Genomic DNA, 72,089 nt, shown 5'->3' on the forward strand with positions numbered 1-72,089 from the left:
CGATATGGATGAAAATACCCTCAAAGCTGACAGTATGCACTTTAACGTTCTAGTCATTGTATCACTTTAAATCCAAAGTGCTGGAGTACATAGCCAAAACAAAAACGTGTCACTGTCCCAATACTTTTATAGCTCACTGCATGTGGTCTCTACATGTGATAGACAGGTACTCCTATCAGCATACCCCAATAAGCCAATATGACATTTTACAACCCCATAAGCATTGTCAATGTTACATTTGGTCCCACCAATTATTTTTAAGGCACCTCCAAGAGTCAATGTGCAAATCAAATCACAAAACTTGATCAAATCCATAATGTAAAATGTTGAACTATTTGCAGTACAATCTCCTGCCAGCAGAGGGCAGTGTTGCAGTTTCAGTCTTGTACTCAGCAGAGATGCAGGCTCTATAAATCCAAACGTCAGTACCAACCCTTCATCTTTATCTGATTGACTAACACCTTGTAAATCAAATCAAATTGTATCTGAAATGAGGAAATACAGATTAAGTGATTTTGTTGAGAAGAAAATATTTATTTAAAATCTTGTCTGATGTATGGACATATACATTGTTTACACAGTATTCCATTTGAGACAGTTTTCTGGTTTGATGCAATAAATACAGTTTTAATGATTTTTTCTATAAAATGTCATTCTTCACACAATTTCTCCACTGAAATTTTGAATCTTCGCATAGACTTTCCAGTTGGCTTACATCTTTCATACAAGAGTTATTGATGATCATCACGCTATTTATGGTTCTTCATATCAAACTTCTTAGAAACCCGAAGGGACATTTTATACAGTACAGTAGTTAAACAGTGTTTACATTCTGAAGAAAAGGCACTTACGTTTGGAAGATGAAAATCTTTGTTTGAGAATACAAGAAAAATAAATTGGATAACAATGATAAATCAATCATCTGGAATAGAAATAGGTAGGTGGGAAATGTTAAAATTGAATTAAATATCACCAGCAACTTATTTACTGCATCATCATAAATGGCACGTCTTTAAATATCCAAAAATGCTTTTGGGAGGTAAAACTATCAGTAACTTCCTGTATAATGATCTCACAAAATAAGAAGAGTGGGAGACATTTTAAAATCATGGGATACATGTTAGTCTCTAGAGATTAAATATATCTCATATATGTATACCTTTTCTTTAAATATAATGATTTACAGATACATAGACACACATAGGAATGTTTTCACTGCTTAAACCCAACCACTAGCTCCTCTGACCTCACATGGGTTTTCCTTCAATGAAGATAGGCACACAACTCCAATCCTCCAGGACTACTTGGTCTCACTTGATTTCAGTCATTCATGGATTCCTTACTCACTGAATCATCTACTGGGATAATGAAATGAAACACATAACAACATCAAACTAGAACATTCCTTGAGGACTAGAGTTGTTGCTCTTCTAAGAGCTCTGGTCTTTGAGTTACTGGTCCTTCTGTATAGAGCTGTAGTACTCAGTCAGGACCTTCCAGGCCTTGGGGGCCATGAAGCCGTCTGGGGGGTTTTCCCCGCACCGCGCCAGCTTTCTCATCCTGGTGCCAGAGATGAACTCAAACTCAGCGTGTCTGGGAAAGGCAGAGGAGGGGAAGCGAGATAGATGGAGATGAGAGATAAAGAGAGAGAGACAGAAGGAAAATGATCAGCAGTGTCCGCTTTTGAAGATTCTTTGACAAACATTTCCCACCACAGGCCCTGTATAACATCTTCTGTAAATATGCATTACAAAAGCCATAATCAATCTTTAACATTCCACTCACCGGTCCTTGTCGTAGAAATCCATGGCCCTCTTGGTCTTGTTGTAGGCAGCCACTCTGAAAGGGATGATCTCTACAGAGGTGAGGCCGGGGGCCATGGTGAGGACCTTTCCCCCATGGGTGGGCTCATAAATGTCCTGCTTGGTCTCGGGATGGGGCATGCCCGCTGGGTCACGACCCACAATGTAGAAGTTAGCTCCGGCGATCATCCGCGCTCTGCAGTGCCACTGGACCTGAAGGAAAAACAAATGTATGCTCACACACATTATGGTCTTAATAGGGTATTCACAGCCCTACAGTGACATCATCTGCCTTGCCAAATGGGGGTTTACTTACTGTAACTGACTAAATTCTGCATCATATCTCCTGCTAAATACACAAAAACTATGAATGTGTTGATGGCTGTGTTGTTGACCCTTACCTCAGTGGGTCCAGCGTACATCATGGGGGATGGGAAAATAGCCACTATGGTGCTGGTGGGGTCCAGTACCCCCTCCTCCAGTACTGCAGCGTGCTGTTTCATGCGCCAGTCCAGGGGAACGTCGTCGTCTTTGGTCCAGCCCCCCAGCGGGTGCAGCAAGAGGACGGGTCGCTTGTAGCCCCGCTCCAGAAGGTGGCGCTTGGTGTCCTGCATCAACAGGGCGTGGCCATTGTGGACCGGATTGCGCAGTTGGAAGGCGAAGATGGCATCTGGTGGTCATAGAGAATAGGAGAGAGATATGGAATTAACTTCAGTGAGGACTTTCTTACAAGTGGTTGGTAGGGGGTTGGTAACAAGAGGACATATCAACATTTTTTATTTATTTTATTTCACCTTTATTTAACCAGGTAGGCAAGTTGAGAACAAGTTCTCATTTACAATTGCGACCTGGCAAAGATAAAGCAAGATAAAACATAATTTGCATTCAGTTCATCATTTGCATCCTGTGGTCTCATTGTGTAACTGTACAAGTCAACATAACGTCATGTTGGAGCTCATACATTTTTCTTTTGTATGTACTTTGCATGCCTTTTAGTATCCACATAACTTGTGGATAAATAAATGAACACTGGTTAAAAACAGTCAACACCATTGTCAGTGCAGATATCATAGGGGGTGAAAACGTACGCACAACAGCTGACTCATGACGAAACAGTCCTCAATGTCTCACACAGAGGAATATGTCTCCATCTAGTGCAAACAAGAAATTCTACCATGCACATATAAACATATTGTTTTTTCTTCAGAAGCACTTGATAAAGGTCATTTTTACCATGCTACTTTTTGCACCCGGTCCTTTGTCAAATGCTTCTGAAAAGAATATGTTTCTGTAGCTAGACATAAACCTTAATTTATTTGACTTAATATTTAACCCTTTACAATCGTGGGAATTGGACTATATGGATAAGGCTAAATTCAATGTTTTTTTTTACAGAAGAAATATGAAAAGCATATGCATAACCACAGTAGCAATTGAAAAAATAACAGTTTGGAGATTATGGGACATTATTAGACCAAAGGTGAGGACATAACTGTTCACCTGACACAAGACTGAATCCAAACATTACACTGTTCATTTTACATTTAGTATTTGTTGATAATGAAAACTAAACATACTCTGGATATATTCATGAACATGATAAGAATATTGTGGGGTAGGTGCAACATAAGACAAATCAATTACATGGGTTTGAGTGAGAGGACTAACTAGTAGTGTCTTCAAGTGGCCACACACCTCTCCAAAGTGTGCACAGTTCCTAATTCATTCCAATGCACTTTTATAACTCAAAGAACAGACTTTAACTATAACATTTTTTTAGCTCGCCTAGCTCTGCCATTGAGGGATTAGAGCAAGCACACTTGTAGTTGTTTTCTTTTGTTGTTTAAGCAATCGAAAAACAGTACATTATAAATTGCAATCTGGGACAAGTGGGCATCATTTGAAAGCCTGTTCTATTGCCAGCACGACTAGTTAAGTTACACAATACGATATTACAGTGTTAGGCTTTCACAATGCAATTCAGGGAAACAGATTATAATTTTGGTGCACATAGAGGAGGAATTTTCTTCAAAATAAACAACAACATAGGGTGTGACACCATGTCATCTTGTAACTGTACATCAAACACAGTGATCATAAACATTGACACTGTATATGACATGAGTTTTATGATATGGAAATTTGAAAGGCATGGGTGATTGGCTTGCTTGTATGACATCAAAGCGTTATTTATTATGATCCTCAACGTCTCATCTTTGAAAATACATAGAGTCCTCTTATTTACAGCTTTTTCAGAAAGTATTCAAAAGTTGCCCAATTAGCGGGAAGGATAGGGGCAACTACTTGTTGCATGAAGTGCTCAAGTTCAGAACAGCTGTCAGTCAAAGCCCATACAGCGCGGTGAAGCGCAGAGCCTGAGCTCTGACGTCATGTATAGCATGTTACTGTACAGCCACTTGGTTCCAATTTAGACGTTTATCAGTGCCAAATCTGCCATTTTCAACCTGTATACATACGGGTACGAGTGTGAAGGCCAACTCAAATGTATATTTTGTTTAATATTCCATGTACTGTATATTTGTACTGCCTTTAGAGAAACTCTTTTAACCTGCTTTCATTTCTTTAAACTTTTGCTTGAGCTCCCGTGGAGTAAAGCGGTACTGGTCCAGCCCATCGTTCCATCTGATTCGGTCCAGCACCTCCAGGTCGCCACCCACCAGCCAATCACCTCCCTCCATCACCATCTGTAAAAAGTTGTGGATGTTGTAAAGATATGAATGACATAATATCAAGATATTTCACGTGATGGATATGTTCAAGTGCAACTTCATTGATCTCCATTATAGCTAGGAATTGGATGCACAAGAGTGTGCACAGAGTGTTGTTTTAACACAACAAAGAACATCTATGTTTGCTAAACAACTATGAATGAACGTGTGTGGTTAGTGAAAACCTTAATGTAGGGGTGCTGGGGGCAGGTGGTACCCCACTGACGGGCACAGCGCTCCTCTTTGCGGTGTTCGTAGAACTCTGGCTGTCTTAGAATGGCCACAAGGGTTCCCTGGAACTCCAGAGCTACCGCCGCACAGCCGTCCAGCCTCTGCTTGGTTTCCGTGGTAACAGGCAGGACGATGGGAATAGACTGGTTGATGGTTCCATCTGAACCAGGGAACGATAAATGTGTGTGATGATAGGGCCTGGAGTTTGTGCTAAACATGTGAACCTACCAAGGGAAACTTCGGGCCCTGGTTATTCGCTATAGTCACATGGTCAGGATAACAATTAGAAACAACCTTATATAATATCCATCCACTGTCACTCGCTCCATTATGAAGAGGGGAGAATAAGAATTGGCTGAGTAATGTTACGATGTATTATAAGGGTGTATATAAGGGTGTATGTGTGTGGTTCTTACCGTCGAGGAGGTTGCCGAAATGTTGCACCTGGAGGAACTCCCTCTCCCTCATGAAGCCCTTCAGTGGGGTGGCCCAGCCTTCAGCCAGCACCTGCACCCACTGGAGGTCCAACTGAACAGGACAGACCGGGGGTAATATACATCAAACTGGTAGGGATTTAACTTACTGACTGTTAACAATATCCCTTAATAACAGCTGATATGTTAGAGATATTGGATGCTATCAGGGGTGGCAGAGTCCACACAAAACCATGCTGAATGAAAAACAGCTCATGAGGAAACAGAGATATTAAAGTAAGACTTTTCATCACACCAATTTCATGGGATGTACTGTACCTCCATGCTTCATGGTGGTATGATAAAGTTTTAGTTTCCAAGTGCACATATTATTACAGTTTTACTACAATACAGTAAGTAGCGTTGTACTAACAACTCCACTTATCAGGATGGTAGGGTTTACCTTTCACAGTAATTCAACCATAAGTCATATCAAATACAATGCAAATACTGTAGCTGCATATTTACTATGTTTGATTTGAATTGATTTTCAAACCTTGGCAATCAGCCCAATCGATTAGAACATATAGTACAATCCAAAAGAGAGAGATCTAGAGGCAATTGTGAGCACAGCCTGCCATCCAGTCAAATATTTACATATGGTCATTTGGGTCGTCATAAAAAATATATGGATTAGTAGTGGAGAGGTGTGTTGTTACCTTGGTGATGCTGATTGTGGGAAGTGTGATAGCGTCGACCTGAACTAGCTTCAGCTTGTTCTCCGGAACAAAAAGTTCATTCACCTCCTCTGTGATTCCACTTGGAACAATACTCTGAACAATTACAGAGAGAGGACAATGTCATGTAAAGATAACTGCTTATGCGTACAAAACAGCTGTCATGTTATCACTTTAGTAGTTTTTTTCAAGCCCTTATGATACGTTTTGTTTGGTTTTGTCTTTATATGTTTGTTATAAGCTAGGTTTGGTGTCAAAACATGAACGAAATCGAAACAGTACCGCGTGGCAACAAACACTCACACGGAAACAAACACCCACAAACCAAAAGTGAAACCCAGGCTACTTAAGTATGATTCTCAATCAGAGACAACTAACGACACCTGCCTCTGATTGAGAACCATACTAGGCCGAACACAAAAACCAACATAGAAAAACCAACATAGACTGCCCACCCCAACTCATGCCCTGACCATACTAAAACAAAGAATAAAATAACAGAACTATGGTCAGAACGTGACACATACGCTTAACTTTTTCAATTTTTTAGCGCTAGATGAGCGGGTATAAAAGGTGAGCTGTCTGTCATGTTCACCTGCTCTCTAAGCAGGTCTACAGCCTGAACCTATAGGAGAGGGTCTGGGTGGGTGTCTGTCCGCGGTGGCGGCTCTGGCGTGGGACGTGGACCCCACTTCACTATAGTTTTTGTCCGCCTCCTCAACCGCCCCCGTGGCCTCTTATGAGCGGCAACCCTCGCCGCCGACCTCCGACTGGGGACCCTAATCATGGGTCCCGAATGGACGGGAGATTCTGGCAGCGCCGGAGTGAACGACGACTCCGGCAGCCCCGGAGTGAAGGGCTATTCCGGCATCGCCGGCATGACAGGCGGCTCTGGCAGCTCCTGGCTGGCTGACGGCACTGCCGGCTCCTGGCTGACTGACGGCTCTGGCGGCTCCTGGCTGACTGATAGCTCTGGCGGCTCCTGGTTGACTGGCAGCTCCTGGCTGGTGGCTCCTGGCTGGCTGACGGCTCTGGCGGCTCCTGGCAGCTCTGACGGCTCAGGACAGACTGGCGGCTCTGACGGCTCAGGACAGACTGGTGGCTTTGGTGGCTCAAGACAGACTGGTGGCTCTGGCGGCTCAGGAAAGACTGGCGGCTCAGGACAGACGGGAGACTCTGACAGCGCTGGGCAGGAGGAAGGCTCTGGCAGCGCTGGACAGGTGGGAACACCTGTAGGGAGAAGACGGAGAGACAGACTGGTGTGGGGGGCTGCCACCGGAGGGCTGGTGCGTGGAGGTGGCACCGGATAGACCGGACCGTGCAGGCGCACTGGAGCTCTTGAGCACTGAGCTTGCCCAACCTTACCTGGTTGAATGCTCCCCGTAGCCAGGCCAGTGCGGCGAGGTGGAATAGCCCACACTGGGCTGTGCTGGCGAACCGGGGACACCATGCGTAAGGCTGGTGCCATGTACGCTGGCCCGAGGAGACGCACTGGAGACCAGATACGTAGAGGCGGCTTCATGGCACCTGGCTCGATGCCCACTCTAGCCCGGCCGATACGAGGAGCTGGAAGTTACCGCACCGGGCTATGCACACGCACCGGGGACACCGTGCACTCCACCGCATAATACGGTGCCTGCCCGGTCCCTCTCGCTCTCCGGTAAGCACGGGAAGTTGGCGCAGGTCTCCTCCTAACCATTTTTGGGGCTGCCTCTCGGGCTTCCAGCCGCACTGCCGTGCTGTCTCCTCATACCGGCGCCTCTCTGCTTTCGCTGCCTCCAGCTCTGCTTTGGGACGGCGATATTCCCCTGGCTGAGTCCAGGGTCCTTTGCCGTCCACAATCTCCTCCCATGCCCAGGAGTCCTGTATAATTTGCCGCTGCTGCATGTTACCACGCTGCTTGGTCCTCTGGTTGTGGGTGTTTCTGTAACGCCATTCTTCCTCCTCTTCTGAGGAGGAGTAGCGAGAAAGATAGGAGGGGCAATGCACAGCGTGGTAAGTGTCCATAACGTTTATTTTAAGACATAAACTGAACACTATGAAATACAAAACAATAGACGTGAACATGAACGAAACCGAAACAGTACCGTGTGGCAACAAACAGTCACACGGAAACGAACACCCACAAACCAAAAGTGAAACCCAGGCTACCTAAGTATGATTCTCAATCAGAGACAACTAACAACACCTGCCTCTGATTGAGAACAATACTAGGCCGAAAACAAAAACCAACATAGAAAAACCAACATAGACTGCCCACCCCAACTCATGCCCTGACCATACTAAAACACAGAATAAAATAACAGAACTATGGTCAGAACGTGACACATACGCTTTACTTTAATTTTTTTTAGCGCTAGATGAGCGGGTATAAAAGGTGAGCTGTCTGTCATGTTCACCTGCTCTCTAAGCAGGTCTACAACCTGCCGAATGCACTCGTTAACGGTGACCTCTCCTGTTTTCAGCACCAACTCCGGAGCCTCGGGCCGCTCGTAGTCTGCATCGATCCCAGTGAAGCCTGAGAACACAGGTAGATCAGTTATTAGTACAACGTTGGGGCAGCAGGTAGCCTACTGGTTAGAGCGTTTCGGCCAGTAACCGAAAGGTTGTTCGATCGAATTCCCGAGCCGACAAGTTAAAAATCTGTCGTTCTGCCCCTGAACAAGGCAGTTAACCCCCTGTTCCCAGGTAGGCCATCATTGTAAATAAGAATTTTTTCTTAACTGACTTGCCTAGTTAAATAAAGGTTAAATTAAAACATTAAAAAATCCATTAGAATTCCTTTTCAAAAAGGATGTTTGATTGACTCTTTCAGATAGAAATGGAACACATAGAGGGAATAGTTATGTTCTTTCCCTTATAATAAGGAAGTTACATTTCGATGTATGGATACCAAAATGTAAACAAAGGACCAAAAGTGTGTACCTTTGATCTCTCCAGCACGGGCTTTCTTGTAGAGGCCCTTCACATCGCGACTCTCACACACCTCTAGAGGAGCGTTGATGAACACCTCAAAGAAGGGTAACCCAGCACTCTCAAGGATCTTCCTCGCATCATCACGATCCTTTAGACAAAAGAGGAGAGGGAACAGGATTGTCAGAATGCTGTCTTGTCAATCGTAACACACACTATACTTGATATACGGCATCCATTTGAAACCAGAACACTCTACACAAGTCAATCCCACCAATACCAACATAATTGGGTAGACAAACACTCCCAAGAATGACCCCTGACCTTGGTGTAAGGAGAGATGAAGCTGGTGATGCAGACGAGGCCAGCGTCTGCGAACAACTTGGCCACCTCAGCAATACGTCTGATGTTCTCCTCACGGTCAGTGGCTGTGAAGCCCAGGTTCTTGTTGAGGCCATGGCGGATGTTGTCCCCATCCAGTGAGTAGCAGGGGATGCCGTGGGACACCAGATACTCCTCCAGGGCAAAGGCTATGGTGGTCTTCCCAGCACCAGACAAACCTGGCGGTGGACACATGGAGAATGTACAGGTGAGATTAGCCAATGCTCAATAGTATCATTATCTCTAAAGTCCCTAGTAGCACTACTGTAATAGCAACATGTAATAGTGACAATCCATTGAGTATTGGCTATGGTGAGCGGTTTACCTGTGAGCCATACGGTGCAACCCCTGAAGCCTCCTCTAGTGCCCACCACCTGACCTCTCTTGCTCCGGGTCACATGGTGGGCCTGAAACACTACATTGGTGGATCTGTTCAGATCCTGAAATTAAAGCAGAAGAAGACATGATAGGAAATGAGTGACTTATGCTGACGAGTAATGCTCTAGTCTACGTTGTTTATCTTTAATTTGCACTGAATTATAAAATACCCATGTGAGCAAAGCTCATCAGCTTCTGATGTCGCTCTCAGGATAAAAAAATATATATAATGACATCACCCTTTGGACACCACCCCTGTCCCATATCCCACAGGTTATGACATCAATGTGGTCTCTGGCTCAAAGATGATGCACACCCACATTCTGCTCTCAAAAGCATATTTAGAACAACTTCAACTTTTTAGGGTAAGAAGATGCAGAATTTTACCGTATCTCCCGTCTTTCACAAACATTCTCATTTACATTTGACTAACTACAGTAGGCTACATACAAATGCTGAAAGAATGTGCAATATTCTCTGAGGCAGTTGGAGATTAAATACAGTAACACAGTAAGGAATGAGTCCTTGTGTTTAGCCATTTGCTTTGCTCAGTTCCTGTGTGATATTATCCTGTCCATATGCATCTCACTTCTTTTCTCCCATTGGTTCACATATGCTTTTTCATGCCAAACATACCATAATCCATTTTATTTAGTTCAGGTTTGATATGGACCATGCCTCCTAAACTACATCTAGTTTTTCCTGCAGGACTAGACATTCCAATGGCAGACTAGATTAATTCTAACATTTTTGTTATGGTTGCCTTGCAATAAATTACGTGGTTTTGCTTAAGGCCTAGTAAGTCTGTCTTTGCTTGAATGAATTAGAATGACCTTTACTCACCAAATGAATTTGCATGGACATTAATTTTACTTGGTGAAATGGTGCTGCCACAATAAACTGAACATACAGACAGAAGATAAACAGGATATACAGACCAGATATGTAGAAGGCTTTGCCATCCGAGTGGGCTATATCAACCCAACAGACTCCACTAAATACTTTCTAGGGGGAGTTTAAATACTCCAGGGGCTTATTCAAATATTCATTCAGAGTGTTACAGAGAGGGTTATATTTTGTAGAAAAGACATGATTCTTCATTCAACCTGATAGAAAGTCAGGTATGGTTTATAAAAAACACATTTCTATGTGAACCGTTGCAAATGTGACTTGGTGAATAGGCCCCTTCAGAGTGAGTCCGACTGAGACAGTCTCTGGCTGGGTAGACACGGCAGTGGTGTTGGGATGCTGGCTGGCTCCAGGGAATGAAGGGAGCAGGACCAGACAATGTGGCCAGTGTGCTGCCTGCAGCCCAGCGATGATGTGGCATCCTTCCCTCTCACTCCCTCTCTATGCCCCCCTCCCCTCTTGTGCCCCCCCATCTTTCCTACCAGTGCCTACTCCCCATAAAACTTTCCCAGCCCTTCCACTACCCCACCCAGTGTAGGTTACGCACACAACCTCCTGTTGTAACCGTAGCAGGGCCCCCACGCCCCCACCACAGACAGAGAGCCTTGTATAAACAGAGGGCACTCTCACCCACCATCTCCTACCAAATAACACACCACGCCGGCCGGCCGACAGCCTCCACACACAGAGGTATGTTTCTATCAGGGTGGTGGAGGGAACTCCAGGTACATACAGTACAGTCTTTCAGGTGGATAGAGGCGAGGGCAACATTTTTGCAGATTTTCCATGACACTAGTACCTACATCACTAGTAACCTATACAGTGCCTTCAGAAAGTATTTATTCCCCTTGACTTATTAAACGTTTTGTTGTTACAGGCTGAATTCCAAATGGAATACATATATTAAATATCTACACACAATACCCCATAATGACAAAGTGAAAAACTGTTTTTAAAAATGTTATCAAATTGATTGAAAATTAAATACAGAAATATCGAATTTCAAATTAAATCAAATGTTATTAGTCACATGCGCCGAATACAACAGGATACGAGCCCCAAACTAACAATGCAGTGAAAAAAATATATGGATAAGAATAAGAAATAAAAGTAACAAGTAATTAAAGAGAAGAAGTAAAATAACAATAGCGAGACTAAATACAGGGGGGTACCGGTACAGAGTCAATGTGCGGGGGCACCGGTTAGTTGAGGTGATATGTACATGTAGGTAGAGTTATTAATGTGACTATGCATAGATGATAACAACAGAGTAGCAGTGGTGTAAAAGAGGAGGAGGGCAATGCAAATAGTCTGGGTAGCCATTTGATTAGATGTTCAGGAGTCTTATGGCTTGGGCGTAGAAGCTGTTTAGTAGCCTCTTGGACCTAGACTTGGCGCTCCGGTACCACTTGCTGTGCGGTAGCAGAGAGAACAGTCTATGACTTCGGTGGCTGGAGTCTTTGACAATTTTTAGGGCCTTCCTCTAACACCGCCTGGTATAGAGGTCCTGGATGGCAAGAAGCTTGGCCCAGTGATGTACTGGGCCGTTGGCACTAACCTCCGTAGTGCCTTCCAAGGCACTTGAAGCTCTCAACCTACTCCACTGCAGCCCCGTCGATTCTACAATCATCTCCTTTGTCTTGATCACGTTGAAGGAGAGGTTGTTGTCTTGGCACCACACGGCCAGTTCTCTGACCTCCTCCCTATAGGCTGTCTCGTCGTTGTCGGTGATCAGGCCTACCACTGTTGTAATCATCGGAAAACTTAATGATGGTGTTGGTGTTCATTTTTTATCCTGGAAAAACTCCCCAGTCCTTAACGATTACACGTATACCCCTAACATGATGCCGCCACCACTATGCTTGAAAATATGGAGACTGGAACTTAGTAATGTGTTGTATTGGATTTGACAGCAAAATAACACTTAGTATTCCAGACAAAAATTGAATTGCTTTGTCACATCTTTTGCAGTATTACTTTAGTGCCTTGTTGCAGACAGGAGGTATGTTTTGGAATATTATTTTATTCTGTACAGGCTTTTTTTCCCTGTGTTAGTATTGTGGAGTAACTACAATGTTGTAGATCCATCCTCAGTTTTCTCCTATCACAGCCATTAAACTCTAACTGTTTTAAAGTCACCATTGGCCTCATGGTGAAATCCCTGAGCGGTTTCCTTCCTCTCCGGCAATTGAGTTAGGAAAGACGTCTGTATCTTTGACGTGACTGGGTGTATTCATACACCATTCAAAGTGTAATTAATAACTTCACCATGCTCAAAGGGATATTCAATGTCTGCTTTTTTTTAAACCTATCTACCAATAGGTGCCCTTCTTCGTGAGACATTGGAAAACATCCTTGGTCTTTGTGGTTGAATATGTGTTTGAAATTCACTGCTTGACTGAGGGACCGTACAGATAATGGTATGTGTAGGGTACAGAGATGAGGTAGTCATTCAAAAATTATTCTTGACACTAGAAATGCACACTGAGTGAGTCCATGTAACTTATTATGTGACTTGTTAAGAACATTTTTACTCTTGAATTTATTTAGGCTTGCCATAACAAAGGGGTTGAATATTTAGACATTTCAGCTTCACATTTTTTATTAATTTGTAAACATTTCAAAAAACATGAATCCACTTTGACATTATGGAGTATTGTACATGTAGATAAGTGACAAAAAAATAGAAATTTAATCCATTTTACATTCAGGCTATAACACAAATTGTGGAAAAGGTCAAGGGGTGTGAAAACTTTCTGAAGGCACGCACAGTAGTCAATTTTTAATTTACATGCAGAGAAATGCTACACAGTTGTCCATGTTTCAAAATTCCTTCTGCTTATGCCTCTGCCATGTCATTTTGGCGAACCTATCAATGGCAAACAAACGTCTTACAGTGTAATTATTACAATAATGACACATCACTGACTGCATTGTGCAAATTCAACTTGTGAAACACTCCATTTTTTAAGGTGATACATCTTAATTAGATGCATTTCCCCATCATCATCCACCCTCTCATGCACAAACACACATATAGTGGGTGAAAAAACAAACAGTACTGTTCATCAAACCCCGGTAGACACCCGCGACCACTTAGCCTTACTTTCAGCCCTGCCTCTCCACCCTCTTCTTCTGTCACTTCAGCAGCCCCAACCTCACTGATCCAATCACATCTCATGCTGTGCAATTCAATCTACTTTTATCACTCTGTTCTCTCCATCAATCTATCCATTGATTCATTGTTTCTGTCCCTTTGCTGTAATTCTTACTCAACTTCTTCTACCTTCAGTGGCCTCTTCCTCCCTCCCTCTCTGTCACTATCACAAACACACACAGCTCAATCTGTCTGTCTGTTTCTCACTCTCTTTCATTCTCCGTAGTATAATACATTCATCTTTTTCACTCTGCTTCCTTCTCATTTCCTTCCCCTCATATTCCGTCTGCGTTTCTAACTCTCCCTCTCTCATCCCCTCTGTGTTACCATTGCCCCTTCCAGCATACGATGGACGAGTGGCTCTTGTAAGGCCAACTCCAAGAACATCCTAGTTTGAATTCAATTTTCTATATGGATACTGTGCAGTAAAACATGTGACATAGGCTATTCTAACAGAAGGATAGGAGGTGATAAACAAAATGTTCCCTACTGCCCTTGTCATCATACTTAATCTGTAGAACAAAATAAACAGTTGTGCTTACTATTGGAAACATTTCCTATTCCCACACCCTAACTGCATAGTTATACAGTCTCCATACAGAGTGGCGTGGAAATCTGACAAAGTAAGCCTACAGTACTAGGTGTATCAAAATATTGAGAAAACAATGACTTGAGTGCCATTCTTTATGTTTTGTCTACAGGTTGGTTATGAAAAAAAAACATGTAGGGTATTGGTCTATTTGTTGATACACATCAGTTCCTTACATGAATGTATGCACACATGACTGTAAGTTGCTTTGGATAAAAGCGTCTGCTAAATGGCATATATTATATTATATTATATTATGTGTTTGATACAAATGTTTCCCCACACAGGTCAAGTTTAGACTGTGATTGTGTGAGTGGTACATGAGATAAGATACCTGTGCAAAACCACATACTAAGTATTGGAACCAGCACCTTATCAACTTGCTGCTTTCCACACTCTTCCAACTTATACTGTGCTAACATATTGTCCACGTATAGTACTGGGCTAACTCATAGTAAGTAAACCTGTAGAAACTATGCAGACTGAAGTGAGCTACATTTCACTGTTACAAAGCATTTGTGGCATTAGCTGGTTTACTGCCTACGCCAATTGTTTTCTGCCACACAAACCTTGTCAGTTCCTTAGCAGCACAGAAGTAGCCTGTATCAGCTACACAAGATTAAATACTAACTTCCTACTTATAAAGGCTTCATAAATGCTTAAGGCACAACTTATATACTTCACAAATCAAATGAATCAAAGCCATTACATGAACAGTGGCTTTGTCAAATGTGGCATAAACCTGTGCCACCCTTTACAAGGCTATGGTGTAACATTTGCTTATAAATGATTAGTGATTAGTACATTATTTGCTTTTTGCACTATTGGTTAAAGCCTGTAAGTAAGCATTTCACTGTAAGGTCTGCTACACCTGTTGTTTTTGGCACAGGTGACAAATAAACCTTGATTTGAAGCATATTTTAGCGATTTCGGGGGGTAGGGGCCCCAACAGGGTCTCGAATCACAGTCTGAACCTCTTCATGAGGTTGCTATTGTAGGTGTTGGGTTAAGGTCACTACATTACCCCCTTCCTTCGGGAGAGTGTGTCCCCATGCTTTTCTTTACCAAGTCCCGCACGTGTAAACGCCTCCCCCATGGCCTCAATCCCAATTTTGACACCAACATAGCGAATTCAGGGGGGTAGCCCCAACCGGTACTCAAACCCTTGTCAAGCGACAGTCAAGCTAACACCTTAAACGTTATGCCAAGAGGCCCAAAACGCTTGATGATCGAGGTCACTAGGTATTGGTTTAAGGTTGTTACATTTAAGTAATAGTGCCAGAGAGGTTTGGAGGATATATTGGCATGGGTGTTCAGGGCATTATCACTTTTATACAACAGGTTACCAACATATTCAAATAATGATTTACATATTTTTATTAAAAACGTTATTTTGATGAATTTATTCATACTATTTCATCCTTCCACAAGATATAGTCCAGACACAAATCTAGGGTTGCTACCCAAGCCGGCTGGTCGTTCGTTCTATTGGTTCGGTTGCCAGAGACACGCGGTCCAGTTGTTTAGTCTTTTTGTTCTGTATCTATGGACGCGACTCAGTCGTTCGTTCTAAATATACTGGCTGGCAGCGTTCTTATCCCTTGCTTGTTAGCTAGCCAACTACAGCTAACTTACAGTCAAACAGTGCAGCCAGAATAACGGCAAAGTAGCTACATTTGCGTTTGTTTATTTTGTTTTCTAGAGACATTAATTTGGATACATCCATAACAACGAGCTAATGATGCGCGATTTCGACTGGCGTAGAAAATGTGTTCTCTCGTCAGGACACTTGTTCAGAGGAGCTAGCCAACCACACAGCTAACACATTCACTTCAAACCTAAGCTGGAAAGACAGCAAACTAGCTGTACTTTGTTAAGTTTTACCTGTTAACTATTGATAGTACTTTGTATATATCCATACAAATGATGCTAATTTTCGACTTGCTGAGAAAAGCTGCCTGCCTGTCTGTCTCATCCCAACTCCCGACATGTTCATTACTATGGGACATCAGGAGATCAAATATTAATATTGAAACAATGTTGCAAATGTTGGAGAGACAGGCAGTGTAACGGATGTGAAACGGCTAGCTTAGTTAGCGGTGCGCGCTAAATAGCGTTTCAATCGGTTACGTCACTTGCTCTGAGACCTTGAAGTAGTAGTTCCCCTTGCTCTGCAAGGGCCGCGGCTTTTGTGGAGCGATGGGTAACGATGCTTCGTGGGTGACTGTTGTTGATGTGTGCAGAAGGTCCCTGGTTCGCGCCCGGGTATGGGCGAGGGGACGGTTTAAAATTATACTGTTACAGCAGCAAGGTTTATACACATATCTGCTGTTGAAAACGAAATGTTAGTCTAAAAGAAATGTGAAATAATGTCTAGCTGCTTTTAATAGTGGAGAGCAAGTTTATAAAGTGCCTGGCTGGGCCGATGAGAGTAAATAGGCATTTTAACGTCATAGATTTAGTCGATGGTAACTTGTGGAATAGACACCGGCTGGAATGCGGTTTTAACCAATCAGCATTCAGGATTAGACCCACCTATTAACCAATAATGCACGAAGGGGTGTGGTATATGGCCAATATACCACGGCCAAGGGCTGTTCTTAGGCATGATGCATCACGGAGGGCCTGGTTACAGCCCTTAGCCGTGGTATATTGGCCAAATACCACAAACCCCTGAGGAGCCTTATTGCTAATATAAACTGGTTACCAATGTAATTAGAGCAGTAAAAATAAACGTTTCGTCATACCTGTGGTTTTCAGTCTGATTTACCACGGCTGTCAGCCAATCAGCATTTTCGAGCCCTGAATTCTGATTGGCTGACAGACTGTATACCACAGGTATGACAAAACACTTATTTGTACTGCTCTAATTACGGCCTTATTGCTTAAATACACTAGGTATTATAATGGATTTGTGAATGCTTCAGTTATGGTTCATTCTAAGTGCGACATACAATTAACTAAATGACAAGTCATTAATGACGATTAGGCTACTTCTCAACAACAACAAAAATTATATACAATTTAACCTATATGCAGTGGTGTAAAGTACCTATGTACTTTAAAGTACTACTTAGTAGTTTTCTTGGGTATCTGTATTTTACTATTTATATTTTTGACAACTTTTACTTTACTACATTCCCCCCCAATATATATGTACTTTTTACTGACACCCATACATTTTTCATGACACCCAAAAGTACTCGTTACATTTTGAATGCTTAACAGGACAGAAAATGGTCCAATTCACACACTTATCAAGAGAACATCCCTGGTCATCCCTACTGCCTCTGATTTGGTAACTCACTAAACACAAATGCTTTGTTTGTAAATGATGTCAGTGTTTGTGTGCCCCTGGTTATCCGTAAATATATATATATATATATATATATATATATATATATTTTTTTTTTAAATGGTACCGTCTGGTTCGTTTAATATAAGGAATGTACTTTTAATACTTACATACATTTTAGCATTTACATTTACTTTTGATACTTAAGTATATTTAAAACCAAATACTTTTACTCAAGTACTACTTTACTGGGCGACTTTCTCTTTTACTTGAGTCATTTTCTATTAAGGTATCTATACTTTTACAAGTATGACAGTTGGGCATTTTTTCCACCAATGCCTATGTCAAATCAGTTTAATTTCCTACCAGTGTGAAAACTTGAAAATAACCTACTTCACGGTCAACAGTGACAGCGCTGATCGTATCAGACTTCTAACCGTTGTTTGATGAAGTAGATTTGGTCAACAAACATGTCTAGCACTTTATCCACATAATTGCTATTATGTAACTTATCAGTTAAAGGTTTTAATTAGAATGAGGTTATAAAGTTAGTTAACGAAATACACGTATAAAGGTCACCCAAAGCGCACTATACAATAATTATTTTATAAATGCATTGAGGCTACACCATTTCTTTCCTAGGCAGCTCGAGCACTCTGGGCTTCGTGGGCTACATTTCTATACATGCTTATGCTATTAGACAACTTTCAAAATCTGTTTTATATTTGAATATGATGTTTCAAATACGTGTATGTATATCTTACCGTCTGCTGCTTTTTGACACCCAACATCATGCACTAGGCTGATGGACTGTTGACCCGGAGAGTATAAGGTCCAATAACCGGTAGGAGTGTGTCGCCTCGCTCGAGTTACTTGACAACTTTGACGTTAGTCATCTAAGAACTGTTGAAAGACCTCAAGACACGTAGCATTCCACTGGCCCAGCCTCCAATCCTCATCCAGGGTTCAGGAATCAGCATATTCCTGTTGGCAAACCAATGTATCGAGATTACGACAGTGCGGGGCTGAGCTTCGGAACCGGTGAATTTACATAGGGTTTATTTGCAAAAGTATAAATCAACCAGACTATTCTTATGTAGGATTTTTATAAAGATTGAGGGCAAACCAACTAAAGAACAATGACACAACGGTAAAACTTTCCCCCTGATGTCTGACTGAAAATGAAATACATTTTAATAAATTGAAATGTAAAGAATTTGCCATTTATTTTCCTACATTGCAACGAAAAGGACAACCAGTCACAATTCACTGTTCACTGTTCAAAAGTTTTAACAAAATAAACTAGCCTGTGTAGTTCAAATTATACTTTAATAATAATCAAGTTATACAGTATTAGAACAAGTATAGGCCTAACTTCTGTAATATCTAGCAGCAGGACATTATATAAATTACATAGTCCTTGTCCAGAAAACACAATTCTGGCCTATACCTCCACAATAGGTGTACGAAATATGGTAGTATCTCCACTTCATTAAAAAAAAATGACTACACCTATGCGTTCTTCTCAGGTCTACACAAGTACATGGAGGATAGGTGGTGTTTCTGGAGAGGGGCAGTGTATCACCTACTATGTACAGTAACTGTCATTTTTGGTCATAAGCTGTATCCCGTTTGATTTGACAGATTCTAGTAATATTAGTAATACTTCTGTATTGGTAGCAGTGGCAAGCTTACATTAAAGTCAGCACTTTTGGTGGATTGATCTAAACACAGGAGGTTGGTGGCACCTTCATTTTGGAGGACGGGCTCTTGGTAATGGCCGGAGTGGAATATTTACATTTACATTTTCATTTGCTCTTATCCAGAGGACGTGCATTCACCTTATGACATCCAGTGGGACAGTCACTTAACAATAGTGCATCTAAAACTTAGGGGGGGTGGGGTGAGAGGGAATATAGTATCAAATACATAGTTTCCATGTGTTTAATGCCAGTCCATGCGCTCCATTCCAGCCATTATTATGAGCCGTCCTCCCCTTAGGAGCCTTCAATGGATCTCAATTGGTAAATTTGGTCCGATTAATCTGTTTTGTGTCTCTAATACTACCATACATTTGAATAAACGGATGTTGTGGCCTTGAACAGAGTGAATCATAATTCCATTCCAACATTGCGCATATACACAGAATTTTCACTCTCAATCAAATGATCTAGCCATAGAAGTAAAGTGGTGCTCTACCACAGCAGCTCACCACATTGGTCTAACCATATCTATAATATTACAGCAAATATTTTTTTATTATTTGTGTATTTGAAGCATTCTACTGCACTGTTGGAGCGAGTAACATAAGCATTTCACTGCACCTGCTATAACACTTCCAAATATGTGTATGCAACCAATAAACTTTGATTTGAATACACATCAGAGACACACTTTACTGATGAATGACACCCGTTTATAGCGTTGACTCCCTCATTTGGATGGGAACAGTTGGCACTCCTTCTCAAAGTCGCAACCCTGGAGCAGTTCCCCGTAGTGGTCTCTGACATCCTGGTAGAGCGGGGCTCCCTCCTCTCCCTGGTTGTCGGCCAGGCCTGGGAAGGCCAGGGGCCTCTCGTTGAGCAGTGCCTGCAGACGGAGGTTTCCGCTGCAGTCATACAGCACAAGGACCAGGTTGGCAGCGTAGGGCATCATGTGGCTGGTGCGGAAGGCACGCTGGCCCTGGGTGACATAGTTGTTGGAGGTCAGGGGCACGCTGTCCTTGAAGAAGCCCAGCAGGGTCAGCAGAGGCAGGAGAGTGTCAGCATGACCCACCTGGATGGTCACTGCTTCTGTGACATTACTGCCAGATCTGAGGGACAGAATGGGACATGTATACTTCAGGAGGGTAATTATTTATTTGCGGCAGAACAATGTGGTATATAAGTGAACAAGAACTTGCTTGACCAGAGGCAGTGAATTGCAAAACACTAGTTGTCATACACTAGTCTACATATACTCAAGGGGGTGTCAGTTGAGAACAGTTTTGAACAATTTGTATTTATGTATGGAATGCAGGAATTGATCGCATGGTTTTAGAAAACATGTTGTCCCTGCATGTTGCCCTGTACTAAATGAAAGCTTTCCCCTTTGCCGATGTGGTCATCATTTCATGGAGTCTGAAGGAAGAAACCACATGGAAAAAGTGGTGAGCAGTTATGTCCAAAAAACGGATTTTCAGAAAGTCAAATTAATTCATTAAACCTAACATGAAAGTGCATCCTTGTAGCTGTGTGGTCTAATATAGTCCAAATGTTTGCCTAGGGTAAGTTGAGCTAATGGCCACCATACCCTATTCAAATGATGATTGCATTCAAACATTAGTATGCATTAGTATTTTTACAATGTGTCATGCATATGAACAAAATCTGTATGGTTACAGAGCAGACATTTTGCCCTGTGTATACAAACGTAAAACAAGCAGGAGTCTAACCCCCCTTGAGGTTCTTGATAGAGCAGCCAAGGAAGTGAAAGAAGGGAAGAAGTCCATTCGAGCAGCAGCAATGGAATATTTTGTTTTACTGAGTGACACTGAAGAGGTAAAAAAAAGAAGAAACAAACAGACATGTACATGTGTGACACGCTATGATAGATTAGCAGAGACACACAAGGTTTTATCTGATGACATGGAGTCTGAGCTTGCTAAAAATGTCAAGAATTTCACAAACCAGTTTAATGGGCTTTTAGTAACCTCAAATGCAGAGATCTTGCCTACGAATTGGCACATCGAAACAAAATCCCTGTCCCAGACAACTGGTATGGAAATGGAAGGGTAAGCAATATTGAACAGTGATCTACATCGAAATGTAGACATACATTTAAGATGTACAATATACCACAGCCCCATTCTATGACCTACTAGCAAAATTGCCCACTGTCACAGGACAGAAGCATCCACTTACCCCAAGGCGGCTCAATCTACCCTGGCCTATGCTCAATTTACCCCATTGTTCCAAGAGAACACTTTTTTTTGGACAAACTATGTTTTACAAACTGTTATGTTTATATATATATTTTTTTAAATTATTTCCAAGGATACACAACACCCTGAAATATGTGTAGATATTGGTTAGAAAGAGTACTATATTTCCCTTCACATAGTAAGGCGGAATGTAAAAAATGGCTCCATTTACCCCACTCTCCCCTAGTGTTCCATTGACTGGAAAGAAACCTTGAGATGATGTGGCAGGTACATGAATTCATTTTATTTGAAAAATCAAATCAAATCTCCTCTTACCTTTACAACAGAGGAGTGCCATGACTCACAAATTCATATTCTTATGAGTTCTATGATCAGGTGTGCTGCTACATGCACTGTGTGTGCAACACAGCATGACAGACACATTCATTCTGTAACAGAAACGTGTATTGACGTGTGGGTGTGGTGCGTGAACCACAAAATACAATTTCGTCACAGTCCAGGGAAAAGGCACACAAACACACACCCACACAACAGGATCCTGACCAGACAAAAAGGTCTGCAAACTTCTATGATGACCTGCTATGGATGGGTAATTGTATTACTCATTTGAACCCTATAATGAGTATTGAATAATGTTGGATGTGGATTGCCCATAATCCTACCCCCATATGTATGCGCTTTGGTTAAACTTCTCTCAGTATCATGTATACGACACTGACAGTTTGAGGACTTGGTTAAACTAGGATGTATAACAGGACACAGGGTGCAAACGACAAGGTTCATGTGTCATATTCTATTGACACGTTGACAGGTTATTTTCTAACAGTATTTCTGACACTTGCAATAGATACTGTACCGGGCAGTTGTTTGTATAATATTACAGTTTGGTCCTAATCGGTTTAGGAAGTATCCCTTAAAAACGACAGTTCACACCAAAATCAAAGGTTGTCAGATCTTTCTGACCTCAAGTACAATACCACTTGAATTTTTGGTCGGTTTAGGAAGTATCCATTGCGAAACATACATTTGTCTTTTCGCAGTCTTGTTTTTTCCCAACAACTCAGACACAACCCACACTCACAAGAGGCTGGAAGCAGCACAGGGTCAGCCACCGAGCAGCATCCATTGAGCAGGTTAGGGGATAACATCTTTGCTCAAGGGTACAACAACACAAAGGCAACCTCAAGGCTACCACAGCCCCAGGCAAAGTGGTCTTGCATTGAGATACGTCCACTTCCCAGACATCTGTTGAGTAGAATGGAATCAATGGAAAAGATAAGCGCTATAATTTCCAGATTTTATTCTGTGCTTATTTTTTCCCATTCACGTGGGATATAAAGACGCGGACCAACACAACCAATGGCGTGGGACAACAATTAATGTTTACATTACACTACATTTCGGGTTTGTAAACGTCTGACAAACTTTGATTTTGGAGTGTCCTGTCCTTTTAAACACATATAGCCTAAAAATAGTTTTTTTTACGTTAGTTACATTTTTACCCAAAGGCCATCCACTTTTAATCCTTTTGCTATACTAGTGAATGACATGAAGCCTGACACGTGAGGCTAACCAGTCCCTCACCTGATCTCATTGGCCGCTCTATCCAGACGGCTGAATACATCATGAAAGAGGATGCAGCTTGACTTGCTGTTGATGTCATGACCATAACTCCTTTTCCAGAACTGCTTCAGGTCATTTGCATACTCCAAAACCTGTTTGTGAGGTAAATGCTGTGTTAGTATACCATGGGATTAGATGGTGTAGGCTTTGTGTGGATACCACGTTAGATAGTTTCCATATACATTAACCTGTTAGTGGGGTAATTGCTGTATAAGTACAGTGCATTCTGAAAGACCTAGTCTTTTTCCACATTTTGTTACGTTACAACCTTATTCTAAAATGGATTCAATTGTTTTTTTTCAAAAATCTAAACACAATACCCCATAATGACAAAACATAAAAGGGTTTTTAGAAATGTTTGCAAATTTATTACAAAAAAGAAACTGAAATATCACATTTACAAAAGCATTCAGATCCTTTACTCATTACTTTGTTGAAGCACCTTTGGCAGCGATTAAAGCCTGAAGTCTTCTTGGGTATGACACTACAAGCTTGGCAGACTTGTATTTGGGGAGTTTTTCCCATTCTTCTCTGCAGATCCTCTCAAGCTCTGTCAGGTTGGATGGGGAGTGTCGCTGCACAGATATTTTTAGGTCTCTTTTTTATTGAACTAGGCAAGTCAGTTAAGAACAAATTCCTATTTACAATGACGACCTACCCCGGCCAAACCCTAACAACGATGGGCCAATTGTGTGCCTCCCAATCACGTCCGGTTGTGATACAGCCTGGAATCGAACCAGGGTCTATAGTGACGCCTCTAGCACTGAGATGCAGTGCCTTAGACCGCTGCGCCACTCGCAAGATGTTCGATAGGGTTCAAGCCTGGACTCTGGCTGGGCCACTCAAGGACATTCAGAGACTTGTCCCGAAGCAACTTATGACTTGTCTTAGCTGTGTCCTTAGGGTCGTTGTCCTGTTGGAAGGTGAATCTTAGCTCAGTCTGAGGTCCTGAGCGCTCAGCAGCAGGTTTTCATCAAGGATCTCTCTGTACTTTACTCCGTTCATCTTTCCCTTGATCCAGACTAGTCTCCCAGTCCCTGCCGCAGAAAAACATCCCCACAGCATGGTGCTGCCACCCCCATGCTTCACTGTAGGGATGGTACCAGGTTTCCTCCAGATGTGACACTTGGCATTCAGGCCAAAGAGTTCATTCTTGGTTTCATCAGACCAGAGAATCTTGTTTCTCATGGTCTGAGAGTCTTTGGGTGCCTTTTGGCAAACTCCACATGGGCTGTCATGTGCCTTTTACTGAGGAGTGGCTTCTGTCTGCCCACTCTACTATAAAGGCCTGATTGGTGGAGTGCTGCAGAGATGGTTGTCCTTCTGGAAGGTTCTCCCATCTCCACAGAGGAACTCCAGAGCTCTGTCAGAGTGACCATTGGGTTATTGGTGACCTCCCTGACCAAGGCACATCTCCCCCAATTGCTCAGTTTAGCCGGGAGGCAAGCTCTAGGAAGAGTCTTGATGGTTCCAAACTTCTTCCATTTAAGAATGATGGAGTCCACAATGTTCTTGGGGACCTTCAATGCTGTAGACATTTTTTGGTACCATTCCCCAGATCTGTGCCACGACACAATCCTGTCTTGGAGCTCTACGGACAATTCCTTTGGCCTCATGGCTTTACATGCACTGTAAACTGTGGGACCTTATATAGACAGGTGTGTGCCTTTCCAAATCATGTCCAATGAATTGAATTTACTACAGGTGGACTCCAATCAAGTTGTAGAAACATCTCAAGGATGATAAATAGAAACAGGATGCACCTGAGCTCAATTTCGAGTCTCATAGCAAAGGGTCTGAATGCTAGTGTAAATGTGATATATAAATGTGACATTTTACAAATGTCTGAAAATCCTTTTTTGCTTTGTCATTATGGGGTATTGTGTTTAGATTGGTGAGGGGAAAAAAAACATGAATACATTTTAGAATAAGGCTGTAACATAACAAAATGTGGGGAAAATTAAGGGGTCTCAATACTTTCCGAATGCACTGTATACCATGATATGTAGGGTAGGCGTTGTATGAATACTTCAGTGAGTGACGCCCTCAGATAGACAATCTCTCATTGTGTAGAGTCGTGGTAGGATTTCCCCTAGGCCACCTGAGAGCTGGGCCAACTTACCTTATAACACAGGACACACCCACATAGCCCAGCTTCTTATTGACAATGCAAGACATCTATTCATACTGTAGATTAGGTTCATTATCTTTTAGATTAATGTCATATCAGCAAAAGCACTTCACATAAAAAGGTCAATGGATTACTAGTTAGGCTAGATGCATCTAATTCATCTCTCCAATATTGATGAACCTCAACGCTTTTGATAACTGCTCGATCACCCCATAAATAATAAATGGTTCCATTTTCACTTGAACTGGTCAATACTCTGCAATGACGTAAAATGATTACTACTGCAGGGAATACAGTTGACGTACCAGTGCATCTGCCTCATCAAAGAGTTGACACCAGGGGGAGTTGATGGTTTTGATGGCCAACTCGTAAGCACACAGGTAAAATGCAGCCTCAGCCATGTCTACAGGGGGAAAGTAATGGCAAAGTGTTCACAGGAGCCATTACATTTTAGTCATTTAGTAGACACTTATCCAGATCGACTTATGGAACAATTAGGTTTAAAGGCCCAGTGCAGTCAAAAATGGGATTTTCCTGTGTTATATATATATATATATATACACACAAAAGTATGTGGACACCCCGTTCAAATGAGTGGATTTGGCTATTTCAGCCACACTTGTTGGCCACACAAGCTTACAGAATGTGAATCGCCCAACATCAGTGACCGACCTCAGTAATACTCGTGGCTGAATGAAAGCAAGTCCCCGCAGCAATGTTCCAACACTAGTGGAAAGCCTTCCCAGAAGAGTGGAGGTTGTTATTTCAGCAAAGGGGGACCAACTCTCATAATTTTGAAATGAGATTTTCTACGAGCAGGGGTCCACATACTTTTGGTTAAGTAGTGTATTTTAGAGCTGGGACAATACATCGAAAATGATTGACACCAACCAAACCGATCACATATCGTAGGCATTTGCTGATATTGTTCATAACGATAATGTGAAGTATGAAACAAAATAAGTTTGCTAAAATGGGTGATTGTTAATGACACAAATGATGGCTACAACCATCAAACTAGTAGTAGTAGTAGTTTAAAGGATGTTATAAACTTATCGTTCTATTTATCGTTATCGGATCAATTCAGGCAATTTCTCTAATATATTTCCACACTATGAGGTTGGAAAAATAAATGTGCAAATTATGATAATGCCCTTTCAGTGTAAGAGCTACTTGAAAAGACCGACAGAGATTTCAGCCTGTGAGTTTTGACCTTCCTGGTGACATTACCTGGCGGTAAATTAGTTAACAGGCCAATAAGAAAGAGAGATCCAAACATCTCTGGCAATAATAGCTAGTTTTCCCCTCCCAACTCCGACCACTCCCTGACAGTGCTAGCTAAATTCTTACTTGAGAAATTGCTCTTCGATAAGAAGCTATTTTTTTCCCTTTTTGACTATTTTAACTGAAAACAATTAGAGCCCGACCGATATATAGGTTCAACGATATTGTAGGATAATATTGGCCTTTAAACGCTACATTGGTATCGGCCAATAACTCCACCGATAACCGATATTCAATAAATAGGATGAAAAAAGGGAATATCTTGCTTATAGCGCCATCAGAATGTATTTACACCCCGTAACCTTTTCCACATTGTTGTTACAACCTGAACTTAAAATAGATTAAATTGAGATTTTTATGTCACTGGCCTTCACACAATACCCTATAATTTCAAAGTGGAATGATGTTTTAAAATTATTATTATTATTATTATTTTTTTATGAATAAAAAATAAAAAGCTGAACTGTCTTGAGTCAATAAGTATTTAAATCCTTTGTAATGGCAAGCCTAAATAAGTTCAGGAGTAAAAATGTACTTAACAAGTCACATAAGATGCATGGACTCACTGTGTGCAATAATAGTGTAAAACATGACTTTAGAATGACTACCTCATCTCAGTACCCCACACATACAATTATCTGTAAAGTCCATCACTTGAGCAGTGATTTTCAAACACAGATTCAACCACAAAGACCAATGTTTCGCAAAGAAGGGCACCTATTGGTAGATGGGGGGGAAAAAGCAGACATTGAATATCCCTTTGAGCATGGTGAAGTTATGAACTACACTTTGGATAGTGTATCAATACACCCAGTCACTACAAAGATAAAGGTGTTCTTCTTAACTCAGTTGCCAGAGAGGAAGGAAACCATTCAGGGATTTCACCATGAGGCCAATGGTAACTTTAAAACAGTTACAGAGTCTAATGGCTGTGATAGGAGAAAACTGAGGATAGATCTACAACATTGTAGTTTCACTCCACAATACCAACCTAATTGACATAGTGAAAAGAAGGAACCCTGTATAGAATACAAATATTTCAAAACAAGCATCCTGTTTGCAACATGGCACGAAAGTAATACTGCTACAAATGTGGGAAAAAAGTGCTTCACTTTTTGTCCTGAATACAATGTGTTATGTTTGGTGCAAATACAATAAAACACATTACGGAGTACCACTCTCCATATTTTCAAACATAGTGATGGCTGCATCATTTTATGTGTATGCTTGTAATCGTTAAGGACTGGGGAGTTGTCAGGATAAAAAAGAAAAAAAAAGAATGGAGCTATGCACAGGCAAAATACTGGTTCAGTCTGCTTTCCACAAGACACTGGGAGATGAATTCACCTTTCAGCAGGACAATAAGCTAAAACACAAGGACAAATCTACCCTGGAATTGCTTATCAAGAAGACAGTGAATGTTCCTGAGAGGCCATGTTACAGTTTCAATTTAAATCTATGACAAGACCTGAAAATGGGTTTCTAACATTAATCAACAACTAATTTGACAGAGCTTGAAGAAATAAAAAAATAATAATGTGCAAATATTGTACAATCCAGGATTGCAAAACTCTTAAGATTTACCCGGAAAGACTGTAAGCTGTAATCGCGGCCAAAGGTGTGTCTACAAAGTATTGATTCAGGGGTGTGAATACTTATGTAAATGAGATAGATTAATTCAGGCTGTAACACATCAAAATGTGGAATAAGTCAAGGGGTATGAATACTTTCTGAGGGCACTAATCTGAACACTTGCGGCCATTTTCATGATGTGCCATTATTGTCACAATGTATGGAATCAATATTTGAAGCAGTTATTGGACAATTGCTCTTTTGGATGGCAATGTATGAGAATTCAGTGTGGAAAAATTACACTAATTCCCCACTGTAAAACAGTACACCGGCAGATATATCAGTATCGGTACGTTTTCCCCCTCAAAATACAGGAATCATATCGGAACCCAAACAACATATGGCTCGGTCTCTAAAAACCATCACAGTAAGGTACTTAATTGTTACCCAGAAATGATTTGATATTGAGATAAAAAACATCTCCATTGGAACTTTAATTGCCTTGTCGACCTGGGGATTCGAACCAGCGACCTTTCGGTTAATTGCCCAACTTTCTTAACCGCTAGGCTACCTGCCGCCATTCCATGTAAAAATGTAAATAATTATTACAGACCAGTGACCATATCTGTACTTTGATATAAAACATAAAAGTCCTGTATGGCTTAGCATTAACAACACATTCCCCACTTGGTTTTACTTTTCAAATAATAGAAACATACAGGTATTCTTATTTCAATGTCCTCACTTCTCAGATGCTCATTGATGACATTCTGACAAAACCATTCAGTTGAGGGAATTGTATATGGGAGAGCTTAACTGTTTTGTACTGTTAGTGAGAAAACAGCCCCATCTAGTGTCTAAATATTCTGTAAAATGTTTGCAATCAAGCAGATCTGAAGGAGATCCATTCATTGTATAGAAAACATGAGCAACATCATAAGGATAGCCCTCTCAGTAATAATAGAATAGCTATATAATATTTACTATCCACTGTAGAATAGATATTTTTGCTTCCCAACGTCCTGTGACAACTCACACACAAATAGAGATAGGCTAGAGATGGAGACCTGATGTAATGTGGCTGTAGGGGACCAGGAGCCGGTCTGCTATCTTCTCCTGCACCCTCCTCATCTCTGCACTGGACGTGAACTTGTCCAGCTCAGCCATGGCTGACTGGTTCTTGTCGACAGTCTCCACAAACCTGGTGCATTTGTCAAAGAACCTCATCAGTGCATCGTTCACCTCGTAGTCAATCTCTTCATCTTTGGAATCAAACATAGAAGGCACTGGTCATTCAAAGGGAGATCTTCAAAGTTTTGAAAATTATAATAATATTAAGGTCAATGAAAGTGAATGAAAAGCACATATGAAAACCTAGTGACAAGTTCAGAACGTTTTTTTTTTACAGTGTTATCGAGTGTTATAACCCTGCATGTTATGACACAGTAAGACATGTTGAATTGTTTATCATTTCACTTCCAAAAGACTTCTGGCCAATGCAATATCATGAAAAATGACCACTTATGACAAAATATAATATCGGTATTACATTTACCTAGCGTGGGTGTTGTTTCTGCTCTCCTACCAACTCATGCCAAACAATTTGGGGAATTGGGATTCCAGGGAACATGTTGTCCGAGGACGCAACAGTAACCAATAGGGTCGGAGCTTAGCGAAGGGTCAATTGTTTAGCTTGTCAATGACAAATAGTGTAAGCAAACGCACAAACAGATCTGGGACCAGCCTAGCTGAGGAACGCTAAACTCTGTTCTCTTATATCTAAGCGTTTGAGTATTGATAACAGGTTGTGTGATTTATCAGTCTATACTTGTAAAAATGTCAATTCTGAAAACGCTTACCTGTATCTACATTTTTCCTGTACAACTGTGGTCCTTTTGTGGGGTGCTGAAATTCATACTTTTAATTAAAACTTTTATCGAATACAACCACTGATTTTTTCCCTAATTTGTGTTGCACAACTGCAGGTGTAGCGGCCTTGAGATACTACATACACTGAGATTAGCAGTGTAAATTTTTTTTCCACAGTGTGCCATCACAGCAGCATGATTTGTGACCTGTTGCCACAAGAAAAGGTCAACCAGTGAAGAACAAACACCATTGTAAATACAACCCATATTTATACTTATTTGTTTTCCTTTTTGTATATCGTTACAACACTGTATATATACATAATATGACATTTGTAATGTCTTTATTCTTTTGGAACATCTGTGAATGTAATGTTTACTGTTCATTTTTATTGTTCATTTCATTTTTGTATATTATCTACTTCACTTGTTTTGGCAATGTTAATTAACATATGTTTCCCATGGCAATAAAGCCCATTGAATTGAATTTAATTGATTAGCATGGATGCCACGTTCAAGACAACTGGGAACTCAGAAAAAAACAGTCATCCAACTGAACAGTCAACTCGGGCATCTTTCTTAAATTCGGACATTCCGACCCGAAAACCAACTGACGTCGTGATTTGACATCTTTTTCCCACGTGTTACCAGTTGTCTTGAAAGCACCATATGTTTCGACTGTTGTTGTTGCTAGCAAAGATTATGGATATACTGACAAGATACCTCTCTCTACCCTAACAATGGGAGCCACAAAGCAACTCGGCAGGTTCTCTAGCTCCCACCTGTCCCTTCTTGGATTGGTAGATACATCGCATTATTGTAATATTTTTTAAATATTCGATTAGGGTTTATTTCATACCATTAATATGCATAGCAATCTCGAGACAACTCCGAAAAAAAATGTATAAAGTTGCCGGGATGTCACGTGTGCTTGTCAGTACACGCTTAACAACTTAAGCATTACGAAACTTTTATTCACGCAAATAACCCATTGCTTTTTTGTTGTTGACCAAATTCGACTCACTGACCTCCATCCAAAAACTCGCTTGGTGGGCGAAACGAAGAACACCGCCACCTGCTGGAGGGAAACAGATATCCCGCCGACTTGGCCACTCTCTTACTAGCAAATTGACCAGTTATCGATCCTCAACCCCGTCTCGATATAAGAACGTAGTTAAGCTTTCCTCAAATACGACAAGGCTAACATTGACCTACTTAGTATATATATGCCTTATGTCTTGCAAATAATAAATAAAGAGTTGTATGCAATATGCTTGCACTTTGACACGATGCTATCATACAGACATCGAGTAGGGTTATATCTACCTTCTATGTCCCAGAGCTTTGCCAGTCCTCCCTGGAAAGAAAGGGTGCTGTTCACACACCTGTGCTTAGAACTGGTCATGAACTTGATGTGACCATCTTGTAGCTTCTCCTTAGATATCAATGATGGAAATAACTTGGACAACCTGACTGCCAAATGCCTGTGGTCGAGGACTCCCTTCTGAACGAGACGGCCATCCATCTCATCAGTGTACCACATCTTCCACTGCGTAATTTCACGCAACCAGCGCTCCTCTCCAGAGGCCTTCTGTACAACAAGATTGTGAAGTGCTCGCATCTTCTTGACGTTTTTCGTCGTCGGGTACCTTGAACCGTGCCGTATGATAGCGGTCAGATGAATTTCGCGACATTCTGCAGATGGGGGCTTTACAAGAGATGTGTTTACAGCGAGTATGTCATCAATGAGGTAAGGGTTCACTTCTTCATATCTACCTTTTGTGGTGAAATATTTAGCAATCGCTGGAATATCTGGAGTGGTCTGGACATTTCCCCATAATGAACAACACGAGGTGTAACTAAAGAAGAAATGCGCACTAATAACTTTCAACGGAATGGTGAGCAGCATATTTACTTTATTTCGCCAAAAACCTATCAGACAATTCCTGCCCTCAACTCCAGGCGTGCGTTACCATTCCAGTTTTGTTAAATATTAATCAGCAGGCCTATTGGTATCTTTCCCGGAGTTTTCAGGTCCATGGCCAACTGTACAGAACGCTTTAGGATTTCAGTCATTCGAACTATGGATGGATAATTTGGTTCTGATAAATTGAAATACTTGTATATCCAACTGGATTGTCACAGCTCTGTCATACCCCTGGAGCTAGACCTAGGGGCAATCTATTAAAACATGTAGTCAGCAATTAAAGACATATTCCTGTACTTTGGCGACTAAGAATGTATTTTTTAAACCCCACACTTTGGGCTGGTTGTGTAAATGTGTAGTTCAGACTCGCATAATCTATGCACAGAATTACTGTTTTACCTCAATTAACCATGAAATCTCTAGTTTCAAGGCGACAGTTTTCTTGAAGCTGTGCAGCCACCATTTACCCTACATTTATCCCCACATGTTCCAGCTCCCTAGTAATTAGAGTTCTAGCCTATGAGCCTAAGCCCCTCGCATTTTAGTGACGGCTTGCAAGAGGCCAGTCCAGCGCTATCCAATGAGGTTGCAGGGCGGGCCCAATGGCTCATTGGAGGGTACTATGGTGTTGAATGCTGAGCTGTAGTCAATGAACCACATTCTTACATAGGTATTCCTTTTGTCCAGATGGGATAAGGCAGTGTGATATCGATTGCGTTGTCTGTGGAGCTGTTGGGGTGGTAGGCAAACTGAAGTGGTTCTAGGGTGGCCGGTAAGGTGGAGGTGATATGATCCTTGACTAGTCTCTCAAAGCACTTCTTGATGACAGAAGTGAGTGCTACCAACCAGTCATCTCACACAGCGCCTTCCCGCTAACCATCCCCGTATGCACACAACAAGCACAGAGCCACGCCTCATATGATTTGAAAAAATGAAATGATGACAAATACTTGACTCAATATGTCACTCCCACTAAGGCCAACTTTGTGTGGTCACTGTCCCAGGCTTATATGTGCTGTTCTAACCTGCTACGTAAAGTCACTTCTGTCCGTAGCTGGATACGATCTATGCCTTTTCTCAATTGGATTTGTTAAACTCCTGCATCCCCTCTTCTCCATTCTCTGACGCTTCCTTTTGAAAAAGGTAAGGTAATCGAAGAGAGGGAAAATGTACGAAAATGTGCTCATATGAAATGATACTCCTCCAATCGCACCTCATCAGGCAAATTACGTTTACAGGGTGGAATTCCAAAATACATTTATGAAGTTATAAAAACAAATGTAGCAAGTTGTGCAAGACATTTTCCAGATGAAAGTAGCATATCGTTTTAAATGTTCGCATGCTTTTCTCCTTTGAGAAAACAATTGCTTATACAAACAGATTTCAAAACTCTTCTGCGAAAGACTCAGGTGGGATACACTTGTGCTTCCTTGCCAAAAGGAGGCTATCGACCACTTGACCACTTATCGATGAGAGGACAGAGGAGAGAGGGCGGAAGACGGACTTGCCCAAATGAGAAAAGGCCCCAGTGACAACCGAACGAGACTTCCATAGAGTGGCGAGGGATCAATAAACCTATCAACTTCAGCACACACTGGTGACTTGAATGATGCAATTCATGTTCACATTTCAATAATAAAACATGAAATTAAATTAAACAAATCCCCCAGTTGTTTTACAAGATGTTACAGTAAAACATTTTAATTTGGTAAGTATTTCATTTGTTTTATATGTCAAGTTTCGAAATCAGTCACAAACAAACACACGTCATATCATTAAACACACCTCTCAATTAATTTGTATGAAATTGAACAAATTCTAAACATATATTGTGGTGCGTGTTGGGATAGCACTTCGCTCTGGAGCCTGCAGCCTTGGTCAACGTGGCTATTGGAGGGTCTAATTAGCCCCTAAACCCTCAATCGTTTTCCCTCCATCAGCTTTGGGACACTTGTGCATATGATGGAGGCGCGCGTGAACGTGCAAATGGAGGGCCAGAGGGAATTGGGTGATTTGGGATTCAGCCGTACAGTATGTTGCAACACATGTACTGTAGTAGTAGTAGCAGCACTTGGGAGACTTTGGAGCCAAACACGCATAGCACATGCCCCTTAGATGACCCAGCTAATGGTCTGTCACCAATCTCACAGGCACACAGTTGGGTATGGAGTGTTAACAGTTTTGAGAGTACAACACACTTTATTCCAATCAAGTAACAGAAAACTGCCCATTCCAGTGCATTTTGGGCATCATATTGTTAGTCTAACCATGGTTGTTAGATATCAGAGCCAAGTAATTTTGGCAACCTTAAATTGCATTAATGTTGATAAGTGGCCTCTTAAATCATGCAGACGAGCTCCGGGCCTGTCTACCCGACTGGCGCTTCTCCCTCCCTGTACCGTCGTCACTCCCTCCGCTACTGCCTTTCTGAACTGCATCAACACGTGTGTTGTGTTCTACTGCTCAGACGTTGCATGCATCAACCAATGGTTGCATGCCATGTCATTGACTGTGCCGTCAGGCACCAGATTGCAATAACATTATGTGGTCAGCTGATATACATTAAAAACCTATCCAGGCGTCTTGACATGACCATCGCCATGTCAAGACCTGCCACTGCCAGAACCCTACATTTATTTTTAGTTTTTTAAAGCATCTTTGAGATTGTCTTTAATGAAAAGCACTATATATAAAATATATAAAAACATATATAATACATCTATTATTAATTGGCCATACTCATCTTTTCTTTTAAATAAATAGTTTTAAAACATGTACACTATTGTGAAAACAAAATGATTCAGGCTACTTTTAGTAATCAAAATTAACCCACATATCAATCTTGAGCAAAAAATGTAGGATCATTTTACATTTAATCATGAAAGCTAATCCAGTGTTCATTGCTGGTTGGACTTCCAAATTTGCACATATTTGCCTTTACCCAGGCAGGTCACAAAACCACACCTATGTGAAGCTAGCCACAATAGTGGAATTTGAGTTTCGCCTTCAAAATAAAAGTCCCCCATTAGCTCGGTTTGCATTCAATTTGCGACAGGGTTTCATGCGAATATTCTATAATCTGCATAAAATCATGTGCATTTTCACACCAGAAAAGTGTTTCCATCAAAATTATTTATTGAGGATAAAAGTATGTGCGTGATGACGTAGTACACATAAAAACAACGTTTGTGGTTAAATTCCCATGTATTGAATGAAAAATCCAAAATGAATGGGTTTCCATCGCATGCTCAATGACGGCCTAGTAACAGTGCCTGTCGTTCTGCCTGTTCAGGGGCAGAACGACAGATTTGTACCTAGTCAGCTCGGGGATTTGAACTTGCAAACTTTCCGTTACTCGTCCGGTTACTAGCCCAACGCTCTGACCACTAGGCTACTCTGCCGCCGCATCAACCTTATCACCAGAATAAGACCCTCTATATTTAGTGCAAAATATATTTATTTTTGCTGCTCTAATTACATTCGTAACCAGTTTATAACAGTAATACGGCACCTTGGGGGTTTATGATACATGGCCAATAAACCACGGCTAAGGGCTGTGTCCAGGCACTACGCAATGCATCGTGCATAAGAACAGCCCATAGCCATGGCATATTGACCATATACCACATCTCATCGGGCCTTATTGCTTAATTATAACATGGCATTGTTGAATTCTTCTTTCTGAGTGGCTTGAAGGGTATTCTAGAGCATGCATTATTTCCCGATAACGCACGGTATAGTTAATTTTTACGTTTTTTTTTTAGCTGCTTTTGAAAGAAAAAGTCTAATTTGAAAGTCGATTTTCATAATAGCATGCTAGGACTGATGGTTTAGTTAGCTACTGTAGCTATCTAGTAAACTATGCTAGCGCGTTGTGGAACACATTCCATATCATTCATTAGAATGCATAGCTGGCGGGTTTAGGGTCATTAGATATTGTGTGGATGAAGGGCGGGTAGGTGGCAGAGGGGGTTGAATAAAGAGAAAATAAAACCTTAAATCCATAAATGTATAATTATTTTGTAATTTATATTTATAGGCTACATTTATAGTGCATCCTGAACAAAAACAAGATCCCACAAACTCAGGTGGAAAACAGGCTGCCTAAGTATGATTCCCAATCAGAGACAAGGATAGACAGCTGCCTCTGATTGGGAACCATACCCGCCAACTAAGAAATAGAAAACTAGAATGCCCACCCAAATCACACCCTGACCTAACCAAATAGAGAAATAAACAGCCTCTCTAAGGTCAGGGCGTGACACTACATTACAGCCTTATTCTAAAATGTATCAAATACATTTTTTCCCTCATGAATCTACAGATTCTACACACAATACCCCATTATTTCCATTGATCATCCTTGAGATGTTTTTACAACTTGATTGGAGTACATGATTTGGAAAGGCACACACCTGTCTATATAAGGTCCCATAGTTGACAGTGCATGTCAGAGCAAAAACCAAGCCATGAGGTCGAAGGAATTGTCCGTAGAGCTCAGGGACAGGATTGTGTTGAGGCACAGATCTGGGGAAGGGTAACAAAACATTTCTGCAGCATTGAAGGTCCCCAAGAACACAGTGGCCTCCATCATTCTTAAATAGAAGAGGTTTGGAACCAAACTAAGCACTCAGGGGAGAAGGGGCTTGGTCAGGGAGGTGACCAAGAAGCCAATGGTCACTCTGACGGCGCTCCAGAGTTCCTCCTGTCGAGATGGGAGAACCTTCCAGAGGGACAACCATCTTTGCAGCACTCCTCCAATCAGGCCTTTATGGTAGAGCGGTCAGACGGAAGCCACTTCTCAGTAAAAGGCACATGTCAGCCCACTTAGAGTTTGGCAAAAGGCACCTAAAGGACTCTCAGTCCAATGAGAAACAAGATTCACTGGTCTGAAACAAAGATTGAACTCTGGCATGAATACCATGTGCCACGTCTGTAGGAAACCTGACACCATTCCTACAGTGAAGCATGGGGGTGGCAGCATCACGCGGTGGGGATGTTTTTCAGCAGCAGGGACTGGGAGACTAGTCAGGATTAAGAGAAAGGTGAACGGAGCAAAGTACATAGAGATCCTTGATGAAAACCAGCTCCAGAGTGCTTAGGACCTTAGACTGGGACAAAGGTTCACTTTCCAACAGGACAACAACCTTAAACACACAGCCAAGACAACGCAACGTTGCTTTGGGACAAGTCTCTGAATGTCTTTGAGTGGCCCAGCCAGAGCCTGGACTTGAACCCAATCGAACCCAAGCTCATCATTAAGCTTGGGCCCTGGGTCTGAACCCCGCCCTGTGCAACTGGGTTCTGGACTGCCTGCTGGGCCACCCACAGGTTTTAAAGGTAGGAAACAACACCTTCACTTCGCTGATCCTCAACACAGGGGCCCCACAAGGGTGAGTGCTCAGCCCCCTCATGTACTCCCTGTTCAACCATGACTGTGTGGCCATGCAAGCCTCCAATTCAATCATCAAGTTTGCAGACGACACAACAAGTAGTAGGCCTGATTACCAACAATGACGAGACAGCCTACAGGGAGGAGATGCCCTGGGAGTGTGGGGCCAGGAAAATAACCTCTCACTCAATGTCGACTAACCAAAGGAGCTGATCGTGGACTTCAGGAAACAGCAGAGGGAGCACGCCCCTATCCACATCGATGGGACTGCAGTGGAGCAGGTGGAAAGCTTCAAGTTCCTCGGCATACACGTCACTGATGATCTGAAATGGTCCACCCACACAGACAGTGTGGTGAAGAAGCCGCAACAGCGCCTCTTCAACCTCAGGAGGCTGAAGAAATTTGGCTTGCACCTAAAACCCTCACAAACGTTTACAGATACACAATTGAAAGCATCCCGTCGGGCTGTATCACCACCTGGTACGGCAACTACACCGCCTGCAACCGCTGGGCTCTCCAGAGGGTGGTGCAATCTGCCGAACGCATCACACGGGGCAAACTACCTGCCATCCAGGACACCTACAGCACCCGATGTCAGAGGAAGGCCAAAAAGATCATCAAGGACAACAACCACCTGAGCCACGGCCTGTTCACCTCGCTATTATCCAGAAGGCGAGGTCAGTACAGGTGCATCAACGCTGGGACCGAGAGACTGAAAAACAGCTTCTATATCAAGGCCATCAGACTGTTAAATTGTCAGCACTAGGCAGCTTCCACACGGTTACGTAACTCTGCACCTTAGAGGCTGCTGCCCTATATACATATCACCAAATGGTTTTGGGAATGGTCAGAAAAAGTTAGTTGATCCACAGAGGCAAAAAGGACTATGTCAGAGTTTATTTCAATAGTAGAAAAGCTGTGAAATGGAGAGTTGAGAAGGGAGAGACAGAAAAGTGTGCCTAATGTTTGGGAAAGATTTGGTGAAGTGGTAAAAGAGGATGATATTATGTGTGATGATTGTGAGGCACTATACAAATTTGACAGACAAGACAGGGACATCAGATAGGCCTATGGCACGTCAAGGGAACTGTAGCCTTCTGTTCAGATGGGTTAAATGGAAACTGAAATCTGGACACTCCGTAGGTTTATAGCCTCTCATATAGTCTTAATATTAACTTCTGCAGAATTAAGCATTTGTTGCAGTAAAAGTATACACTAAGTGTAGGCTAAATTTTGACTTGGGAACAGGAGTGGAGAAATATTATTTCTGTCTTTCAGCATCTTGAGATAATGAGTGTGCAGTTAGATACCATCTGTAGAGGTGATATCTATACTGAACAAAAATATAAATGCAACATGCAACAATTTCAAGGATTTTACAGAGTTACAGTTCAAATGAGGAAATCAGTCAATTTAAATGAATGAATTTGACCCTAATCTATGGATTTCACATGACAGGGCAGGGTCGCAGCCATGGGTGGGCATGTGCCCACCCACTTGAGAGCCAAGCCCACCCACTGGGGAGCCAGGCCCAGCCAATCTGAATGAGTTTTTCCCCACAAAATGGCTTTATTACAGACAGAAATACTCCTGTTTCATCAGCTGTCTGGTTTTTAATGGCCTTCAATTGTCCCCAGCACAAAGTGCACCTGTGTAATGATCATGCTGTTTAATCAGCTTCATGATATGCCACACCTGTCAGGTGGGTGGATTATCTTGGCAAAGGATAATTGTTCACTAATAGGGATGTAAACAAATGTGTGCACAAAATGAGAGGATATAAGGTTTTTGTGTGTGTGGAAAGATTGTGATCTTTCAACACTTAACATGTTGCATTTATATTTTTGTTCAGTATATATAGTCATCATAAAGCTGATAGTATTTCAACTAGGCTACATAAAATATGCATCCAAGCCGAACTTAAATCTTATCAAAACACATTAGGTCGTTTACACAGCTTTCTATTTGCTTACAACCAGTCAAACTGATGTCATTTGGAAATTTTGGAGTTATTGCATTTTCCCCTCGGTCCCTAAATGTCTTTGCTCCACAAAAGAAGCAGAGATCACAGCAGTGGCTTGTGTTCATGGATGCCAAGGAAGCCCAGACTTCCCCAAAAACATTTAAACAAAAATTGAATGCAAGGGAAGCCAGCAATCATTTGGCCTCCGTTGATGAAAAAATAAGAAAATACAGCCAATCAGCGTTGAGCTCAACTGTGAATGGTCTTGGCGCACCAAAGACAGTTTGGATATGGCTTCATTCCAATCACATCGAGAGCATATGTCACTGACAGAAACTCGTTATTGTTTTCAAATGATTTTTTATTATGAACACAAATACAAAAAAACTGAAATATACCAACAAGAGTACATAAACCTAACAGACAGGGGTATTACATATCAAGATTCATTTTCAATTTGTTAAGAACTTTTATGGTGCATATTGCTTTTTTGTTTTTACATTTACTGATCATTTCAAAATAATATTTCAATTCTATCTTAAATAATGTGAAAAGGGGTTTGTTTTCTGCCTACTTAATTTTATGGACAAAAATCAGGGTCCATATCATTTGTTTCAAAATAAAACATAATATCAGAGTCTTTCAAAATAACATTAATAGTTATTTCTTTTAAAATAAAATATTCTAACAGAAACTCGTTATGCATCTCATCCTCCGGGGGCTAGCTAGCTAGCTAGCTAAAATTGTCCCTTTCCTAAATTAGCCAGGGATGGAGATAGGGGTTTTACTTGATTCTCCGTGTTGGCCAATTATTATAACGGCGATTCTGATCCAACCATTAATTCATACATTGTTGTGCCCCTGGTCTGAGAGAATGGAAGTTCAATATGTAGCTAGATCTAGAAGGCTAATGTTAACTAGCTAACGTTGCCCATGAAAGAAAGTTAGCCTAGGGAGCAAGCTTTTTAGCCAGGTAGCCTAAGACAAAAAAAATGTGTGTAATGTATGACAGAGTGATAGACCATTTATTCAACATGAAAGAGAGGAAGATGACATTGGCGTTTCTCTACAAGTAGGGTGAGTCTCTCTCTCTCTCACACACACACACACACACACACACACACACACACACACACACACACACACACACACACACACACACACACACACACACACACACACACACACACACACACACACACACACACACACACACACACACACACACACACACACACACACACACCATAACCATGGACAGCCACATGTTTAGCTTAAAGTTGATTGGACTAAATTGTTTTTGATATCTTTTAGTGGTCTGTATTAAACTAAATATAGGTGATTTCATGATGTTGAAGTTGAAATGGTGCTGGAATAGTTGAGGCAGCTCCTGTTTTCTTTGCGACTTGCGGTAACTCTCTGGTTCTAAATCAATAGGCTAGTTGTTTAGTGATCCAAATTGTCAGAAACATTAACTTGCTTGACCATGCTGTAGGTCATTCATTTAAATGTTTGTTACATTAAATATGCTTTGTGAACTTCACCGGACAGAGGTTGCGTTCCGGTTTTGTGATGAAGCAAAGGTTTGGTTGAATTTATTATGCCACTGTGTCTTATTGTCTTGGCCTTAGGCCTCTAGCCTATATCACAGTCGCAAGAACAAAAAACAATGCAAATATCACAACACAGGTTGCAATGTGGGATTTTTTTCTGGCTTGGCTTCCCCAGTGATTTTACCCATGCACCGCTACTGGATCACAGAGAACTTCAACTTCATTCTATCAATTTATGAAATGATTCTGGTGAGCAAGAGTTGATTTAGTCTTCAAAATATAATTACATAAGAGAAGCTGCATGTTACTAATTATAGACAAGTTGACTAACAAATAGCCTACAAAATGTTGGAAATTATAAGCGGAAACGACTAAATCTGCCCCAAAATCATTCCGCAATCTGAGCATAGCCTATACCGCAATTTCTATATTAGAGGGTTAGGGTTGGGTGCAGGCATCAGCTTTTCACTTTATCACATATAAACACATCTGTCTGGTGGTTGCGGATGGGTTATTAGCAATTGGGTGCATGTGACAAAACAGCTGACCCGCAACACCACTACCAAGTAGCTATTTGGTTAACTATTTAGCAGTTTATGGCTTAGAAGTTTATGGTAGAAGCTGTTCGTGGTCCTGTTGGTTCCAGACTTTGCATCTGTACCGCTTGCCGTGTGGTAGCAGAGAGAACAGTCTATGACTTGGGTGGATGGAGTATGACAATTTTAATAGCGCCTGACCATATGGGATTTTTGGATCCGATTTTAGAGCAATATATCTGAATATTTCAATTATTATAGGAATGAAAACAAAATGGTGGAGCCCTATAAAGGTAGTTGTAAACAGAAAGCATATTTCTAGAACATTAATGTGAGCGCCACATAACATTTAGGAGCACCAGGAAGACAAGGTTTTTGTATGGGGCAAAACTGATTCTAGTGAAAGTTAGATAAACTGCACTGATTCCAGAAAAAAAAGTTGACTTAGGCTCTGAAGACTGAGCTACCCCATGCTAGCCAGCTGGAAAACAATGACGACATATTTTTCAATGTATTGGTATTTAGATATGTTTTCATAGATTGTAAAACTGTAGCCACTGAAGTAATTGCTATGCAGGTCATTGGGACGCCCCTACCCCCCCATTGAAGCGAAATGTGAATTTGGACTTGTCCCTGACAAGTGACAATCCAAACATCAAAACGTAGCTACGAAGCGCTACTTTGTAACCTGGTATTTTTTTAGTGTCTCTGGAAACATTTAAATGACAGAACTTGAGGAATACCCTTCGCCAAAACCAAATATAACACACGAGATTTCGCGGGCTTCACTAAAGGGCTGTAACGTTAATGTTACCTTGTAGTCTGAACGTTCAGCATGGCACTTGCTTTACATTTGGGCATAACATAATTGTTTTTTGTCATGTCACTTCACATAAACAGTATATGGCCAGTGCACATGTTTTGCACTTTATAACTAAGATAGACTACACTACAGTCTGTCGTTTCCAATGGGAACAATGAGTCCTAGTGGGCAGAGCCAAGCAAGAGCTGTTCAAGCAAGCGTTTGCATAATTCTTTTTCTGTGAAGTGAGTGTGCAATAACTCAATTCATCTTTACACTCCTAAACAACGCATTTTTTTTATTTGACTTTGGCAAAAGATAAAGTCTACAAACCTTTGTCTACCTTGTTCGCAACATATTTTAGTTTTGGGAACAGAAAACTGTACTGAGTGACAACATGTGCAGAATGCCGGCCAAAATCCATCTCGTTCCATCTTCTCCCACTGCCGGCCAATGGGCCTCCTCTCATGCCTCAGATTTAGTGAACTATCTGTGATTATCGTGTCCAGTTTTGCTGTTGACCGCCAAGGCAAGATAGGCTTATAGCCATGCAAAGAGTGCCCTCTTCAGGACAAATAATAAAATGCAACAATAAAGTCAAATTCTATGAAGAACGGCTTTTTCCCCTAGCGTTTCTTCACATTTTATATCGGTCCTTATCGGTAGATTAAATGCCAATACAAATACATCCATATAAGGCTAATATCGGCCGGGCTCAAATTTGTAGGGCCTTCCTCTTGATACTGCCCGTTATAGGGGTCCTGAGTGGCAGTGAGCTCGCCCCAGTGATGCTCTGAGGTATCAGTCAAACCTCTGTCCCTGAGTAGGCTGATACCTATGGATTGTGTATCCATAAAATGGGGTAAGGCTGCACAGTCACATATGAATGTCAATATGTACGATAGGCTGAATAGTGAGGTGAATTCCCACTGTTAAAGTCCCGCAATAAGAGCTACAATGCTAATGTAACCTGTGCTATACTGCACCGCTGTAACTGCGTTAGTACTTCGTAACTTCACATAGTACTTTAACAACTGTTACACTAATATGCGTGTAAACTCTTCGCAGTTGTGTTCTGTGGGTGTCACTGAGTAGAATGATAACCCATTTCATGAATCCACAATCCATAAGTACGTGAAATATAAGTATGCCCCCAATGCAATTCTTAAATCAATAGATCCACAGTGCGATTTCATACAGATTCTATTTTTCGGAGGTCAAATTAACTAATTATTGTCATTTGTTAATATTCCAAACTTGTTCAGCATGATCTAGTTCAATTATGTCATGATTCCGCTATTTGTATCCGTTTGCATCACTTTCAGTGAGGATTTTTTTTTATTTTGAAGTCGAACCGCAAAGTCCACTATTGTGGCTAGTCGTTATTGTAGCTAGCTTCACATAGGTCAAAACCACCTACCCACGAAAACAACCCCAAACCATCCCGGCTAACGTTACGTTCAACGGTGTTGCATTTATATCGTCTACCCATCGGAATATAAGGGAACCTAAAACGATTTATTTTGAAATTAAGAATATTTTTCATGTAAGAATGTACGCCGGATAGCTACGCCAAATTCCTCTGATAGCTACAAGTCGCCAATGTGATGTTATATGCGGTAAGTGTCAACTAGCTGACGTTACAAAGTAGCAAGTACAAGAAACCACAATTTATACATTATCGGGCTACACCATATATTTTGTATCAGTTGTCATGCTTGCAATTTGTCTCTTTATCTAGCTAGCTATTTAACTAGATTTGTTGCATTGCCTGACTAGCTAACTAACATGTTATTCGAGCTAGCTAACACCCCTGTTTAATCTCTTTAACTTGATATTGTCAGTTAGCTAGCTAGCTCGCGATGTCAAACGCACCAACTGTTCGGTCAAATGAAGAATCTGTGGCCCTTTTAGCGAATGAACTCTGACTAAACTGGAAGCTGTTGCTGGCTGTCATTTCCATGTAATATCTGGTAGCTAACAGGCTAAAGAAAGCCAGCTTGTTTTAGCAAACTATAACTTGCTATTTTTAGCAGCTTTAGTTTAAGCCACACATGCAATGACTGGAGGAAATAAATTGACACCATAAACTCTGTTACTCAGTGGGGTAAAGTACTTAAGTAAAAATACTTTAAGTCTGTACTTCGCTATTTATATTTTTGACAATTTACTTAACTACACTCCTAAAGAAAATAATGTGCTTTTTAATCCATACGTTTTCCCTGACACCCAAACTTACTTGTTACAATTTGAATGCTCAGCAGGACAGGAAAATTAACCAATTCACGAGCATATCAAGAAAACTTCCATGGTCACTCTCTGATCTGGTGGACTGACTAAACACAAATGCATTGTTTGTAAATTATGAGTGTGCCCCTGGCAAACCGTAAATGAAAAAACGAGAAAATGGTGCCATCTGGTTTGTTTAATATAGGGAATGACAATTGGGTACTTTTCCCACCACTGGTTACACCATACTTGATCTAGCTACCTGCAATTGTCTGTGTTGCAGTCTTGTCAATTTGACTCAGTTTGTTACCTTGCTGTGAAGGTTGAGTTAGTCTGATTTAATCAGGCTGATTTAATGCTTGCCAAATCGTGTAAATGTTCCTTACAAGCCACAATGTTTTATACAATTACATTTTAACTTACTCTACCTGTTATCTGTGTGGGTTGTTCTTAAATGTCTCGACATTTGAGACAAAATATTCACAGTATTTTTTTACCTGACTTTTCAGAGAGCTGGTAGGTTTTATATTGACTATTTGGTTCTACTTCATTCCTATCAGACCATCAGTATGGTTGAAAGTATGGATTATATCCCTCGTGCTTCTCGTGCTCTGCACAGGTCGAGTTGGTTGTTGGATCGAATCCCTGAGCTGACAAGGTACAAATCTGTTGTTCTTCCCTGAACAAGGCAGTTAACCCACAGTTCCCCGGTAGGCCATCATTGTAAATAAGAATTTGTTCTTAACTGACTTGCCTAGTTAAATAAAGGGTTAGCTGCAGAGGCTGTGGCTTGAGGGTCATCAAGCTCTAGCCTAGCTAAGGCTGCACACAGGACAGCGTGTAGTGAGGCAGAGCTTCCTTCTGACTCTGTGTGATCCGAGGCTTGGAATGACTCTTCTGACCCATCTTTAGCGTTCACGATATGGGTAAACAACACTGGTTAGCACCTCCACCATGTTGTGCGTCATCACCCTGGTCACTAAAGTGCCGGTTAGCTGCCCGAGTGGAGAGCCGGTCATCTTCACGGCTATCTGTGTCCTTTGTTGCATCCCCCATGCTGGAGGGAGTGCTAGAGAGCCCCGACTCAGGGGGCTTGAAGGAATGCAAAAGCGTTGCCGTTTTTAGCTTCTCTATCTCAGAAGATAAGTAATCAATCTTACGAGTGATCTTACTCTTACTTTTTTTTTTACAGGTGAAGGGGGCGGGGGGCATCGGTTTCATGGGCTTTCCCTCTTTTTTGTGGCCTTAGATGGGTCCTGGCGAACAATGCCAGACGCTGGTAAATTATCTGTGAAAACAAGGCCCTCTACTCTGGCTAGCCGCGCTTCTCTCACCTTCACAGGCAGGATGGCACAGTTAGGGGTCAGAAAGGGCTTCAGGTGGTCAACACCTAGAGAGGTGGGGCACAGGTCATTACCATCTTCTACTTGAAGATCAGCCATGCATGCCCAGCATCATTTTGATCTGGTGTTCTCTCAGCTCAGAATGGGTAGAAGAAAATTATAAAATATTTATTTTGGAATACTGATTTAATCAAATGAACTAGTAAAATAGTAACCAGAGACTGTATACAACAGCTACCACAATACACAGTAAGGGTAGAGAGCTACAATAATCTGGTGGGAGTTGTACAGCACCTGCAAAATAATTTTGGGTGAGCCTACTGTAGTTATGACCACAGGGCTAGAGCAGCAGAGCTACAGTACCAGTCAAAAGTCTGGACACACCTACTCATTTCAGGGTTTTTCTTTATTTGTACTATTTTCTACATTGTAGAATAATAGTTAAGACAAACTATGAAATAACACTTATGGAATCATGTAGTAACCAAAAAAGTGTTAAACAAATCTAAATATATTTTATATTTAAGATTTCTTCAAAGTAGTCACCCATTTCCCTGATTGCTTTGCACAATCTTGTCACCTGGAATGGGTTTCAATTAATAGCTGTGCCTATATTTTCTCAATGCTTTGGAACCAATCAGTGACATGGTAGGGGTGGTATACAGAAGATAGCCCTATTTGGTTAAATAACAAGTCCAAATGATGGCAAGAACAGCTCAAATAAGCAAAGAGAAATGAGTCCATCATTAGTTTAAGACATGAAGGTCAGTCAATATGGAAAATTGTGCCGTCACAAAAACCATCAAGCGCTATGATGACACTGGCTCTCATGAGGACCGCCACAGGAAAGGAAGACCCAGAGTTACTTCTGCTGCAGAGGATAAGTTCATTGGAGTTTACCAGCCTCAGAAATTGCAGCCCAATTCAATTCTTCAGAGTTCAAGTAACAGACACATGTCAACATCAACTGTTCAGATGAGTTGCGTGAATCAGGCCTTCATGGTCGTATTGCTTCAAAGAAACCATTAAAGGACACCAATAAGAAGAAGAGACTTGTTTGGGCCAAGAAACACGAGCAATGGACATTAGACCGGTGGAAATCTGTCCCTTGGTCTGATGAGTCCAAATGTGAGATTTTTGGTTCCAACCGCCATGTCTTTGTGAGACACATAATGTGAATGGATGATTTCTGCATGTGTGGTTCTCACCATGAAGCATGAAGGAGATGGTGTGGGGGTGCTTTGCTGGTGACACTGTCTGTGATTTTATTTAGGATTCAAGGCACACTTAACCAGCATGGCTACCACAGCATTCTGCAGCGATACGCCATCCCATCTGGTTTGGGCTTAGTTGGACTATCATTTGTTTTTCAACAGGACAGTGACCCAACATGCCTCCAGGTTGTATAAGGGCTATTTGACCAAGAAGGAGAGTGACGGAGTGCTGCATCAGATGACCTGGCCTCCACAATCACCAGACCTCAACTCAATTGAGATGGTTTGATATGAGTTAGACCGCCGAGTGAAGGAAAAGCAAACAACAAGTGCTCTGCATATGTAGGAATTCCTTCAAGACTGTTGGAAAAGCATTCCAGGTGAAGTTGGTTGAGAGAATGCCAAGTGTGCAAAGCTGTCAAGGTAAGGGGTGGCTACTTTGAAGAATAAAAAATGTATTTTGATTTGTTTTACATTTTATTTAGTTACTACATGATTCCATATGTGTTATTTCATAGTGTTGATATCTTCACTATTAGTCTACAATGTAGAAAATAGTAAAAATGAAGAAAAACCCTGGAATGAGTAGGTGTGTCCAAACTTGTGACTAGTACTGTACGTTTAAACGTAGGCTCCTTTATGTGAAACACGCATGAATGGCTGTTGTTTGGTAAACCAAGCTGACAACACAGTGGCAGCTCGGGGGAGTTGGTAAGTTAGCTGACGACATACTTTGTTAGCTAGGCTGGTTTGGTAAACTAGCTCGCTAGTAGCGTGCTAGTAATACCAGGGGAGAGGGGTGCCTAGGGGAGGCAATCTGAATTTCATGTCTTATAGTTGGCTAGGCTAACAACCTTCCTAGACGCAGTTATCTAGGGAAGTGATCCGTTCGGGTTTTAAATAGTCAAAGGACAACTGTCTTGCCCATGCCCCAATGTCCGATGACTCCAGACGGACGATGAGAAAGGGCTGAGTGGGCCATTGAACTTAGAAAACAACTGAGTCAGGCTACACCGCTGTGGAGCCCAGAAACCAGGCATCCGATTGTGGCAGAGGGTAAGGCCTGACGTGCTTGAACCTCACCATTCTCACTCGGCCCAGCCCTACACACGCCTTTGGTCCTACATCCAATCCTAACACAGGTTCTCGCCAGCCCCCGACGGCGATGCAGCCGTGGTCAATAACCCCACAAACAGGCGTAAGGACAGAAACTGAGTGGCGGAGGTCAGCCGTTGGCATCTCACTCCTAATACACATGGGTGGTGATGACCCTCTCACAAGGGTACAGGCTCTGGTTGGGTACAGGCTCTCGGAAGAGTACAGGCTCCCACCATTCTCAGGGATTAGAATGACTTCAGTCACAGACCCTCTGAAAGTTTGCACCCTCAACAAGGAGATTGTAGGGCTCGATCACGAGTAAAAGCTTCAGAACAGCAAGATGGCTTTTACTCACCTATTTCCTGGTTCCGAAGAAAGATGGAGGGTTCCGTCCAGTTCTGCATATAAAATGATAAAAAATTTGCCTTCCAGGGTCAGGTATATCAGTTTGTGGTATTACCCTTCAAGTCTCTCTCTGGCTCCTCACATCTTCAGAAGATGCATAAGTGCAGCCCTGAGCTCTCTCCACCTACAGGGTAGATTCTTATTTATCTCCACGACTGGCTCATCTGCGCCCCCCCCCCTCATCGCGTGGGTATGGCCAAGGGCACGTCACCACACCTGGTCTTACCGTGAACAATGAAAAGAGGAACTTCATACCAAGCCAATTTGTCACCTTTGTCATGGCTCTGAACTCCTGCACTACGAGGGCATGTAGAACACCTCAACACGTGGCCAGCATTCTTCTTCTTCCTCAACAATTACAGTTTAATGAGTTGGTGAAGGTAAGAATGTTCCAACAATAGATGGGCATGCTCAAGGTGGCCTCCATGGTGACACCGTAAGGCCTGCCTGTCTCACTACAAGTGTGGTTCAACTACCTTTGCTTGGACCCCAACCGGAACATAAACACCAAAATGCGGGTGTCAAGGGTGTGCTACTCTACTCTGCAGCCGTGGAGGAATAGAGCCTGCCTGACTACAGTTGTACTACTCAGATCAATTCCTGGGGAGCAGTGTGGCAACAGGTCTGTATGTGGAGAGTGGTGCCCCTGCTGGAGGAAAGCACACATCAACGTGCTGGAACTTCAAGACAGTTTACCTAGCCCTAAATAACTTTCTGCCGGTTCTCAAGCACAAACATGACCTGATTCAATCATACAATACATAGACAGTGTTCCACATCAACCATCAAGGTGATATGAGGTCTGTAGGGTCCCTACATGTGGCCCAACAACTCTTGATATGGGCCCTACCACATCTGGCCTCCCTACGAACCATTCATTTCCCAGTCAAGGTGAACGAGGTGGCAGACTTCTTGTTGCAACAGAAACTGCCCCCGGGGAATGGAGACTTCGCCCACAAGTATTGAAGATGATATGTCAGTGGTATGGAACAGCACATGTGAACCTGTTTGCCTCAGAGCAAACTTCCCACTGCACCCTCTGGTTCTCTCTGGCAGAGTCTAAGAGCCCCCTGGGCATACAGTGGGGAGAACAAGTATTTGATACACTGCCGATTTTGCAGGTTTTCCTACTTACAAAGCACGTAGAGGTCTGTAATTTTTATCATAGCTACACTTCAACTGTGAGAGATGGAATCTAAAACAAAAATCCAGAAAATCACATTGTATGATTTTTAAGTAATTAATTTACATTTTATTGCATGACATAAGTATTTGATACATCAGAAAAGCAGAACTTAATATTTGGTACAGAAACATTTGTTTGCAATTACAGAGATCATACGTTTCCTGTAATTCTTGACCAGGTTTGCACACACTGCAGCAGGGATTTTGGCCCACTCCTCCATACAGACCTTCTCCAGATCCTTCAGGTTTCGGGGCTGTCACTGGGCAATACGGACTTTCAGCTCCCACCAAAGATTTTCTATTGGGTTCAGGTCTGGAGACTGGCTAGGCCACTCCAGGACCTTAACCTCTTGGTCCTACCTGGCACGCAGGCGTCCCATCTAGACATCTGGAAATGCAAATGTGCTACGCTAAATGCTAATAGTACTAGTTAAAACTCAAACGTTCATTAAAATACACATGCAGGGTATTGAATTAAAGCTACACTCGTTGTGAATCCAGGCAACAAGTCAGATTTTTAAAATGCTTTTCCATGCTTGGGGTCATTGTCCATTTGGAAGACCCATTTGCAACCAAGATTCAACTCCCTGACTTATGTCTTGAGATGTTGCTTCAATATATCCACATACTTTACCTCATGATGTCATCTATTTTGTGAAGTGCACCAGTCCCTCCTGCAGCAAAGCATGTGCCCCCCCCCACCCCCGTGCTTCACGGTTGGGATGGTGTTTTTCGGCATGCAAGCCTCCCCCTTTTTCCTCCAAACATAATGATGGTCATTATGGCCAAACGGTTATATATATTTTTTCCCCTCCAAGGATGAATCAGACTTGTGGATGTCTACAATTTTTTATCTGAGGTCTTGGCTGATTTTCTTTTGATTTTCCCATGGTGTCAAGCAAAGAGACACTGAGTTTGAAGGTAGGCCTTGAAATACATCCACAGATACACCTCCAATTGACTCAAATGATGTCAATTAGCCTATCAGAAGCTTCTAAAGCCATGACAATTTTCTCCAAGCTGTTTTAAAGGCAATGTAAATTTCTGACCCACTGGAATTGTGATTAAGTGAAATAATCTGTCTGTAAACAAATGTTGGAAAAATGACTTGTGTCATGCACGAAGTAGATGTCCTAACTAACGTGCCAAACTATAGTTTGTTAACAAGGAATTTGTGGAGTGGTTGAAAAATGGGTTATAATAACTCTAAATGTATGTAATCTTCTGACTTCAGCTGTATATCTCACAATTCTTTGACTTGCAAGTTGCCACAGTATTTTTTGTTTGCTCAATGTAAGGTCCAGTATAATCCTGATTTGAACTGATTTGGCCGATTCTTTTCATGGTTTGAATGTAGAGAGGACATGAGGCATGTAAGTTCAGGCAGAGAGTGTGTGACCTGATTTACTATTAGTTACCATGAAGCTTCTCTAAATGGTCCTCCACCTTGGGGAGAGAGAAGTAAACATCAACACAGTTATTTTTACACATGCTTTTGAAGAGCATATAGCAGGCTATGAATGCTGCCAGGCAACCTCTGAAGTATGAAAATAAAATCAACAATAGAAAGCAGCCCTGAGGACTTCCAAACTGTTTGCAATTGTCCAGAGAAAGGGAGAGGCTAGAATGAAAATGTGAGATTTGGTTTCAAAAAGGGGGAATGGTCATGGTGCTGTTATTGTGAAAGCACTTATTATTACCAAAGATACTTCCTACTCTTGAGGGATGATAAAATGACGAATGTGTAAGGGGTCAGGGCATTATGTCAATGAACACAACAATGAATTGTTTTTTTATTGTTGTCAGTATGGCCAGTTCACTTTGAAAAGGAATTATCTTTGCCAAGCATGTCTATGGACAAGCAGATGAGTTCAAAGCAGACAAGACAAGTCTGTTTTGTGTGCTTGCAGAAACAAGATTGCTGTATTTTGGATTCAAACTGAAGGCTTCTTGATTTTAGCAAACCAACATTTTCACACAGCTCTTTGACAAGAGTTTTTATATCAACTTATTTTGGGAGTTGTGGCTTTGCTTACTGAAAGCCTATACATTTATTTCTTATGTAGGCTATGAGGTAAATGGAACCCTTCCTCCCTCGGTCTGTATGCATACTCTGAACCAAATGATTGCAATGACTTAATTCTGTTCCTCTCCATGCATAATTAGAAACGCATGAAGTTCTACCAACACTCACATGATATGCCCAAGTTTGCCTGGCTAGCAACTAGTCTTGGGAGTTCTAGTGCACTTGGATCTATGCTGAAAATCAAATCAAATTTTATTTGTCACATACACATGGTTAGCAGATGTTAATGCGAGTGTAGCGGAATGCTTGTGCTTCTAGTTCCGACAATGCAGTAATAACCAACAAGTAATCTAACTAACAATTCCAAAACTACTGTCTTATACACAGTGTAAGGGGATAAAGAATATGTACATAAAGATATATGAATGAGTGATGGTACAGAGCAGCATAGGCAAGATACAGTAGATGGTATCGAGTACAGTATATACATATGAGATGAGTATGTAAACAAAGTGGCATAGTTAAAGTGGCTAGTGATACATGTATTACATAGGATGCAGTAGATGACATAGAGTACAGTATATACGTATGCATATGAGATGAATAATGTAGGGTATGTAACATTATATTAGGTAGCATTGTTTAAAGTGGCAAGTGATATATTTTACATCAGTTGAGTCAGTGTGTTGGCAGCAGCCACTCAATGTTAGTGGTGGCTGTTTAACAGTCTGATGGCCTTGAGATAGAAGCTGTTTTTCAGTCTCTCGGTCCCAGCTTTGATGCACCTGTACTGACCTCGCCTTCTGGATGATAGCGGTGTGAACAGGCAGTGGCTCTGGTGGTTGTTGTCCTTGATGATCTTTATGGCCTTCCTGTAACATCGGGTGGTGTAAGTGTCCTGGAGGGCAGGTAGTTTGCCCCCGGTGATGCGTTGTGCAGACCTCACTACCCTCAGGAGAGCCTTACGGTTGTGGGCGGAGCAGTTGCCGTACCAGGCGGTGATATAGCCCGCCAGGATGCTCTCGATTGTGCATCTGTAGAAGTTTGTGAGTGCTTTTGGTGACAAGCTGAATTTCTGAGGTTGAAGAGGCACTGCTGCGCCTTCTTCACGATGCTGTCTGTGTGAGTGGACCAATTCAGTTTGTCTGTGATGTGTATGCCGAGGAACTTAAAACTTACTACACTCTCCACTACTGTTCCATCGATGTGGATAGGGGGGTGTTCCCTCTGCTGTTTCCTGAAGTCCACAATCATCTCCTTAGTTTTGTTGACGTTGAGTGTGAGGTTATTTTCCTGACACCACACTCCGAGGGCCCTCACCTCCTCCCTGTAGGCCGTCTCGTCGTTGTTGGTAATCAAGCCTACCACTGTTGTGTCGTCCGCAAACTTGATGATTGAGTTGGAGGCGTGCATGGCCACGCAGTAGTGGGTGAACAGGGAGTACAGGAGAGGGCTCAGAACGCACCCTTGGGGGGCCCCAGTGTTGAGGATCAGCGGGGTGGAGATGTTGTTGCCTACCCTCACCACCTGGGGGCGGCCCGTCAGGAAGTCCAGTACCCAGTTGCACAGGGCGGGGTCGAGACCCAGGGTCTCGAGCTTGATGACGAGCTTGGAGGGTACTATGGTGTTGAATGCCGAGCTGTAGTCGATGAACAGCATTCTCACATAGGTATTCCTCTTGTCCAGGTGGGTTAGGGCAGTGTGCAGTGTGGTTGAGATTGCATCGTCTGTGGACCTAATTTGGGCGGTAAGCAAATTGGAGTGGGTCTAGGGTGTCAGGTAGGGTGGAGGTGATATGGTCCTTGACGAGTCTCTCAAAGCACTTCATGATGATGGAAGTGAGTGCTACGGGGCGGTAGTCGTTTAGCTCAGTTCCTTAGCTTTCTTGGGAACAGGAACAATTGTGGCCCTCTTGAAGCATGTGGGAACAGCAGACTGGGATAGGGAATGATTGAATATGTCAGTAAACACACCAGCCAGCTGGTCTGCGCATGCTCTGAGGACGCGGCTAGGGATGCCGTCTGGGCCGGCAGCCTTGTGAGGGTTAACACGTTTAAATGTTTTACTCACCTCGGCTGCAGTGAAGGAGAGTCCACATGTTGTCGTTGCAGGCCGTGTCAGTGGCACTGTATTGTCCTCAGCGGGCAAAAAAGTTATTTAGTCTGCCTGGGAGCAAGACATCGTGGTCCGTGGCTGGGCTGGTTTTCTTCTTGTAGTCCGTGATTGACTGTAGACCATGCCTCATACCTCTTGTGTCTGAGCCGTTGAATTGAGATTCTACTTTGTCTCTATACTGACGCTTAGCTTGTTTGATAGCCTTGCGGAGGGAATAGCTGCACTGTTTGTATTCGGTCATGTTACCAGTCACCTTGCCCTGATTAAAAGCAGTGGTTCACGCTTTCAGTTTCACGCGAATGCAGCCATCAATCCATGGTTTCTGGTTAGGGAATGTTTTAATCGTTGCTATGGGAACGACATCTTCAACACACGTTCTAATGAACTCGCACACCGAATCAGGGGATTCGTCAATGTTGTTATCTGACGCAATACGAAACATATTCCAGTCCACGTGATGGAAGCAGTCTTGGAGTGTGGAATCAGCTTGGTCAGACTAGCGTTGGACAGACCTCAGCGTGGGAGCTTCTTGTTTTAGTTTCTGTCTGTAGGCAGGGATCAACAAAATGGAGTCGTGGTCAGCTTTTCCGAAAGGAGTGCGGGGCAGGGCCTTATATGCGTCGCGGAAGTTAGAGTAACAATGATCCAAGGTTTTTCCAGCCCTGGTTGCGCAATCGATATGCTGATACAATTTAGGGAGTCTTGTTTTCAGATTAGCCTTGTTAAAATCCCCAGCTACAATGAATGCAGCCTCAGGATGTATGGATTCCAGTTTGCAAAGAGTCAAATAAAGTTCGTTCAGAGCCATCGATGTGTCTGCTTGGGGGGGAATATATACGGCTGTGATTATAATCGAAGAGAATTCTCTTGGTAGATAATGCGGTCGACATTTGATTGTGAGGAATTCTAAATCAGGTGAACAGAAGAATTTGAGTTCCTGTATGTTTCTTTGATCACACTACGTCTCGTTAGCCATAAGGCATACGCCCCCGCCCCTCTTCTTACCAGAAAGATGTTTGTTTCTGTCGGCGCGATGCGTGGAGAAACCCGCTGGCTGCACCGCCTCCGATAGCGTCTCTCCAGTGAGCCATGTTTCCATGAAGCAAAGAGCGTTACAGTCTCTGATGTCCCTCTGGAATGCTACCCTTGCTCGGATTTCATCAACCTTGTTGTCAAGAGACTGGACATTGGCGAGAAGGTAGGGAGTGGTGCACGATGTGCCCGTCTTCGGAGTCTGACCAGAAGACCGCCTCGTTTCCCTCTTTTACAGAGTCGTTTTTTTTGGGTCGCCAGCTAGGATCCATTCCGTTGTCCTGCTTGAAAGGCAGAACACAGGATCCGCGTCGCGAAAATCATATTCTTGGTCGTACTGATGGTGAGATGACGCTGATCTTATATTCCCTAGTTCTTCTCGACTGTATGTTATGAAACCTAAGATGACCTGGGGTACTAATGTAAGAAATAACACGTAAAAAAAACTGCATAGTTTCCTAGGAACTTGTAGCGGCCATCTCTGTCGGCGCCTCCAATGTTGAGTACTTGGATCTATGTTGAAAGAGGATATATCCCATCTAATGTTTACATCTGAAGATCTGAGTCGTACGTACATTTAGGGCATTTCCATGTAAAAGGACCCATGAGCACCAACGTGAAGTTCATTGGAATATGTCAAATTGGGTGTCAAATGAAAACTAATGCAGGGCATACAATACACGACTTTAAAATATCTAACGTCACTGAACCTCTCACATTAAACGACAGTCTTTCCTGTAGTTTTTCGTCTTGCCAACGTAGTGGTGCACACACTAAGCAATGTATCACAGATGGGGGATTTCAAACACTACAAGATTCTTCAATTGGTTGTCAGGATTCTCGATACCACACTGTCTCATGAAAACGATGTGATTTAGGTTGTTAACATAGCTAGAACGAGCTGTGGCTCAAAGCAGCCTCATAAACATTATCAGTCAGACGTTCACGCTTGCCATACAGAGTTGAAATATCTAGAACAATAAATGTTGAATAGAAAAAACAGGTACGGCTTTTTGTTTTGAAGAACTCCACAACAACAAAGACTTGCATTCTGAAAACGATTCTCACAATTTGATTTTATATTTTTATTTCACCATTATTTAACCAGGTAGGCCAGTTGAGAACAAGTTCTCATTTACAACTGCGACCTGGCCAAGATAAAGCAAAGCAGTGCGACAACAGAGTTACCCATAAACAAACGTACAGTCATTAACACAAAATATAATAAAAATCTATGTATAGTGTGTGCAAATGTAGGGAGGTAGGCAATAAATAGGCCCTAGAGGCAAAAATAATTACAATTTAGCATTAATACTGGAGTGGTAGATGTGCAGATGATGATGATGTGCAAGTGGAGATACTGGGGTGCAAAAAAAGAGCAAGAGGGTAAGTAATAATATGGGGATGAGGTAGTCGGGTGTGCTATTTACAGATTGGCTGTGTACAGTGATCGGTAAGCTGCTCAGACAGCTGATGCTTAAAGTTAGAGAGTGAGATAGACTCGAGCTTCTGAGATTTTTGCAATTCGTTCCAGTCATTGGCAGCAGAGAACTGGAAGGAAATGCGGCCAAGGGAAGTGTTGGCTTTGGGGATGACCAGTGCAATATGCCTGCTGGAGCGTGTGCTACGGGTGGGTGTTTCTATGGTGACCAGTGAGCTGAGATAAGGCGGGGCTTTACCTAGCAAAGACATAGATGACCTGGAGCCAGTGGTTTTGGTGACGGATATGTAGTGAGGGCCAGCCAACGAGAGCATACAGGTTGAAGTGGTGGGTAGTATATGGGGCTTTGGTGATAAAGCGGATGGCACTGTGATAGACTACATCCAGTTTGCTGAGTAGAGTGTTGGGGGCTATTTTGTAAATTACATTGTTGAGGATCGGTAGGATATAGTCCGTTTTACAATGGTATGTTTGGCGGCATGAGTGAAGGAGGCTTTGTTGCGAAATAGGAAGCCGATTCTAGATTTAATTTTGGATTGGAGATGTGAGTCTGGAACGAGAGTTTACAGTCTAACCAGACACCTAGGTATTTGTAGTTCACATATTTTAGGTCAGAACCGTCCAGAGTAGTGATGCTAGTTGGGCGGGAGGGTGCGGGTAGCAATCGGTTGACGAGCATGCACTTAGTTTTACTAAGCATTTAACCTCTCTGGGATATGTGGGACGGTATCGTCACAGAAAAACACAGCCATTTTTCCAGCCAAAGAGAGGAGTCACAAAAAGCACAAATGGAGGTAAAATTAATCACTAACCTTTGATGATCTTCATCAGATGACACTCATAGGACTTCATGTTACACAATACATGTATGTTTTGTTTGCTAAAGTGTATATTTATATAAAAAAATCTAATTTTACATTGGCGCGTTACGTTCAGTAGTTCTAAAACATGCGGTGATTGTGCAGAGAGCCACATCTATGTACAGAAATACTCATTATAAATGTTGATGAAAATACAACTGTTATACATGGAATTAGAGATATACTTCTCCTTAATGCAACCTCTGTGTCAGATTTTTAAAAAAATAACGGAAAAAGCAAACCATGCACTAATCTGAGTACACCTTTCAGAAAACAAAGCAGCCAAAAAGATATCCGGCATATTGGGTAGTCCACATTAGTCATAAATAGCATTATAAATACTCACTTACCTTTGATCTTCATCAGAATGCACTACCAGGAATCGCAGCTCCACAATAAATGTTTGTTTTGTTCGATAATGTCCATCTTTATGTCAAAATAAATTATTTTGTTAGGGCATTTGGTAAACAAATCCAAAGAAGGGCCAGATGTATACAGAATTGTGTCGTCTGCGTAGAGATGGATCAGAGAATCACCAGCAGCAAGAGCGACATTATTGATATATACAGAGAAAAGGGTCAACCTGAGAATTGAACCCTGTGGCACACCCATAGAGACTGCCAGAGGTCCGGACAACAGGCCCTCTGATTTGACACACTGAACTCTATCTGAGAAGTAGTTGGTGAACCAGGCGAGGCAATCAATTGAGAAGCCAAGGCTATTTAGTCTGCCGATTTAAGAATGCGGTGATTGACAGAATCGAAAGCCTTTTGCCAGGTCGATGAAGACGGCTGCACAGTACTGTCTTTTATCGATGGCGGTTATGATATAATTTAGGACCTTGTGCCTGGCTGAGGTGCACGCATGACCAGCTCGGAAACCAGATTGCAATGTGGAGAAGGTACGGTGGGATTCGAAATGGTCGGTGATCTGTTTATTAACTTGGCTTTCAAAGATTTTAGAAAGGCAGGGCAGGATGGATAAAGTTATTTCACAGTTTGGGTCTATAGTCATGGCCAAAGGTTTTGAGAATGACACAAATATTAATTTTCACAAAGTCTGCTGCCTCAGTTTGATGGCAATTTGCATATACTCCAGAATGTTATGAAAAGTCATCAGATGAATTGCAATTAATTGCAAAGTCCCTCTTTGCCATGAAAATGAACTGAATCCCTCAAAAACATTTCCACTGCATTTCAGCCCTGCCACAAAAGGACCAGCTGACATCATGTCAGTGATTCTCTTGTTAACACAGGTGTGAGTGTTGATGAGGAGGCTGGAGATCACTCTGTCATGCTGATTGAGTTTGAATAACAGACTGGAAGCTTCGAAAGCTTCCTCTGTCATCCATAGTTACCTGCAAGGAAACACGTACCATCATCATTGCTTTGCACAAAAAGGGCTTCACAGGCAAGGATATTGCTGCCAGTAAGATTGCACCTAAATCAACCATTTATCAGATCATCAAGAACTTCAAGGAGAGTGGTTCAATTGTTGTGAAGACTTCAGGGCACCCAAGAAAGTCCAGCAAGCGCCAGGACCATCTCCTAAAGTTGATTCAGCTGCGGGATCGGGGCACCACCAGTACAGAGCTTACTCAGGAATGGAAGCAGGCAAGTGTGAGTGCATCTGCACGCACAGCGAGGCAAAGATTTTTTGGAGGATGGCCTGGTGTCAAGAAGGGCAGCAAGGAAGCCACTTCTCTCCAGAAAAAACATCTGGGACAGACTGATATTCTGCAAAAGGTACAGCGATTGGTCTGCTGAGGACTGGGGTAAAGAAGTTTTCTCGGGTGAATCCCCTTACCCATTGTTTGGGCTTTCTGGAAAAAAGCTTGTCCGGAGAGGACAAGGTGAGCGCTACCATCAATCCTGTGTCATGCCAACAGTAAAGCATACTGAGACCATTCATATGTGGGATTGCTGACCAACAATGCCTTTTCCAGATGGAGCACTTTGCCATAAAGCAAAAGTGATAACTAAGTGGCTTGGGGAACAAAACATCGATATTTTGGGTCCATGGCCAGGATGCCTCCCAGACCTTAATCCCATTGAGAATTTATGGTCAATCCTCAAGAGGCGGGTGGACAAACAAAAACCCAGAAATTCTGACAAACTCCAAGCATTGATTACGCAAGAATGGGCTGCCATCAGTCAGGATGTGGCCCAGAAATTAATTGACAGCATGCCAGGGCGGATTGCAGAGGTCTTGAAAAAGAAGGGTCAACGCTGCAAATATTGACTCTGCATCAACATGTAATTGTCAATAAAAGCCTTTGACACATATGAAATGCTTGTAATGATACTTCAGTATTCCATAGTAACATCTGACGATAATATCTAAAGACACTGAAGCAGCAAACATTGTGGAAAATAATATTTGTGTCATTCTCAAAACTTTTGGCCACGACTGTAGAGTGTCTCCCCCTTTTGAAGAGGAGGATAACCGTGGCAGCTTTCCAATCTTTGGGAATCTCAGACGATACGAAAGAGAGGTACAGCTATTCTCTCCTATTCCATCTAGACCTATAGCCTAATTGCATAGACACTCCAAATGTTTATCACCCGGAGAATGCTCAATGCAGTCCAAATTGCTCCCCCTCTTCATTATGAGGCTTTACCAAAAATGATCTATTAAAAATTAAAAGATATTTGAGTGACCACACTAAAAATGGAAATAAAAGTCCTCAAAGATGGAAGGCAGGCGGGAGGATCCGGTGGAATCATTCTAGCCAATGAGAGGGCAGATACGTGTGTGAACAACAGTCACAACTCTGATATTAAGTCATTTTTCTTTGTTGCTGAAATGCCACGTGTCTAACTTAGATCAGTGCATTCATAACAACCAAACCATTTTGTGTGTGTGTGAATTAGTTATGTTCTTATTTTGCTGAGTAAATAACTCACGGACACTAGAGAAGCTTAAAACCTCTTAGAGCTCCCCCCTACTTTGTGCAATTTCCGCCTGAAGACATACCCAAATCTAACAGCCTGTAGCTCAGGCACAGAACCAAGGATATGCATATTCTTGGTGCCATTTGAAAGAAAACACTCAAAGTTTGTGTACATGTGAATTGAATGTAGGAGAATATAACACAATAGATCTGGTTTAGATACAAAATTTAAAATCATGTGTTTTTTTCATTGTTTTATCTTTAAAACGAACAAGATAAAACAAACATTCAGAGAAGATGATGGGGACAATTTCAGTGAAAAGTATAAGAGGGCAACAGTACTTTTCAACGTTTCAGAATAATAACTTCCAAAATGAGTGTGCCACATGACATTTATCATGAAGTCACCCAGGTGTCCCACACAAGTAGCCCAAATGTACCCCAGTGGCCAAATTGGTGAAGTTATACATTTTGGAACAAATAACTATATACAAAATACCAAAATGGTATTCCCACCCCACAAAAAAAGAATTTGAGAAAAGCAAATGGGGGGAAAAATTATTATTGATTGAAAAATATATGATAAAATATATACATATTTACAAAATAACATGGCAAACTATTTACACACTTTCAATATTTGGAAGACCCTCAAAACGATGTCCTCTCCCATTCAAAATATTCCTCCACAATCGCTAAATGAATCGTCCTACAACTGTCTCATTTTCCCAATCAATTTATTCTAAAATTGTGTGTACATCTGTATATCTAGACTTAGATTTAGCTTTCCCTGACTTTGTCGCCATAATGATTGATATATAAACAGCTGAATCTGCGTGTTTATCAAACAATGCAGTGGGTAATACAGTGTGGCAAAAAAGTATTTAGTCAGCCACCAATTGTGCAAGTTCTCCCACTTAAAAAGATGAGAGGCCTGTAATTTTCATCATCGGTACACTTCAACTATGACAGACAAAACGAGGAAAACAAATCTAGAAAATCACATTGTAGGATTTTTTATGATTTTATTTGCAAATTATGGTGGAAAATAAGTGTTTGGTCACCTACAAACAAGCAAGATTTCTGGCTCTCACAGACCTGTAACTTCTACTTTAAGAGGCTCCTCTGTCCTCCACTAGTTACCTATATTAATGGCACCTGTTTGAACTTGTTATCAGTATAAAAGACACCTGTCCACATCCTCAAATAGTCACTCTCCAAACTCCACTATGGCCAAGACCAAAGAACTGTCAAAGGACACCAGAAACAAAATTGTAGACCTGCACCAGGCTGGGAAGACTGAATCTGCAATAGGTAAGCAGCTTGGTTTGAAGAAAGCAACTGTGGGAGCAATTATTAGGAAATGGAAGACATACACGACCACTGATAATCTCCCTCGATCTGGGGCCCCACGCAAGATCTCACCCTGTGGGGTCAAAATGATCACAAAAACGGTGAGCAAAAATCCCAGAACCACACTGGGGGACCTAGTGAATGACCTGCAGAGAACTGGGACGAAAATAACAAAGCCTACCATCAGTAACACACTACGCCACCAGGGACTCAAATCCAGCAGTGCCAGACGTGTCCCCCTGCATTTGGATGATTCAGAAGAGGATTGGGAGAATGTCATATGGTCAGATGAAACCAAAATATTACTTTTTGGTAAAAACTCAACTCGTCATGTTTGGAGGACAGAGAATGCTGAGTTGCATCCAAAGAACACCATACCTACTGTGAAGCATAGGGGTGGAAACATCATGCTTTGGGGCTGTTATTCTGCAAAGGGACCAGGACGACTGATCCGTTTAAAGGAAAGAATTAATGGGGCCATGTATCGTGAGATTTTGAGTGAAAACCTCCTTCCATCAGCAAGGGCATTGAAGATGAAATGTGGCTGGGTCTTTCAGCATGACAATGATCCCAAACACACCGCCCGGGCAACACAGGAGTGGCTTCGTAAGAAGCATTTCAAGGTCCTGGAGTGGCCTAGCCAGTCTCCAGATCTCAACCCCATAGAAAATCTTTGGAGGGAGTTGAAAGTCCGTGTTGCCCAGCAACAGCCCCAAAACATCACTGCTCTGGAGGAGATCTGCATGGAGGAATGGGCCAAAATACCAGCAACAGTGTGTGAAAACCTTGTGAAGACTTACAGAAAACGTTTGACCTCTGTCATTGCCAACAAAGGATATGTAACAAAGTATTGAGAAACTTTTGTTATTGACCAAATATTTATTTTCCACCATAATTTGCAAATAAATTCATAAAAAATCCTACAATGTGATTTTCTGGATTTTTTTCCCTCATTTTGTCTGTCATAGTTGAAGTGTACCTATGGTGAAAATTACAGGCCTCATCTTTTTAAGTGGGAGAACTTGCACAATTGGTGGCTGACTAAATCCTTTTTTACCCCACTGTATGTGTATCTCCTTCCGGTATGAAACTTCAAAAGCGAATGACTCTCATTTACGCTGGAGCTTACTACATGGGTTGGTCTTGCAACACATAAACATGACCTATTGCCGTTTAGTTCAGCTCATTGGCTATCCACCCAGCTAGATTTCAAGACGATTAGTGTTCATTGGGTTAAAAGACAGTCAATCAACGAAACAGCGGGCAAATCATTGGTGCACAATGATGTCATGACTTGTTGTCTTCAAATCGGTTTCTTTCAGTCAATACATCCCGCGAAATGGCCCATCACGTTTGATTATGTTACAAACAAACCAGTTGATTGTAGTGAAACCAAACATGACTGGAAAAGTCACGTTCTGTGTGGGTTATTTACCTGTAATGTGTCGTCGAAAATGGAATGAGACGGAATTCACGACACAAGCGGTTCACAAAATGTTTTGTGTTAGGCTATAAAAACGGATTTTATCAAACAAAAGATCATTCATTGTGTAACAATGAGCATTGAAATTGTAAAAAGACGAAGATCGTCAAAGGTAAAATATTTATTTTAATGCAGTTTGTGATTATGTTACGCCTGTGCTGGTTAAAATTGTTGTTTTTAGTGGGGCTCTATGCTCAGATAATCGCATCGTATTCTTTCGCAGTAAAACCTTTTTTAAATCTGACAATGCAGTTGGATTAGCAAGATTCTAGGCTTTCGATACATGTGAGACACTAGTATTTTCATGAATGTTTAATATGACTATTTATGTAGCGGTCACCATATGTTGTGGAATTTCAGCCCACTAGCGGGTTCCGTGCGCAGAGCGGTTAAGGGCTTGTAAGTAAGCATTTCACAGTAAGGTCAACACTTGTTGTATTCGGCGCATGTGACAAATAACATTTGGGGGGGGGGGGCTTCCAAAACTTCAACCTGAAAAATAACAAACATCACGTAAAGATAGACTCAGCGTGAAGCGAAACTATGCACGTGCGCAGATACTGTGTGAGAGCGAAGTCTTGCATCTCTCTCATTTCAATATCTGTGGTGCTACTCGTGGCAACGTCATTTTGCTGAGTCTATCTTTAATGCACAAGACATATCTAGCTTTAATGTAGGAGTAGCAATGCTTTTTGATGAAATCATGAATTAATCAAACAGGCCTGAGCCGCGCATCGGCTTTCACTCACAAGCCCAGCATGGAATAATGCCATAAGCAACAACCGCTTAAACAACCTGTGGTAGCCTGTCACTGTCACCAATAGCAATGACAACAACAGTGACACATCAAAGGACACCGACCGTGATCTGCGCACTCTGTGTAGGATAACTATTTTTGTGAAACACATAGAGAGCAGTCACACACAGCATACTGATAAAAGCCACACATTTAAAATAAGCCAGTAGGCCCCCAATAACAAAAACACAACCATTTTAAGCATATCCAAATCGAAATGTACAACTATTACTTCCCATTGCAAACATACTTTTAACACGTTCCGTACACAAATGTTTCACAAGTTATTTTCAAAGAGATAGCTACCACCTGCAAAAACAGTGAGCTGCAAATCACCAAATCATGATAATTTGAAACTTCTTGTTGAAAGTTAATCTTGAAGGGTGTTAACAAATTAGCAAAAACAACCTCTTTGATAACACTTGTGGCTGCAGCTGCTATACACTACAGCAAAAGGTAGCTAGAGACCAGGATTATTCAGTCTTTTCTTGCCCAGGGACCCTGTATATTAGATATCTCTTTAATCCATTTTAAATTCAGGCTGTAACTCCACAAAATGTGGAAAGAGTCTGGGAGTGTGAATACTTTCTGAAGATACTGTTTTTAGTAAACATATTAACATGCACCATTAAATGAATGCATTCAACGAAACAGGAAACAACTACTGCATGTGTAAATTGCTATGGACTAATGTTGCTCTTGACTCAGTTTCAATTGAAAAGTGGAATTTGACTACTGTAGGTGTTTCCACATACTCACTTCCTCCATATTAATACACTGTTCTTCAATCTCTTATCTTCTGTCTAGGTCAACATATAGGCTTTTTGTCTTTCGGTTTTGTGCGTATGCTGTACTATACTGTAAAACAGTATATATGTATATAACAGTTTTTATGCTGTCCTGTGTGTGTGTGTGTGTGTGTGTGTGTGTGTGTGTGTGTGTGTGTGTGTGTGTGTGTGTGTGTGTGTGTGTGTGTGGACCTGACATGGTCATAATTTAATCATGAATTCACAGGTGGGTTCCTCATTAACGGGTGGCACCTGCGAGCATTTGTTATTGTGCTGTTAAGCTCAGCTCTTCAGAGTATTCAAGGCAAACAGACTCATTAGGGCTGTATTCACTTGGAACAACTTGGAAGCAAACGGAACGAAACTGGGAGGGACCTACCTGAATTTGTCCAATAGAAACCGTAGTTTCCGCTGCAAACTGTTTTCCTTCTGTGCAAAATGTTTTGCTACAATACGCAACTAATGAGTACACCCCATGTCTCATCCTGACCAGGTGACAGTATTCACGTAAAATGTGCTGATAAGGCTTTATTATAGGCTTATCACTGCTGATTCATAGCTTTGTTCTGTGTTGATCCTTGGTACTTGGTTGAGAACCTAATCGGTTTGCATAGGTGGGTTAGCTGACAACCTAACAATGTTCATGCTTCAGTGGTGCAGAAGTCCGTGAGATGTTGTGATTCTGGATAGCCAGTTAGCTACCAACAATGACAAACTGCCATGTAGGGAATCGTAAGTGACTCTTTCAGCTAGTTTCATCTTGTTCTTGATACCATGTCTTGTTTTGTGGTGTTTTGACGAATTTCATGACAATGAAATGCTTATGATAATAAGCTCGCTAACCAACAACTGTAACAATGTATTTCAGACAACAAGTGCTCATTGTGCAAATGTATTTGTTTTCAATAAATATTGGAGACAAAATATACACTGAACAAAAATATAAACGCATCATGCAACAATTTCAAAGATTTTACTGAGTCAATTTAAATAAATTCATTAGGCCATAATATATGGATATCACATGACTGGGAATACAGATATGCATCTGTTGCTCTGAGATACCTTTAAAAAAAGTAGGGGCATGGATCAGAAAACCAGTCCGTATCTCGTGTGACCACTATTTGCCTCATGCAGCTCGACACATCTCCTTCACATAGAGTTGATCAGGCTGTTGATTGTGGCCTGTGGAATGTTGTCTCACTCCTCTTCATTGTCTGTGTGAAGTTGCTGAATATTGGCGGGAACTGCGCATGTCGATCCAGAGCATCCCAGACATGCTCAATGGGTGACATGTCTGGTGAGTATTCAGGCCATGGAAGAACTGGGACATTTTCAGCTTCCAGGAATTGTTTAGCGATCCTTACGACATGGGGCTGTGCATTATCATGCTGAAACATAAGGTGATAGCGGCAGACGAATGGCACGACAATGGGCCTCAGGATCTCATCATGGTATTTTTCTGCATTCAAATAGCTATCAATGAAATGCAATTGTGTTTATTGTTCGTAGCTTATGCCTGCCCATACCTTAATTCCACCTCCAGCATGGGGCACTCTGTTCCCAATGTTGACATTAGCAAACCACGACGACCTACCATCTGCCCGGTACAGTTGAAACTGGGATTCATTTGTGAAGAGCACTTCTCCAGCATGCCATGCAAGTGGCCATCGAAGGTGAGCATTTGTCTACTGAAGTCGTTTACGATGCCGAACTGCTGTCAGGTCAAGACCCTGGTGAGGATGACGAGCATGCAGATGAGCTTCCCAGAGAATGTTTCTGACAGTTTGTGCAGATATTATTTTGCTGTGCAAACCCACAGCTTCATCAAGACGATCCTGCAGGCAAAGAAGCCAGATGTGGAGGTCCTAGGCTGGCGTGGTTACACATGGTCTGCGGTTGTGAGGCTAGTTGGACATACTGCCAAATTCTCTAAAATGACGTTGGTAGAGAAATGAACATTCCATTCTCTGGCAACAGCTCTGGTGGACATTCCTGCAGTCAGCATGCCAATTGCATGCTCCCTCAACTTGAGACATCTGTTACATTTTAGAGTGACCTTTTATTGTCCACAGCACAAGGTGCACCTGTGTTATGATCATGCTGTTTTATCAGCTTCTTGATATGTTTGATATATTTTATTTCAGCTCATGAAACATGGGACCAACACTTTCCATGTTGCCTTTTTTATATTTTTATTCAGTGTAGTTTACATGTTGTCAACAATCTAAGTCAACCCTGTGTCATGTCTTTGGCTATGACGGATTAAGTGATATGACATGCTATTCTATAAAATAATTTCTCTGTAATGAATATTACCTGATTGAGCTAATCATGTAAATGTAATTAACTAGAGAGTCGGGCACCACGAAATAATATTTATAGAGCTGTTATCTTTCGAATAAATTCTTAAAGACCTAGTAATATTTTACAACAATAGCAGTCAATATTAATCGTCGTCTTAATTCAGTCTCATCTGAAAGTTGTACATTCTTAGTTATCTGCACGAACCCTGGCTAACAAGTTGAATCAGCAATACAAAATTGGGTTTAAATAATTATTTATTTACTAAATACCTAGCTAATCACACAGAATTACAAGTACACATAATTAAATCATAACTTTATTACAAATTGCGTCATAAAAGAAAACGTCCCTAGCGGGCGGAACAGATATGACAACTTGTTACACAAAAGAAAAGGGGCTGGGTTTGAGTGAAAGAGCGGGAAGACTGAGGAACAAAGGGAAGAAGCTGTGCTATCGTAAATACAGTATGTTATGCATTCTAAATTACCGCCCATTTGGAAAAGGAAAATGCAATAAATATTTATTCCGAGCTGCGCTTCGGTAGGTTGGTGGTAGGTTGGTGGTAGAAGGTAGATGGAAGGCCATGTTGCCCAACCGAGTCTCTGGTTGACAATTGAATACATTGTAGTAACGTCGTTAGGTGATAGGCGGGATACTCTGTCTGTTCCTTCCTAACCCTCTTTTGCATCTGCTGTTGCTAACTCAACGGCTAGGAGGTATTTGTTTCTATACTGAATAAGATTTCAAAGTTCATACCATTTGCAACCAAATCTCACGCTGATGTTGGCTTCATTCTGTAGTTATTATCTGAACCATTCTGACATCGGACTGTCGTCCTACATCCTCAGAACAGAAGGTTATATTATCGTCAAGGGCTTATATAGGAAGGGAGAGGAGGGCTTGTTTGAAAAGTTTTATAGCCCATGTCCCTTCACAGGGGCGGGCCACTGATTTGAGCAGAGCCCCAATTTATGAAATCCCAAATCTCACATTTTAGAAGCTATAATCACATTTCATCCCATCACAAATAATATCATATTCAAACATTTAAATTGAACAACAATACCATGTGAATCCGATAACTCTTATCTGTAGACTTTCCACTGTAGAGTTTGTCATCTTATCATTGATGAGAATGTCTCAGATGACAACCGAACTGACATCATATTCATTAACCTGTTAATCCTACCCCCCTACTTTTTCGAACATTCTGTTAAAAATCGTGCAACATTTCAGCGCCCTGCTACTCATGCCAGGAATATAGTATATGCATATGATTAGTATGTGTGGATAGAAAACACTCAGATGTTTCTAAAACTGGTTAAATCACGGCTGTGACTAAAACAGAACGTGCGTTTCATCGAAAAGCGCAGGAAAATCTGATCACTGAAAATGGAAATATATATCCATGCGCGACTTGAACCCATTGATAAAGGTGAACCACATTTAATGGGGCTGAGGTTGCAATACCTACAGCTTCCACACGTTGTCTAGAGTCTTGTCATTTGCCTAGGCTTTGTGTCATGTTTGTCATTTATTGTCATGTCTTGTCCCTGTGCTCCCCATGCTATTCGTTTCCCTCTGCTGGTCTTGTTTGGTTCTATCCCTCTCTCTCCCCCTCCCTCTCTCACTCTCTCGCTCTCTCTTCTCTCTGTCGTTCCGTTCCTGCTCCCAGCTGTTCCTATTCCCCTAATCATCATTTAGTCTTCCCACACCTGTTCCCGATCCTTTCCCCTGATTAGAGTCCCTATTTATTCCTTTGTGATCCGTTCCTGTTCCGTCGGTTCCTTGTATTGTATTCACCATGCTGTGATTGCGTTTCGCCCTGTCCTGTCGTGTTTTTGCCGTGATTGTGTATCACCCTGTCCTGTCGTGTTTTGTGCCTTCATCAGATGCTGCGTGTGAGCAGGTGTCTCAGTCGACTACGGCCTGCGCCTACCCGAAGCGACCTGCAGTCTGTGGCCGCTTCTCCAGTTGTTTTCCCCTCTACAAATCTAGAGGATTTCTGTTATTCCGTTTTGGACTTTAATAAACTCTGTTTCTGTTAAGTCGCGTTTGGGTCCTCTTTCACCAGCATGACAGAAGGAACCGACCAAGGAATGGACCCAGCGACTTCAGACGCTCGTTACACTGCCGTCGAGATCCAAGGAGCCATGCTCGGCAGACACGAGCAGGAATTGTCTGCTGCTCGCCATGCCGTGGAGAACCTGGCCGCTCAGGTTTCCGACCTCTCTGGACAGTTCCAGAGTCTACGTCTCGTGCCACCTGTTACTCCCTGGCCTGCCGAGCCTCCAGAACCCAGGGTTAATAACCCACCTTGCTACTCCGGGCAGCCCACTGAGTGCCGCTCCTTTCTCACGCAGTGTGAGATTGTGTTCTCTCTCCAACCCCACACATACTCTAGAGAGAGAGCTCGGGTTGCTTACGTCATTTCACTCCTTACTGGCCGGGCTCGAGAATGGGGCACAGCTATCTGGGAGGCAAGGGCTGATTGCTCTAACAGATTCCAGAACTTTAAAGAGGAGATGATTCGGGTTTTTGACCGTTCAGTTTTGGTGGGGAGGCTTCTAGGGCCCTGGCTTCCTTATGCCAAGGTGAACGGTCCATAACGGATTATTCCATTGAGTTTCGCACTCTTGCTGCCTCTAGTGAGTGGAACGAGCCGGCGCTGCTCGCTCGTTTTCTGGAGGGACTCCACGCAGTGGTTAAGGATGAGATTCTCTCCCGGGAGGTTCCATCAGATGTGGATTCTTTGATTGCTCTCGCCATCCGCATAGAACGACGGGTAGATCTTCGTCACCGGGCTCGTGGAAGAGAGCTCGCATCAACGGTGTTTCCCTGCTCCGCATCGCAACCATCTCCCTCCTCTGGCTTTGAGACTGAGCCCATGCAGCTGGGAGGGATTCGCATCTCGAATAAGGAGAGGGAACGGAGGATCACCAACCGCCTGTGCCTCTATTGCGGAGTTGCTGGACATTTTGTTAATTCATGTCCAGTAAGAGGCCAGAGTCCATCAGTAAGCGGAGGGCTACTGGTGAGCGCTACTACTCAGGTCCCTTCATCTAGATCTTGTACTACTATGTCGGTCCATCTACGCTGGACCGGTTCGGGTGCTACATGCAGTGCTTTGATTGACTCTGGGGCTGAGGGTTGTTTCATGGACGAAGCATGGGTTCGGAAACATAACATTCCTTTCAGACCGTTAGACAGGCCTACGCCCATGTTTGCCTTAGATGGTAGTCATCTTCCCAGTATCAAATTTGAGACACTACCTTTAACTCTCACAGTATCTGGTAACCACAGTGAGACTATTTCTTTTTTGATTTTCCGTTCACCGTTTACCTGTTGTTTTGGGTCATCCCTGGCTAGTATGTCATAATCCTTCTATTAATTGGTCTAGTAATTCTATCCTATCCTGGAACGTTTCTTGTCATGTGAAGTGTTTAATGTCTGCCATCCCTCCCGTTTCTTCTGTTCCTACTTCTCAGGAGGAACCTGGCGATTTGACAGGAGTGCCGGAGGAATATCATGATCTGCGCACGGTCTTCAGTCGGTCCCGAGCCAACTCCCTTCCTCCTCACCGGTCGTATGATTGTAGTATTGATCTCCTTCCGGGGACCACTCCTCCTCGAGGTAGACTATACTCTCTGTCGGCTCCCGAACGTAAGGCTCTCGAGGATTATTTGTCTGTGTCTCTTGACGCCGGTACCATAGTGCCTTCTTCTTCTCCGGCCGGGGCGGGGTTTTTTTTGTTAAAAAGAAGGACGGTACTCTGCGCCCCTGCGTGGATTATCGAGGGCTGAATGACATAACGGTTAAGAATCGTTATCCGCTTCCCCTTATGTCATCAGCCTTCGAGATTCTGCAGGGAGCCAGGTGCTTTACTAAGTTGGACCTTCGTAACGCTTACCATCTCGTGCGCATCAGAGAGGGGGACGAGTGGAAAACGGCGTTTAACACTCCGTTAGGGCATTTTGAGTACCGGGTTCTGCCGTTCGGTCTCGCCAATGCGCCAGCTGTTTTTCAGGCATTAGTTAATGATGTTCTGAGAGACATGCTGAACATTTTTGTTTTTGTCTATCTTGACGATATCCTGATTTTTTCACCGTCACTCGAGATTCATGTTCAGCACGTTCGACGTGTTCTACAGCGCCTTTTAGAGAATTGTCTCTACGTAAAGGCTGAGAAGTGCTCTTTTCATGTCTCCTCCGTTACTTTTCTCGGTTCCGTTATTTCCGCTGAAGGCATTCAGATGGATTCCGCTAAGGTCCAAGCTGTCAGTGATTGGCCCGTTCCAAGGTCACGTGTCGAGTTGCAGCGCTTTTTAGGTTTCGCTAATTTCTATCGGCGTTTCATTCGTAATTTCGGTCAAGTTGCTGCCCCTCTCACAGCTCTTACTTCTGTTAAGACGTGTTTTAAGTGGTCCGGTTCCGCCCAGGGAGCTTTTGATCTTCTAAAAGAACGTTTTACGTCCGCTCCTATCCTCGTTACTCCTGACGTCACTAGACAATTCATTGTCGAGGTTGACGCTTCAGAGGTAGGCGTGGGAGCCATCCTATCCCAGCGCTTCCAGTCTGACGATAAGGTTCATCCTTGCGCTTATTTTTCTCATCGCCTGTCGCCATCTGAGCGCAACTATGATGTGGGTAACCGTGAACTGCTCGCCATCCGCTTAGCCCTAGGCGAATGGCGACAGTGGTTGGAGGGGCGACCGTTCCTTTTGTCGTTTGGACAGACCATAAGAACCTTGAGTACATCCGTTCTGCCAAACGACTTAATGCCCGTCAAGCTCGTTGGGCGTTGTTTTTCGCTCGTTTCGAGTTTGTGATTTCTTACCGTCCGGGTAGCAAGAACACCAAGCCTGATGCCTTATCCCGTCTGTTTAGTTCTTCTGTGGCTTCTACTGATCCCGAGGGGATTCTTCCTTATGGGCGTGTTGTCGGGTTAACAGTCTGGGAATTGAAAGACAGGTTAAGCAAGCACTCACGCACACTGCGTCGCCGCGCGCTTGTCCTAGTAACCTCCTTTTCGTTCCTGTTTCCACTCGTCTGGCTGTTCTTCAGTGGGCTCACTCTGCCAAGTTAGCTGGTCATCCCGGTGTTCGAGGCACTCTTGCGTCTATTCGCCAGCGCTTTTGGTGGCCGACTCAGGAGCGTGACACGCGCCGTTTCGTGGCTGCTTGTTCGGACTGCGCGCAGACTAAGTCGGGTAACTCTCCTCCTGCCGGTCGTCTCAGACCGCTCCCCATTCCTTCTCGACCATGGTCTCACATTGCCTTAGACTTCATTACCGGTCTGCCTTTGTCTGCGGGGAAGACTGTGATTCTGACGGTTGTCGATAGGTTCTCTAAGGCGGCACATTTCATTCCCCTCGCTAAACTTCCTTCCGCTAAGGAGACGGCACAAATCATTATT

General features: G+C 42.3%; 3 protein-coding genes across 4 annotated transcripts in view; 1 reads left to right on the top strand and 2 right to left on the bottom strand.

The window, feature by feature from the left end:
• Positions 1-510: 510 nt before the first annotated feature.
• LOC124041253 (bifunctional 3'-phosphoadenosine 5'-phosphosulfate synthase 2-like) lies at positions 511-18,489 on the bottom strand. The gene is made up of 12 exons (XM_046358625.1): positions 18,299-18,489; positions 9,532-9,646; positions 9,150-9,385; positions 8,838-8,976; positions 8,312-8,430; positions 5,895-6,008; positions 5,179-5,290; positions 4,717-4,922; positions 4,372-4,507; positions 2,204-2,472; positions 1,786-2,015; positions 511-1,593 (listed from the first exon to the last, which is right to left on the bottom strand). The coding sequence occupies exons 1-12, from the start codon at positions 18,326-18,328 to the stop codon at positions 1,452-1,454; spliced, it is 1,848 nt and encodes a 615-aa protein (XP_046214581.1). The 5' UTR covers positions 18,329-18,489; the 3' UTR covers positions 511-1,451.
• Positions 18,490-19,451: 962 nt separating this feature from the next.
• On the bottom strand, positions 19,452-31,923 carry LOC124041254 (multiple inositol polyphosphate phosphatase 1-like). 2 transcript variants are annotated; one of them, XM_046358626.1, is made up of 5 exons: positions 31,261-31,923; positions 29,134-29,328; positions 25,516-25,613; positions 23,041-23,171; positions 19,452-20,346 (listed from the first exon to the last, which is right to left on the bottom strand). In XM_046358626.1, the coding sequence occupies exons 1-5, from the start codon at positions 31,841-31,843 to the stop codon at positions 19,968-19,970; spliced, it is 1,386 nt and encodes a 461-aa protein (XP_046214582.1). In that variant the 5' UTR covers positions 31,844-31,923; the 3' UTR covers positions 19,452-19,967. The 2 variants fall into 2 exon arrangements, with proteins under 2 accessions (XP_046214582.1, XP_046214583.1); XM_046358627.1 differs by lacking the exon at positions 29,134-29,328.
• Positions 31,924-43,467: 11,544 nt separating this feature from the next.
• The window catches only part of LOC124041255 (phosphatidylcholine:ceramide cholinephosphotransferase 1-like), a 54,600-nt gene continuing 25,978 nt past the window's right edge, over positions 43,468-72,089 (top strand). Inside the window, exon 1 of the mRNA XM_046358628.1 lies at positions 43,468-43,726. The gene's annotated coding sequence lies outside the window, so the exon portion shown is untranslated. The remainder of the gene's footprint in view (positions 43,727-72,089) is intronic.

The sequence above is a fragment of the Oncorhynchus gorbuscha genome, linkage group LG08, assembly GCF_021184085.1.
Source record: "Oncorhynchus gorbuscha isolate QuinsamMale2020 ecotype Even-year linkage group LG08, OgorEven_v1.0, whole genome shotgun sequence".
Taxonomy (NCBI): Eukaryota; Metazoa; Chordata; class Actinopteri; order Salmoniformes; family Salmonidae; genus Oncorhynchus; species Oncorhynchus gorbuscha.

Bases quoted from the DNA above. Each gene is read 5' to 3' on its own strand.
- LOC124041253 (XM_046358625.1), bottom strand. From the start codon at position 18,328: ATGATGTTGGGTGTCAAAAAGCAGCAGACG. The intron at 4,508-4,716 runs GTTTTCACTAAC...AACTTTTTACAG, and splicing joins CCCAGCACCCCTACATTAAG to ATGGTGATGGAGGGAGGTGA. The intron at 1,594-1,785 runs GTGAGTGGAATG...TGCCTTTCCCAG, and splicing joins GATTTCTACGACAAGGACCG to ACACGCTGAGTTTGAGTTCA.
- LOC124041254 (XM_046358626.1), bottom strand. From the start codon at position 31,843: ATGCTGCTCACCATTCCGTTGAAAGTTATTAGTGCGCATTTCTTCTTT. The intron at 29,329-31,260 runs GTAGATATAACC...TTGATTCCAAAG, and splicing joins AAAGCTCTGGGACATAGAAG to ATGAAGAGATTGACTACGAG. The intron at 25,614-29,133 runs GTCTCCATCTCT...TTCCCCCTGTAG, and splicing joins CTACAGCCACATTACATCAG to ACATGGCTGAGGCTGCATTT.